The sequence below is a fragment of the Aegilops tauschii genome, chromosome 2 (genome assembly GCF_002575655.3).
Source record: "Aegilops tauschii subsp. strangulata cultivar AL8/78 chromosome 2, Aet v6.0, whole genome shotgun sequence".
NCBI lineage: Eukaryota > Viridiplantae > Streptophyta > Magnoliopsida > Poales > Poaceae > Aegilops > Aegilops tauschii.
Window position 1 is genome coordinate 595615564 of NC_053036.3, and position 70468 is coordinate 595686031.

Consider the following 70468-nt stretch of genomic DNA (forward strand, 5'->3'; position numbering starts at 1 on the left):
AACGTTCGCATACAACGGGTGTTGACGAGCCTAGCATGTACAGACATGGCCTCGGAACACACGCAATACACTTAGGTTGACTTGACGAGCCTAGCATGTACAGACATGGCCTCGGAACACGGAGGACCGAAAGGTCGGGCATGAGTCGTATAGAAGATACGATCAACATGGAGATGTTCACCGATCTTGACTAGTCCGTCTCACGTGATGATCGGACACGGCCTAGTTGACTCGGATCATGTTTCACTTAGATGACTAGAGGGATGTCTATCTGAGTGGGAGTTCATTGAATAATTTGATTGGATGAACTTAATTATCATGAACTTAGTCTAAAATCTTTACAATATGTCTTGTAGATCAAATGGCCCACGCTAATGTTGCCCTCAACTTCAACGCGTTCCTAGAGAAAACCAAGCTGAAAGATGATGGCAGCAACTATACGGACTGGGTCCGGAACCTGAGGATCAACCTCATAGCTGCCAAGAAAGATTATGTCCTAGAAGCACTGCTAGGTGACACCCATCCCAGAGAACCAAGACGTTATGAACGCTTGGCAGCAGCGTGCTGATGATTACTCCCTCGTTCAGTGCGGCATGCTTTACAGCTTAGAACCGGGGCTCCAAAAGCGTTTTGAGCAACACGGAGCATATGAGATGTTCGAAGAGCTAAAAATGGTTTTCCAAGCTCATGCCCGGGTCGAGAGATATGAAGTCTCCGACAAGTTCTTCAGTTGTAAGATGGAGGAAAATAGTTCTGTCAGTGAGCACATACTCAAAATGTCTGGGTTACACAACCGCTTGTCTCAGCTGGGAGTTAATCTCCCGGATGACGCGGTCATTGACAGAATCCTTCAGTCGCTTCCATCGAGCTACAAGAGCTTTGTGATGAACTTCAATATGCAGGGGATGGAAAAGACCATTCCTGAGGTATATTCAATGCTGAAATCAGCGGAGGTGGAGATCAAAAAGGAACATCAAGTGTTGATGGTGAATAAAACCACTAAGTTCAAGAAAGGCAAGGGTAAGAAGAACTTCAAGAAGGACGGCAAGGGAGTTGCCGCGCCCGGTAAGCCAGTTGCCGGGAAGAAGCCAAAGAATGGACCCAAGCCTGAGACTGAGTGCTTTTATTGCAAGGGAAGTGGTCACTGGAAGCGGAACTGCCCCAAGTACTTAGCGGACAAGAAGGCTGGCAACACCAAAGGTATATGTGATATACATGTTATTGATGTGTACCTTACCAGCACTCGTAGTAGCTCCTGGGTATTTGATACCGGTGCGGTTGCTCATATTTGTAACTCAAAGCAGGAGCTGCGGAATAAACGGAGACTGGCAAAGGACGAGGTGACGATGCACGTCGGGAATGGTTCCAAGGTCGATGTGATCACCGTCGGCACGCTACCTCTACATTTACCTACGGGATTAGTTTTAAACCTCAATAATTGTTATTTAGTGCCAGCTTTGAGCATGAACATTGTATCAGGATCTCGTTTAATTCGAGATGGCTACTCATTTAAATCCGAGAATAATGGTTGTTCTATTTATATGAGAGATATGTTTTATGGTCATGCCCCGCTGGTTAATGGTTTATTCTTAATGAATCTCGAACGTAGTGTTACACATATTCATAGTGTGAGTACCAAAAGATGTAAGGTTGATAATGATAGTCCCACATACTTGTGGCACTGTCGTCTTGGTCACATTGGTGTCAAGCGCATGAAGAAGCTCCATGCTGATGGACTTTTAGAGTCTCTTGATTACGAATCATTTGACACGTGCGAACCATGCCTCATGGGTAAGATGACCAAGACTCCGTTCTCCGGAACAATGGAGCGAGCAACCAAGTTATTGGAAATCATACATACCGATGTGTGCGGTCCAATGACTGTTGAGGCTCGCGGAGGATATCGTTATGTTCTCACTCTCACTGATGACTTAAGTAGATATGGGTATGTCTACCTAATGAAACACAAGTCTGAAACCTTTGAAAAGTTCAAGGAATTTCAGAGTGAGGTTGAGAATCAACGTGACGGGAAAATAAAGTTCTTACGATCAGATCATGGTGGAGAATATTTAAGTCACGAATTTGGTACGCACTTAAGGGAATGTGGAATCGTTTCACAACTCACGCCGCCTGGAACACCTCAGCGAAACGGTGTGTCCGAACGTCGTAATCGCACTCTATTGGATATGGTGCGATCTATGATGTCTCTTACCGATCTACCGCTCTCATTTTGGGGCTATGCTTTAGAGACTGCCGCATTCACTTTGAATAGGGCTCCGTCGAAATCCGTTGAGACGACATCGTATGAATTATGGTTTGGGAAGAAACCTAAGCTGTCGTTTCTAAAAGTTTGGGGATGCGATGCTTATGTCAAGAAACTTCAACCTGAAAAGCTCGAACCCAAGTCGGAAAAATGCATCTTCATAGGATCCCCTAAGGAAACCATTGGGTATACCTTCTACCTCAGATCCGAAGGCAAGATCTTGTTGCCAAGAACGGGTCCTTTCTGGAGAAAGAGTTTCTCTCGAAAGAATTGAGTGGGAGGAAAGTGGAACTTGATGAGGTGATAGTCACCCCTTCCGAACCGGAAAGTAGCGCAGCGCGGGAAGATGTTCCTGTAGTGCCTACACCGACTGGGGAGGAAGTTAATGATGATGATCATGAAGCTTCAGATCAAGTTACTGCTGAACTTCGTAGGTCCACAAGGACACGTTCCGCACCAGAGTGGTACGGCGACCCTGTCCTGGAAATCATGTTGTTAGACAACGGTGAACCTTCGAACTATGAAGAAGCGATGGCGGGCCCGGATTCCGACAAATGGCTAGAAGCCATGAAATCCGAGATAGAATCCATGTATGAAAACAAAGTATGGACTTTGACTGACTTGCCCGATGAGCGGCGAGCCATAGAAAACAAATGGATCTTTAAGAAGAAGACGGACGCAGATGGTAATGTGACCATCTACAAAGCTCGACTTGTCGCTAAGGGTTATCGACAAGTTCAAGGGGTTGACTACGATGAGACTTTCTCACCCGTAGCGAAGCTGAAGTCCGTCCGAATCATGTTAGCAATTGCCGCATACTATGATTATGAGATATGGCAGATGGACGTCAAAACGGCATTCCTTAATGGCTTCCTTAAGGAAGAGTTGTATATGATGCAGCCGGAAGGTTTTGTCGATCCTAAGAATGCTAACAAAGTATGCAAGCTCCAGTGCTCAATCTATGGGCTGGTGCAAGCATCTCGGAGTTGGAACATTCGCTTTGATGAGATGATCAAAGCGTTTGGGTTTACACAGACTTATGGAGAAGCCTGTGTTTACAAGAAGTGAGTGGGAGCTCTGTAGCATTTCTCATATTATATGTGGATGACATACTATTGATGGGAAATGATATAGAATTCTTGGAAAGTATTAAGGCCTATTTGAATAAGTGTTTTTCAATGAAGGACCTTGGAGAAGCTGCTTATATATTAGGCATCAAGATCTATAGAGATAGATCAAGACGCCTCATTGGCCTTTCACAGAGTACATACCTTGACAAGATATTGAAGAAGTTCAGTATGGATCAGTCCAAGAAGGGGTTCTTGCCTGTATTGCAAGGTGTGCAATTGAGCACGGCTCAATGCCCGACCACGGCAGAAGATATAGAAGAGATGAGTGTCATCCCCTATGCCTCGGCCATAGGGTCTATTATGTATGCCATGCTGTGTACCAGACCTGATGTAAACCTTGCCGTAAGTTTGGTAGGAAGGTACCAAAGTAATCCCGGCATGGAACACTGGATAGCGGTCAAGAATATCCTGAAGTACCTGAAAAGGACTAAGGATATGTTTCTCGTTTATGGAGGTGACGAAGAGCTCGTCGTAAAGGGTTACGTCGACGCTAGCTTCGACACAGATCTGGATGACTCGAAGTCACAAACCGGATACGTGTATATTTTGAATGGAGGAGCAGTAAGCTGGTGCAGTTGCAAGCAAAGCGTCGTGGCGGGATCTACATGTGAAGCGGAGTACATGGCAGCCTCGGAGGCAGCACAGGAAGCAGTCTGGATGAAGGAGTTCATTACCGACCTAGGGGTGATTCCCAATGCGTCGGGCCCGATGACTCTCTTCTGTGACAACACTGGAGCTATTGCCCTTGCGAAGGAGCCCAGGTTTCACAGGAAGACCAGGCATATCAAGCGTCGCTTCAACTCCATTCGTGAAAGTGTTCAAAATGGAGACATAGATATTTGTAAAGTACATACGGACCTGAATGTAGCAGATCCGTTGACTAAACCTCTCCCTAGAGCAAAACATGATCAACACCAGGACGCAATGGGTGTTCGATTCATCACAATGTAACTAGATTATTGACTCTAGTGCAAGTGGGAGACTGTTGGAAATATGCCCTAGAGGCAATAATAAATGGTTATTATTATATTTCTTTGTTCATGGTAATTGTCTATTGTTCATGCTATAATTGTATTGTCCGGAAATCGTAATACATGTGTGAATACATAGACCACAACGTGTCCCTAGTAAGCCTCTAGTTGACTAGCTCGTTGAACAACAGATAGTCATGGTTTCCTGACTATGGACATTGGATGTCATTGATAACGGGATCACATCATTAGGAGAATGATGTGATGGACAAGACCCAATCCTAAGCATAGCATAAAAGATCGTGTAGTTTCGTTTGCTAGAGCTTTTCCAATGTCAAGTATCTTTTCCTTAGACCATGAGATCGTGCAACTCCCGGATACCGTAGGAGTGCTTTGGGTGTGCCAAACGTCACAACGTAACTGGGTGACTATAAAGGTGCACTACGGGTATCTCCGAAAGTGTCTGTTGGGTTGGCACGGATCGAGACTGGGATTTGTCACTCCGTGTGACGGAGAGGTATCTCTGGGCCCACTCGGTAATGCATCATCATAATGAGCTCAATGTGACTAAGGCGTTAGTCATGGGATCATGCATTGCGGTACGAGTAAAGAGACTTGCCGGTAACGAGATTGAACAACGTATTGGGATACCGACGATCGAATCTCGGGCAAGTAACATACCGATTGACAAAGGGAATTGCATACGGGATTGATTGAATCCTCGACACCGTGGTTCATCCGATGAGATCATCGTGGAACATGTGGGAGCCAACATGGGTATCCAGATCCCGCTGTTGGTTATTGACCGGAGAGGCGTCTCGGTCATGTCTGCATGTCTCCCGAACCCGTAGGGTCTACACACTTAAGGTTCGGTGACGCTAGGGTTGTAGAGATATATGTATGCGGAAACCCGAAAGTTGTTCGGAGTCCCGGATGAGATCCCGGACGTCATGAGAGGTTCCGGAATGGTCCGGAGGTGAAGAATTATATATAGGAAGTCCAGTTTCGGCCACCGGGAAAGTTTCGGGGGTTACCGGTATTGTACCGGGACCACCGAAAGGGTCCCGGGGGTCCACCGGGTGGGGCCACCTATCCCGGAGGGCCCCATGGGCTGAAGTGGGAGGGTAACCAGCCCCTAGTGGGCTGGGGCGCCCCCCATGGGCCTCCCCCCTGCGCCTAGGGTTGGAAACCCTAGGGTGGGGGGGCGCCCCACTTGCCTTGGGGGGCAAGTCCCCCCCCCTTGGCCGCCGCCCCCCCACCCTAGATGGGTTTGGCCGCCCCCCCCCTCCCAAGGGGGCCTATATAAAGGGGGGAGGGAGGGCAGCAAAAACAACAGCCTTGGGCGCCTCCCTCCTCCCCTGCAACACCTCTCTCTCTCTCGCAGAAGCTCGGCGAAGCCCTGCCGGAGACCCGCTACATCCACCACCACGCCGTCGTGCTGCTGGATCTCCATCAACCTCTCCTTCCCCCTTGCTGGATCAAGAAGGAGGAGACGTCGCTGCACCGTACGTGTGTTGAACGCGGAGGTGCCGTCCGTTCGGCACTCGGTCATCGGTGATTTGGATCACGGCGAGTACGACTCCGTCATCCACGTTCATTGGAACGCTTCCGCTCGCGATCTACAAGGGTATGTAGATGCACTCCTTTCCCCTCGTTGCTAGTAGACTCCATAGATGCATCTTGGTGAGCGTAGGAAAATTTTAAATTATGCTACGATTCCCAACAAGTTTCACCTTTCTCCATACAAAAGTTTTGCAATTGCCCCTTGGCAATTTCATATTTAGCACTCCGGAGGGTGGAGGTACTGGTCTTGAATCTTATAATACTTTCCCATGGTTCCTTGGCACTTGTGATGTGTATGAAAGGTCTCCTTTGCTTTTCAACCATACCTCTCCTTATACACATGGTTGCAGTGTCATTGAGATTCTTGTCATAAATTTCTCTTGGTGTAGGATTCTTTGGATCAACCACATGGTAACCATACTCCAAGATCTCCAGCATCTCATCATTTCCATATCAAAGATGATCCCGCATAGCAACTCTCCACAAGGCAAAATCGGAAGTGGCATCAAGTAAAGGAGGTTTGCCTTGAGAGTTATATTTCGGTTTCTCAACTTGGGGTCTTGCATAAAGCCAAGGAACACTGGAGTGTTCATTGCTAGGAGGTTGTTGACCAAGTGACGGAGTAGGCACAGTTGGCCTCAAAGCCGCACCACCCGAAAGTGGTGCAAGCACCGTGGACAAAGTGGCTATTCTCATTTGGACCAAGGCCTCAAGAGAAGCATCATGCTCCTCTTTTTGCTTAGCAAGGGCCCGTTCCAGATCCTCAGAAGTAAAGGACTTGACTTCTAATGAAGCGTCGCCTTTATCCTTCGGATCCGCAACACGGGGAGTCCATCGGGGTTCATATCGCTCTAGGGCGGTTAAGCCACAAGAATAGAGCATGAGGCTCTGATACCAATTGAAAGGACCGAGATGGACCTAGAGGGGGGGTGAATAGGTACAACTATAAATTTTGATTGTTACTTAGCAATTTTTAGGCAATAATGCGGAATATGAAAGTGAGCCTAACAATTGCAAGTGAAGTACTAAGTGCTAAGCAAGAACACAAGTAGTAAGCAAGCAAACACAAAGTGATATAAGTAAGTGCTAAGAGACAAGTAACCACAAGTAGAGAGTTAGGGTTAGGGATAACCGCAACTCCGGGAGACGAGGATGTATGCCGATGTTCACTTCCTTGGAGGGAAGCAACGTCACCGTTAGAGAGGTGGATGTTACCACGAAGGCACACCAACGCCACGAAGGATCACCCTATTCTCCCTTTGAGACAACACCACGGAGGCGTTTCTCAACCACTAGTGGTATACCTTGGGGTGGTCTCCAAACCCTCACAAACTTTTCCGGGGGTAATCACAAAGGTCGATTCCTCTCCGAAAGACTCCTGCCGCCTAGGAGTCTCCAACCTCCAAGAGTAACAAGAACGATGGGGAAAAGCTCAAGACTTGCTCAAATCACGAATTCCTTTGGTGCAAAGAAGGAGAAGGAGTGGATCTATCACTTGATCGGAGAACTTCTCTCAAATGCTCTCAAGTCCCTTGGGGATCTAAGATTTGGTGTGGAGGAGTGAGAGAGAGAGTGAAATGTGTTCTAGGGTTTCTTCAAAGTGAGTGGTCAGCCCTCTCCCGTGGGGAAGAAGGGCTATATATAGTGTGAGAACAAATATGGCCGTTGCAGTGTAAGTAAATGAGCAAGTCGGACATCCGGGCAAGGGGCCGGACATCCGGCCTGGCAAGCTACAAGGAACAGAGTTGAAACAGAACAGACAACAGAGGGGCCGGACATCCGGGGGCCAAGCCCGGACATCCGGCGCAACAGGAAGGCCCGGACATCCGGCAGACAGCCGGACATCCGGCGCGATTATGAACTAGTAACAGAACCTCAGTTGTTCCACGGTTAGCAGAGGCCGGACATCCGAGAGAGGGCCCGGACATCCGGGAGAGGGCCCGGACATCCGGCGTATCAGGAAGTCCCGGACATCCGGGGAGAGCCCGGACATCCGGCGTGGAACCAGAAACCTTCTGGATATGAAGGAGGATAAGCCCGGACATCCGGCGCAAGATCCGGATATCCGAGGAGCAGCCCGGACATCTGGCATGAGGCCCGGACATCCGGCACTCCTAGAGGCAGAATAAACCAAAGAGGTGTGATAGATCAAACGAAACAAGTAGAAGAGATGTCATGGCAAGAGCAAGTCTTTTACTGACCCTAGCGATCCCCTCTTAATAGTGCGGGATCCTATACTCAAGAAAACAAATGTGAAATCAATTTTTATGCTCCATCCTTGAGTAAAATCACTTGTAAGCTCTTGATCCACACACATCGATGAACCGGGAACTAATACCTGAGATTTACTTGACAACCATTGTTAGTCCCCTACATATATATTGTCATCAACATCAAAACATGATGTAAGGGCATGATTGCTCTTTCACTCATTCGATGATGAACTAGTCAGCTGGGAGACCATCTGAGGCGGGTCTGCAAAAGTCAAGTAATGGGTCTCTTGAAACTGTCACGGGGAATCCAGTTTTGATGCCATATGTTGGTGGTTTCACCATTCCCAATTCTCCTGATAACTCCCTATGTTAAGATGTCCCGCCATCAAGTATCGCCCTCCATATCTGGGAAGGATGCGTCCCCAGCTCCGCCTCTAGCAATGTACTGCTCGGATAATAAACAGCTTTCAAAATTTTGCCAATCAAGGACCTTTCCTCTATCAACAGCCTCCATGCCTGGCGAGCAAGAAGAGCTAAGTTGAAAATTTCCATGTCATGAAAACCAAGGCCTCCAACATGTTTTGGCTGGGTCACGATATCCCATGCTACCCAGGTTGGTTTCCTCCTTCCCTGCTTACTGCCCCACCAGAACTGCCGAATGATGGAAGTTAGGCTCTCGCAAAGTCCCCTTGGCAATCTGAAACATGACATAGAGAAAACCGGAATTGCTTGGGCAACCAATTTAATCAAAACCTCTTTACCTGCTGCAGATAAAAGCTTTTCCATCCATCCTTTTATTTTCTCCCAAACACGGTCTCTCAAGTATTTGAAAATGCCATTCTTCGAGTGACCCACATCCGTAGTCATGCCTAGATACCTTTCACTCAATGATTCATTGTGGACTTGCAAGGTATTCTTGACCGCCTCTCTCAGTGTCTCGGGACAACCCTTGCTGAAGAATATGGATGACTTGTCATGATTTATCCTTTGCCCAGATGCACCACAATAAGTATCAAGTAGGTTTGACACCACTCCAGATCCCTCTACGCTTGCCTTGAAAAGCAACGGATTGTCATCTGCAAACAGAAGGTGGTTAACAGCGAGCGTCGTCGGAGCCACCTTGATGCCTACAAACGATGACGAAGAACTGGATTTGAGGAGGCATGAAAGGCCCTCTGCTGCAATCAAGAATAAGTAGGGGCAGATTGGGTCTCCCTGCCGAATACCTCTCGTTTGTCTGAAAGATTCAAGTTTCTCACCATTGAAAATCACCGAGAAACTTACCGATGAAACCATACTCATCACAGTGTTTATCCATTGACCTGCAAAACCAAGCTTTGCCATGATGGCTCTCAAGTATCACCACTCCAACCTGTCATAGGCCTTCATCATGTCGAGCTTTAATGCACAAAAGGAATTATCTTTTGACCTAGATCTCTTCATGAAATGTAGACACTCATAGGCACATATGATGTTGTCAGTTATCAACCTTCCCGGAACGAAGGCTGACTGTTCCTCCGAGATTATGTCAGGTAAAATAATTTTCAATTTGTTTGCTATCACCTTTGAGGCTATCTTGTATAAAACATTGCAAAGACTTATTGGCCGGAACTGGGATAATACCGTTGGGCTTGTTACCTTGGGGATTAATACCAAAACCGTGTCATTGATGCACTCCGGGCTTTCTTCTCCTCGTACTATCCTCAAAACAATATTCGTGACTTCGTCTCTGCATATGTCCCAATGGCGCTGATAAAAATGAGCTGGAAAACCGTCAGGGCCCGGCGCTTTTGTTGGGAACATCTGGAACAAGGCATTTTTCACTTCGTCCTTAGTGTATGGAGTGCACAAAGTTGTGTTCATTTCGTCAGTTACCTTCCGAGGTACATGCTATAAAACAGCCCCCATGTCCTGTACCCCCTCGGATGAGTATAAGGTTTGATAAAAATCATTGGCCATAGCCTTCAACTCCGCAGGGTCAGCTATCACCGCGCCAAGCGAATTCTGTAGAACCTTTATCATGTTTTCTTCCTCCGTATAGTAGCTCGCGGATGGAAAAATCTGGTGTTCCTGTCACTGGCCAACAACCATTCAACTCTGGCCCGTTGGCGCCACATGATTTCCTCTCGGTGGTCCATCTCAATCAACCTTTCATTGACTTTTAGTTCCACATGGGTTGGCCCAGTCCTCGCTGGATCACTCCTGAGCTCTTCTAGCAAACTCTTCAGATGCTTTATTTCTTTTCGAACATTGCCAAAGGTATCCCTGCTCCATCTATTCAATCCCTTAGATAGGTTGTCCTGAGCATCAGCCGGTTGTCCTGAGCACCAGCCGGTTGTGAGCTGGTGTTTGAACCCTTCATGCGATTCCCACATCAATTCGTATTTGAAAGGTCGTTGCATAAGCACCTCATCCGCACCTCCAAAATCAATTAACAAGGGCGAGTGGTTTGAAGTAGACCCTGTAAGGTGTGAAACAGATGCCGAAGGGAACTTGGCCATCCGTGCAGCATAACTAATGCTCTGTCTAGTCTGCATCTTGTGTAGCTTCCCCCTGAAACTTTCTTCTCAAAAATCCAAAAATTGACCTTGAAGCCCAAGTCTAGCAACATGCAAATATCTGTGGTGTCTTGAAAAGCCTGTATTTGGGCGTTACTGCGTTGCCCCACCCCCTCATGCTCTTCCAGACACAACACTTACTTGAAATCGCCCATGCACAGCCATGGGAGAGTACTCAAAGTGCTGATGTTCTTCAACACTGTCCAAGTATGATGCCTCAAGTGCGTCTGTGCCTCACCATAAACACATGTTAACCTCCATTTATCATTGTTACTTTCCTCCACCGAAACATCAAGATGATAACAAGAGTAACCAAGAATCTCTACTTTTATTGAATTATTCCAAAAAAGACTGATACCACCACTTCGACCTTGACTACTAACAACATATGAATTATCAAAACCCTAAGTACCTGCCAATGCTTCTACCCTAGACCCATCTATCTGTGTTTCAACTATGCATAGTAGGGTAGGAAAAAATTTCTTCGCGAAGTCGCGAAGCTCTCGAACTGTCGCGGCTTTGCCAGCACCGCGACAGTTCCAGCAGAAGGCACTCATTGGCCTCCGCGGCGCCCATCATTCGGGCCTGCCAACTTTAGATCTCCTTTCGCTTGCACGCTATTTTTTGCCGGGATGTTCTTCTCTGCTTCCACTATCACCTTCGCCCTTTTTGGGTCCTGTTTGCCGCTCGGGCTAGGAGGAACCTCAGGAGAAGGTAGTGCCAATTGACTAGTCCGTTCAGTGTTAACTGAATCTGCCACTGATAGCCCAGTTCTAGCAGCAAGTTCAGACGCTCTCTTTCTGTTATTTTCAGCATCCTGCATATCAGCACCAAGATCTTCTCCATGCCTCAGATCATCCTCATAGCCATCATAGCGCGAGATTTCTGGCGCTTCCCTTCCGCGGCCTCAGCCACGTCCTCTTCTACGTCCCCCTCTTCGGCCGCGCCCGTTCCCAGGTCCACGCCCGGTCCTCATTGTCCAAGATGCTCGCAGGTCCTTGAAGATCAATGCTGACGGTGGATGAATTCATGTACCGTGTTCCTTGAAAAGGTGACCCAGCATACCACATACCGCACACCAATCAGGGAGCTTCTCATACTTGACCCGGTAGATGTGGCGCTTTCCATCACGTATCATTGATACTTCTGTCGGTGTCAATACCGGCCGATCTCGGGTAGGGGGTCCCGAACTGTGCATCTGAGGATCGAAGGTAACAGGAAGCGGGGGACACGATGTTTACCCAGGTTCGGGCCCTCTTAATGGAGGTAATACCCTACTTTCTGCTTGATTGACTTTGATGAGTATAGGGGTTACAAGAGTTGATCTACCTCAAGATCATAATGGCTGAACCCTAGATGTCTAGCCTGTATGATTGTGATTGCCTCTACGGACTAAACCCTCCAGTTTATATAGACACCGGAGGGGCCTAGGGTTGTACAGAGTCGGTTTACAGAGAAAGGAATCTTCACATCCGAACGCCAAGCTTGCCATCCACGCAAAGGAGAGTCCCAACTGGACACGGGAGATGGCCTTCTATCTTGTATCTTCACGAACCATCAGTCCCGCCCATGTCACATAGCCCGGACGCCCGGAGACCCCCTAATCCAGGACTCCCTCAGTAGCCCCTGAACCAGGCTTCAGTGACGATGTGTCCGGCGCGTAAATTGTCTTCGGCATTGCAAGGCGGGTTCCTCCTCTGAATACCCCAAAGCAGTTGAACAGAAGAACTGTATCCGGCTCTGAATAATAGTTACAACCCTGAACCACAAGGGCAAAATACTTAAACAAAATAAGCCATGTCTACTGACAGCTCTTTTTGGCGAGACGCTACGCCCAGCCTTATTATTATTTTGAACCATTTTTTAGCCTCCCGCTTCGCGTTTCGAGGCGCGGTCTTCATTGACACGTCTTGTCAAAGCAGAGATCGTGTCCCCTTATTGCGGGATTCTCATCAATACGGGTTTGGGTAATCCAACTGTGCCGTTCGCACGGCCCCTTGGGAACAGGAAAGTTTTAAGGCCTGTCGGGGGGGGGGGGCGCTTGACATTCACTGCCTTTATAAGAGGATAAGGATCCATCTTTTTACCCCAACGCCTTTCTCCTTCCTCAGCCCTTCCGTCCTCGAGCTCCAGCGCTCAAGTCCCAATCTTTCCCATCGCCACCAAATACTCCAGCCATGTCCGGATCCGGCTCGTAAGGCAAGTGGATGGCCTCCTCCATGACAGAGAAGGACATCAAGGAACTCCGGGAGGCGAGGTACTTGACGGCGGAAATCAGACACAGACTCCCTGCCAAAGAGCAAGTTATCCCCACTCAAGAGCCCGGTGAGAGGGTTGTGTTCCTCCCTCACTTTCTCCGCGTACTAGGGTTTCCCCTACACCCCTTTGTCCGAGGTCTCATGTTCTATTACGGGCTAGATTTTCACGATCTGGCCCCGAACCCCTTCCTCCACATCTCGGCGTTTATCGTCGTGTGTGAGGCATTCCTCCGCATCCCTCCACACTTCGGCCTGTAGCTTGAGATTTTCAATGTGAAGCCGAAGGTGGTCGACGGGCAACACGCAGATTGTGGCGGTTCCATGGTGAGCAAGCTTCCCAAAGTTATCTGGCCCAAAGAGCCCTTTGTGGAGACCGTCAAGATATGGCAGTAGGAGTGGTTTCATATCACTGAACCCCGTGGCACCAAGTGGGCGGCTGCCCCTGCATTTAGATCCGGACCCCTGCTGCGGCTTGCATCATGGACCAACAAGGGTCTGTACTGGGGATCATCCGACGAGGTGCTGATGCTGAAAAAGCGCATCAAAAATATCATAGAGAAGGACACCAGCCTCACTGATGTGATCCAGGTGATGCTCATCCGCTGGTCCCTTCCCTGCCAACGCCGGCCTCTCCGCATGTGGGAGTTCAATCCGGAAGGGCCACGGACCCTGAAGCAATTCTTCGGCACGACGCATGGAAAGATCTGGAAGCTACTTTTCAAGACTCAAAAGTCGTGGCCCGGGATGTCCGAGGACATCGGCCTCGGCTGCAATCATCCAGCCTCCTCAGTAAGTGCTTTATTTCTGAACATAACATAGTTCATTAATCAAAAGAGGGGGGCACTAAGAATTCCATCCTGTAAAACAGGGCTGGACAAAGAAGGCGGAGCGGATCAGATGTCCAGCTCCATTGCCCGAAAACCCAGCAGATCCTCTTCTAAAATGGATGCTGGTCCCGGCGCCCTATCAGGCGCCTGAGAAAAAGGTCAAGAAGAAGAACAAGGAAGCCAAAGATGGTCTCCGCCGCAAAGGTACTTAGAACGCGATGTTTGGAGAGACCAAAACTCACTCCTCCAAGGAGGATGAAGTCGAAGAGGAGGAGGAGGCCGACAGCAACCTTTCCCCGAAGGGGAAGAAGAAGAAAAGGGCGGCCTCCGAAGATCCAGAGGTGGAGGCGCCCAAAAGGGGAAAAATATCCCTCCCAGACGGCTTGGATTCGGTCGTCGAGGCCATCCCCGAGTGGCGCCCCAGGCCGAAGCCCCTTGCCAAATCGTAAGTATCCGAAGATGCCGTACATAAGTCCAGTCTTGATGATTATGGTATTAACGTTTTGTATGGTGTAGTCCGGCCCGCGATCTTCCCCAACAATCATCGGAGGGGAACTCTTTGGATCTGAGGATGATGGAGAGCGAATCGCATTCGCGAGCCTCCCCGCCTATCGCCACGGACGACACCGAGGTGTTGTCCCGAAGGGCCTCTCCGGGGCACGGGGTGGTACGGGAAGCCACCAAAATGGCACCAGAGGGTAACACCTCAGCTGCCGAAAACACAGGGGGAACAATCCCCTCAAAGGCTGACGGCGGGGGCCTGGACCAGTCCGGCCCCCAGCCAAACACTATTCCGGAAACCCAAGTGGCTCCGGAGTCGAATAAGCGACCCCCCTCAAGGGAGGGGGGAGTCCCAACTCCCGCGGCAACCTCCACTAATCCGGAGGTGCCGAACACACTGATGGAGGCACTACAACGTGCTTCCATCGTGGAGGAGCACCGCACCCTAATGGATGTGGTGATTGAAAAGGTTCAGTCCGCCAAGAGCGGGCTAAACGAGGCCTTCACTAGCCTGGTAACAGGCTTCGAGGTATGCAATGTAATATTCCTGACCGCTTTTCATATGAAAAAGATGCCTGTGTATAGATAGTAGCCCCTGAGACTCTGATCGTCCCTTTTTTGAAAAAGGGGCGGACAGAGGATCAATAATTTTCGCAGGAGATAACATACTTTGATATGTTGAAATGTAGGCTTCACTGTTAGCAGTGACCGCCCAGGCCGCCGAAGCATCCGAACTTAAACGTAAGCTGGGGATGGCCGATGAGGATCTCGTCCGCATCAAGAGATTTGATGAGGCGCAAGGTATGTTTTAGAACATTCCATTCATGCCTGTATTAATATGCAGATCTTGAGTCAAAGCTCATGCGCTGCTATGTGTATGATTGCAGGCAGCGCGGCTGCGGTTGAGGCCCTTAGGGGCGAACTTACCCAGGCCAGGGAGCAGGCAAGGGTGAACAAGGTGGCCGCTGATAAAGCGGCCGAGGACTTGAAGTCCAAGCAGGTTGTCCGCTGCCAATACGAGGAGCGGGTAACCGAAGTGGAGCAGACTCTCAAGGACGCCGCCGACAAGTGCAAGTCCCTAGAGAAGAAGAGTAAAGCCCAGGAGACCGATCTTGCCAAGGCCCTTAAAGAGGCCGAGGAGGCGCGGGCCGAATGCCAAGTGGCGCGCGAGGAGATTAAGCAGGTTGGACAAATAGCGGCTGGTAAGCCCTTTCTCTTACAGAGTAAATTCGGCAATCAGACGTATGTTTTACTCACGCGGCTGTGGAGTGCTCCAGACGCCTTTTCGGATCTTCCGAAGAGCGCCGCCGACGCCGCGCAGTTCTTCCGGGCCCAGGAGGGGCACGCGACGGAGAAGCTATTCTGGTCCTAGTTCGTGGCGCGGGAGCGCCCCGTGCTGCTGAATGACCAGATGGCGCAGTGGGCCGAGCTGCATAGGATGTCCGGATTAGCCATGAGGGACGTCATAGTCCGGCTGTGGCCAACTGAACCCGTTCCGAGCAGCTATTTTGGCCTAGTGCAGCAACTTGTTGATGCACTGCCCCGTATTGACGCGGTCAAGTGGTTGTCATGTATAGAAGGTGCGCGGCTGGCCTTTGCCCGTGTCAAGATGCACTGGGCCAAAATGAAGGCCGCCATCGTGGCCGTTAAAGGTCCGCCCGGAGGCAAGGACCACCGTACGCCGGAGCGCTATTTTGAAGACGTCCTGGAGGTGCCCGCTTGATAGAGGGCCAGTGCTCAAAGGACATCATGTTTGAGTGAATGTGTCCGAATTGCCCGGATGTTTGTATAACCCAAAGCTTTGTAATATATTTATGTTGTTTGTCTTTAAAGTGTTTTTCCTCCTGTGCGGCCGTTTGTATCCCTGAGAGTTTGCCAGTCGTCAGCTTTAGCCCCCACGTAGATACTACGGGGGTGTTCGGAATAGCACATGACCTCACGTTAACCCAACGTCTTGGTCCATAAAGGAGGTGTCAGTGCAGTGAACCAGGCAATCGGACTATATGGCTTTACCACTCTCACTTAGCCATAGGAGTTTGACAATGGGGTTGTAAGGTAGCCCCTGGTGCGTATGCGGCTATCCGAACTTGGGTGCCTTACGCGTGTGACTGGAAGGTAACCAGTCCTTCGTGTAGTGCGGAAGAAATCGCTAGAGATTTAGTAAGTCGCCGAATTGCTGATCAGCTCTCGCCACATCATGACAGTCAGTTTTCGGCTTTCTCTACTGAGGTGACTGACCGGATGAACCAGAAGCACAATCGTAGTAGTTCTCCCTTTACTACCTTAGCCGAACATGCGGACGTAAGGTGGTAATCACAGGAGCCGGGCAACCCAACTATTAACCAAAGACATGATTCAGAGCCGATGCATATAATGCCATATTCGGGACGCCGAAGTACGCTATAAAGGTGTTCGGACTTTTTAGTTTTGAAAATGTATGCGGCTGAATAAAGCCCATGGTGATTTAAGTCATACCAAAGTATACACGCCAATCTGATGTAAAGGGGGAAAACAGATTAAGAAATAAGCCGATACCGAACAAGGTTGGGCGAAACTGTTTCCATTATAGTCTGATTGATACGTCAAAACATAGTTCTACAGAGGATGCGATAAGCATCTGGGCTATTTTACATGCCGGGCACAAAGGAAAGCTGTATATAGGTCCTAAGAAGGAAAGATGATCTTGAAGATCCTTTGGACACTCTGCCGCACGTCTGCGCCGCTTTGCACCTTGGTGTATGATCCTTTGAGAGGATCAACAATTGAGTTTTCATAAGGGGCCTAGACAGGGGCCCTTGTTATCACTAGAAGGTGATGTGGGTTGTAAAGAACCTAAAAAAGAAAAACAAGAAGAAAAAGATGGAAGAATATAAAGTTTAGGATAGGGTTGAGTCGTGCCATGGACCGTGTTTTTCGTATGCCTCCGTCCTTGCCCATGGTATCTTTAGTGCGTAGTTATGTACGTGCGGTACGTATGCCGCCTTCCAGCTAGGGTTTTGACGGAGGCCGGATTGCTAATCTAGCTCTGGACGAGCCGGACTGTCGTTCTGTGGGGCAGACCGGACTCGTTTGATAGTGTCCGGGGGCTTGACTGCCGGAGTAGTATTCGGCTTGATAAGGCCGCCCTTTGCTTCGGCTGCGAGAGCCGCGGTATGCTCCTCGGTACGGAGGGAGCGCTCCATGTTTCCATTAACTGTAATAACGTCGCGAGGTCCAGGCATTTTGAGCTTTAAGTAAGCGTTGTGCGGGACCGCATTGAAGTGGGCGAAGGCGGTTCTCCCCAGCAATGTGTGATAGCCACTGCGGAAAGGGGCGATATCAAAGATCAGGTCTTCGCTACAGAAATTATCCGGCGAACCGAAGACCACCTCCAGCGTTATGGACCCTGTGCAACAGGCCTCTACGCCGGGTATTACTCCTTTAAAGGTAGTTTTCATGGGCTTGATTCTTGATGAATCGATACCCATCTTGCGGACGGTGTCCTGATAAAGCAGATTAAGGCTGCTACCGCCGTCCATGAGGACGCGCGTGAGATGGAATCCGTCGATAATTGGGTCGAGGACCAATGCTGCCGAACCTCCATGACGGATACTGGGTGGATGGTCTCTGCGATCGAAAGTGATCGGACAGGCTGACCATGGGTTGAATTTTGGGGCGACTGGCTCTATTGCATAGACGTCCCTAAGTGCATGCTTGCGCTCCTTTTGGGGATATGTGTAGGATATGACATATTCACCGTTTTTATCTCGGGGGTAAATTTCTTCTGTCCCCCTGTGTTTGGTGGGCGAGGTGCATCATCATCGTCCTTGCTGGGTGGCCCCTTCCCCTTATGTTCGGCGTTTAGCTTGCCGGCCTGTTTAAAGACCCAGCAATTCCTGTTGGTATGATTGGCAGGCTTGTCAGGAGTGCCATGAATCTGGCAAGGCCGATCGAGTATTCTGTCCAAACTAGATGGACCATCCTTGTTTCATTTGAATGGCTTCTTCCGCTGACCGGGTTTAGAGCCACTGAATACGGCGTTGACCGTCGTGTCTTCGGTATCTTCTTTCAAGTAGGAGTAGGAGAGGAGAGGGCAGGGAGAGAGGAAGAGAAGGAAAGGGGGGCGCCGCCCCCCCCCTCCATGTCCAATTCGGACTAGAGGGGGAGGGGGCGCGCGGCTGCCCTGGCCACCCCTCCTCTTCTCCCACTAGGGCCCAATAGGCCCAATAAACTCCCTGGGGGGTTCCGGTAACCCCCCAGTACTCCGGTATATGTTCGACACCTCCCGAAACACTTCCGATGTCTGAACATAGTCGTCCAATATATCGATCTTTACGTCTCGACCATTTCGAGACTCCTCGTCATGTCCGTGATCATATCCAGGACTCCGAACTACCTTCGGTACATCAAAACACAAAAACTCATAATACCGATCGTCACAGAACTTTAATCATGCGAACCCTACGGGTTCGACAACTATGTAGACATGACGGAGACATGTCTCCGGTCAATAACCAATAGCGGAACCTGGATGCTCATATTGGTTCCTACATATTCTACGAAGATATTTATCGGTCAAACCGCATAACAACATACGTTGTTCCCTTTGTCATCGGTATGTTACTTGCCCGAGATTCGATCGTTGGTATCTCAATACCTAGCTCAATCTCGTTACCGGCAAGTCTCTTTACTCGTTTCGTAATGCATCATCCCGCAACTAACTCATTAGTCACATTTCTTGCAAGGCTTATTGTGATGTGCATTACCGAGAGGGCCCAGAGATACCTCTCCGACAATCGGAGTGACAAATCCTAATCTCGATCTATGCCAACTCAACAAACACCATCGGAGACACTTGTAGAGCACCTTTATAATCACCCAGTTACGTTGTGACATTTGGTAGCACACAAAGTGTTCTTCCGGTATTTGGGAGTTGCATAATCTCATAGTCACAGGAACATGTATAAGTCATGGAGAAAGCAATAACAGTAAACTAAACGATCAAGTGCTAAGCTAACGGAATGGGTCAAGTCAATCACATCATTCTCCTAATGATGTGATCCCGTTAATCAAATGACAACTCATGTCCATGGCTAGGAAACTTAACCATCTTTGATTAACGAGCTAGTCAAGTAGAGGCATACTAGTGACACTATGTTTGTCTATGTATTCACACATGTATTATGTTTCCGGTTAATACAATTCTAGCATGAATAATAAACATTTATCATGATATGAGGAAATAAATAATAACTTTATTATTGCCTCTAGGGCATATTTCCTTCAGTCTCCCACTTGCACTAGAGTCAATAATCTAGAGTACACAGTAATGATTCTAACACCCATGGAGTCTTGGTGTTGATCATGTTTTGCTCGTGGAAGAGGCTTAGTCAACGGGTCTGCAACATTAAGATCCGTATGTATCTTGCAAATCTCTATGTCTCCCACCTGGACTTGATCCCGGATGGAATTGAAGCGTCTCTTGATGTGCTTGGTTCTCTTGTGAAATCTGGATTCCTTTGCCAAGGCAATTGCACCAGTATTGTCACAAAAGATTTTCATTGGACCCGATGCACTAGGTATGACACCTAGATCGGATATGAACTCCTTCATCCAGACTCCTTCATTTGCTGCTTCCGAAGCAGCTATGTACTCTGCTTCACATGTAGATCCCGCCACGACGCTTTGTTTAGAACTGCACCAACTGACAGCTCCACCGTTCAACATAAACACGTATCCAGTTTGCGATTTAGAATCGTCCGGATCAGTGTCAAAGCTTGCATTGACGTAACCATTTACGACGAGCTCTTTGTCACCTCCATAAACGAGAAACATATCCTTAGTCCTCTTTAGGTACTTCAGGATGTTCTTGACCGCTGTCCAGTGATCCATTCCTGGATTACTTTGGTACCTCCCTGCTAAACTAATAGCAAGGCACACATCAGGTCTGGTACACAGCATTGCATACATGATAGAGCCTATGGCTGAAGCATAGGGAACACTTTTCATTTTCTCTCTATCTTCTGCAGTGGTCGAGCATTGAGTCTGACTCAACTTCACACCTTGTAACACAGGCAAGAACCCTTTCTTTGCTTGATCCATTTTGAACTTTTTCAAAACTTTGTCAAGGTATGTGCTCTGTGAAAGTCCAATTAAGCGTCTTGATCTATCTCTATAGATCTTGATGCCCAATATATAAGCAGCTTCACCGAGGTCTTTCATTGAAAAACTCTTATTCAAGTATCCTTTTATGCTATCCAGAAATTCTATATCATTTCCAATCAACAATATGTCATCCACATATAATATTAGAAATGCTACAGAGCTCCCACTCACTTTCTTGTAAATACAGGCTTCTCCAAAAGTCTGTATAAAACCATATGTTTTGATCACACTATCAAAACGTTTATTCCAACTCCGAGAGGCTTGCACCAGTCCATAAATGGATCGCTGGAGCTTGCACACTTTGTTAGCTCCCTTTGGATTGACAAAACCTTCTGGTTGCATCATATACAACTCTTCTTCCAGAAATCCATTCAGGAATGCAGTTTTGAGATCCATTTGCCAAATTTCATAATCATAAAATGCGGCAATTGCTAACATGATTCGGACAGACTTAAGCATCGCTACGGGTGAGAAAGTCTCATCGTAGTCAACTCCTTGAACTTGTCGAAAACCTTTCGCAACAAGTCGAGCTTTGTAGACAGTAACATTACCGTCAGCGTCAGTCTTCTTCTTGAAGATCCATTTATTCTCTATGGCTTGCCGATCATCGGGCAAGTCAACCAAAGCCCACACTTTGTTCTCATACATGGATCCCATCTCAGATTTCATGGCCTCAAGCCATTTTGCGGAATCTGGGCTCACCATCGCTTCTTCATAGTTCGTAGGTTCGCCTTGGTCAAGTAACATGACCTCCAGAATACGATTAACGTACCACTCTGGTGCAGATCTTACTCTGCTTGACCTACGAGGTTCGGTAGTAACTTGATCTGAAGTTTCATGATCAACATCATTAGCTTCCTCACTAATTGGTGTAGGTGTCACAGAAACCAGTTTCTGTGATGAAATACTTTCCAATAAGGGAGCAGGTACAGTTACCCCATCAAGTTCTACTTTCCTCCCACTCACTTCTTTCGAGAGAAACTCCTTCTCTAGAAAGGATCCATTTTTAGCAACAAATGTCTTGCCTTCGGATCTGTGATAGAAGGTGTACCCAACAGTTTCCTTTGGGTATCCTATGAAGACACATTTCTCCGATTTGGGTTCAAGCTTATCAGGTTGAAGCTTTTTCACATAAGCATCGCAGCCCCAAACTTTAAGAAATGATAACTTTGGTTTCTTGCCAAACCATAGTTCATAAGGCGTCGTCTCAACGGATTTCGATGGTGCCCTATTTAACGTGAATGCAGCCGTCTCTAAAGCATAACCCCAAAACAATAGCGGTAAATCAGTAAGAGACATCATAGATCGCACCATTTCTAGTAAAGTACGATTACGACGTTCAGACACACCATTACGCTGTGGTGTTCCGGGTGGCGTGAGTTTCGAAACTATTCTGCATTGTTTTAAATGTAAACCAAACTCGTAACTCAAATATTCTCCTCCACGATCAGATCGTAGAAACATTATTTTCTTGTTATGATGATTTTCCACTTCACTCTGAAATTCTTTGAACTTTTCAAATGTTTCAGACTTATGTTTCATTAAATAGATATACCCATATCTGCTCAAATCGTCTGTGAAGGTGAGAAAATAACGATACCCGCCGCAAGCTTCAATATTCATCGGACCACATACATCAGTATGTATGATTTCCAATAAATCTGTTGCTCGCTCCATTGTTCCGGAGAACGGCGTTTTAGTCATCTTGCCCATGAGTCATGGTTCGCAAGTACCAAGTGATTCATAATCAAGTGATTCCAGAAGTCCATCATTATGGAGTTTCTTCATGCGCTTTACACCAATATGACCTAAACGGCAGTGCCACAAATAAGTTGCACTATCATTATCAACTCTGCATCTTTTGGCTTCAACATTATGAATATGTGCATCACTACTATCGAGATTCAATACAAATAGACCACTCTTCAAGGGTGCATGACCATAAAAGATATTACTCATATAAATAGAATAACCATTATTCTCAGATTTAAATGAATAACCATCTCGCATCAAACAAGATCCAGATATAATGTTCATGCTTAACGCTGGCACCAAATAACAATTATTCAGGTCTAAAACTAATCCCGAAGGTAGATGTAGAGGTAGCGTGCCGACGGCGATCACATCGACTTTGGAACCATTTCCCACGTGCATTGTCACCTCGTCCTTAGCCAGTCTTCGCTTAATCCGTAGTCCCTGTTTCGAGTTGCAAATATTAGCAACAGAACCAGTATCAAATACCCAGGTGCTACTGCGAGCTCTAGTAAGGTACACATCAATAACATGTATATCACATATACCTTTGTTCACCTTGCCGTCCTTCTTATCCGCCAAATACTTGGGGCAGTTCCGCTTCCAGTGACCAGTCCCTTTGCAGTAGAAGCACTCAGTTTCAGGCTTAGGTCCAGACTTGGGTTTCTTCTCTTGAGTAGCAACTTGTTTGTTGTTCTTCTTGAAGTTCCCCTTCTTCTTCCCTTTACCCTTTTTCTTGAAACTAGTGGTCTTGTTGACCATCAACACTTGATGCTCCTTTTTTATTTCTACCTCCGCAGCCTTTAGCATTGCGAAGAGCTCGGGAATCGTCTTATCCATCCCTTGCATATTATAGTTCATCACGAAGCTCTTGTAGCTTGGTGGCAGTGATTAAAGAATTCTGTCAATGACACTATCATCCGGAAGATTAACTCCCAGTTGAATCAAGTGATTGTTATACCCAGACATTTTGAGTATATGTTCACTGACAGAACTATTCTCCTCCATCTTGCAGCTATAGAACTTATTGGAGGCTTCATATCTCTCAATCCGGGCATTTGCTTGAAATATTAACTTCAACTCCTGGAACATCTCATATGCTCCATGATGTTCCAAACATTGTTGAAGTCCCGGTTCTAATCCGTAAAGCATGGCACACTGAACTATCGAGTAGTCATCAGCTTTGCTCTGCCAGGCGTTCTTAACGTCGTCAGTTGCATCTGCAGCAGGCCTGGCACCCAGCGGTGCTTCTAGGACTTAATTCTTCTGTGCAGCAATGAGGATAATCCTCAAGTTACGGACCCAGTCCGTGTAATTTCTACCATCATCTTTCAACTTTGCTTTCTCAAGGAACGCATTAAAATTCAACGGAACAACAGCACGGGCCATCTATCTACAACAACATAGACAAGCAAAATACTATCAGGTACTAAGTTCATGATAAATTTAAGTTCAGTTAATCATATTACTTAAGAACTCCCACTTAGATAGACATCCCTCTAATCATCTAAGTGATCACGTGATCCATATCAACTAAACCATAACCGATCGTCACGTGAGATGGAGTAGTTTTCAATGGTGAACATCACTATGTTGATCATATCTACTATATGATTCACGCTCGACCTTTCGGTCTTAGTGTTCTGAGGCCATATCTGCATATGCTAGGATCGTCAAGTTTAACCCGAGTATTCTGCGTGTGCAAAACTGTCTTGCACCCGTTGTAGATGAACGTTGAGCTTATCACACCCGATCATCACGTGGTGTCTCGGCACGACAAACTTTGGCAACGGTGCATACTCAGGGAGAACACTTTTACCTTGAAATTTAGTGAGAGATCATCTTATAATGCTACCATCAAACAAAGCAGAATAAGATGCATAAAGGATAAACATCACATGCAATCAATATAAGTGATATGATATGGCCATCATCATCTTGTGCCTTTGATCTCCATCTCCAAAGCACCGTCATGATCACCATCATCACCGGCGCGACACCTTGATCTCCATCAAAGCATCGTTGTCGTCTCGCCAACAATTGCTTCTACGACTATGGCTACCGCTTAGTGATAAAGTAAAGCAATTACAGGGCGATTGCATTGCATACAATAAAGCGACAACCATATGGCTCCTGCCAGTTGCCGATAACTCTGTTCCAAAACATGATCATCTCATACAATAAATATAGAATCATGCCTTGACCATATCACATCACAACATGCCCTGCAAAAACAAGTTAGACGTCCTCTACTTTGTTGTTGCAAGTTTTACATGGCCGCTACGGGCTGAGCAAGAACCATTCTTACCTACGCATCAAAACCACAACGATAGTTCGTCAAGTTAGTGTTGTTTTAACCTTCTGAAGGACCGTGCGTAGTCACACGCGGTTCAACTAAAGTTGGAGAAACTGACACCCGCCAGCCACCTGTGTGCGAAGCACGTTGGTAGAACCAGTCTCGCGTAAGCGTACGCGTAATGTCGGTCCGGGCCGCTTCATCCAACAATACCGCCGAACCAAAGTATGACATGCTGGTAAGCAGTATGACTTGTATCTCCCACAACTCACTTGTGTTCTACTCGTGCATATAACATCTACGCATAAACCAAGCTCGGATGCCACTGTTGGGGAACTTAGTAATTTCAAAAAAATTCCTACGCAGACGCAAGATCATGGTGATGCATAGCAACGAGAGGGGAGAGTGTCGTCTACGTACCCTCGTAGACCGTTAGTACCCTCGTACCCTCGTAGATATTCGTAAAGCACACACGGATCTGAAAGGTTCAGACCCGTTGACTAATAACCTCTCTCACAAGCATAACATGATCAAACCAGAACTCATTGAGTGTTAATCACATAGAGATGTGAACTAGATTGTTGACTCTAGTAAACTCTTGGGTGTTGGTCACATGGTGATGTGAACTAGATTATTGACTCTAGTGCAAGTGGGAGACTGTTGGAAATATGCCCTAGAGGCAATAATAAATAGGTTATTATTATATTTCCTTGTTCATGATAAACGTTTATTATCCATGCTAGAATTGTATTGATAGGAAACTCAGATACATGTGTGGATACATAGACAACACCATGTCCCTAGTAAGCCTCTAGTTGACTAGCTCGTTGATCAATAGATGGTTACGGTTTCCTGACCATGGACATTGGATGTCGTTGATAACAGGATCACATCATTAGGAGAATGATGTGATGGACAAGACCCAATCCTAAGCCTAGCACAAGATCGTGTAGTTCGTTTGCTCAGAGCTTTTCTAATGTCAAGTATCATTTCCTTAGACCATGAGATTGTGCAACTCCCGGATACCGTAGGAATGCTTTGGGTGTACCAAACGTCACAACGTAACTGGGTGACTATAAAGGTGCACTACAGGTATCTCCGAAAGTGTCTGTTGGGTTGGCACGAATCGAGACTGGGATTTGTCACTCCGTGTAAACGGAGAGGTATCTCTGGGCCCACTCGGTAGGACATCATCATAATGTGCACAATGTGACCAAGGAGTTGATCACGGGATGATGTGAGTTACGGAACGATCGAATCTCGGGCAAGTAACATATCGATAGACAAAGGGAATTGAATACGGGATTGATAGAATCCCCGACATCGTGGTTCATCCGATGAGATCATCGTGGAACATGTGGGAGCCAACAAGGGTATCCAGATCCCACTGTTGGTTATTGACCGGAGAACGTCTCGGTCATGTCTGCATGGTTCCCGAACCCGTAGGGTCTACACGCTTAAGGTTCGATGATGCTAGGGTTATAGGGAAAGTATGTACGTGGTTACCGAATGTTGTTCAGAGTCCCGGATGAGATCCCGGACGTCACGAGGAGTTCCGGAATGGTCCGGAGGTAAAGATTTATATATGGGAAGTCCTGTTTTGGTCACCGGAAAAGTTTCGGGTGTTATCGGTAATGTACCGGGACCACCGGGAGGGTCCCGGGGGTCCACCAAGTGGGGCCACCAGCCCCAGAAGGCTGCATGGGCCAAGTGTGGGAGGGGACCAGCCCCAGGTGGGCTGGTGCGCCCCCCCCCCCACCAAGGCCCAAGGCGCATGGGAGAGTGGGAGGGGGCAAACCCTAGGTCCAGATGGGCCTTAGGGCCCATCTAGTGGGGCGCCCCCCCCCTCTCCTCCCCTTGGCCGCCCCCCTTGATGGGATCTAGGGCTGGCCGCCTCCTCTTGGGGTGGGAACCCTAGAGGGGGGCGCAGCCCCCTCCCCCCCTATATATACTTGAGGTTTGGGCTGCCATACTGACACGAGAACGTCTCTCTTTCGGTGCAGCCCTACCCCTCTTCTTCCTCCTCCTCTCCCGCGGTGCTTGGCGAAGCCCTGCGGGATTGCCACGCTCCTCCGTCACCACCACGCCGTCGTGTTGCTGCTGGATGGAGTCTTCCCCAACCTCTCCCTCTCTCCTTGCTGGATCAAGGCGTGGGAGACGTCACCGGGCTGCACGTGTGTTGAACGCGGAGGCACCGTTCTTCGGTGCTCAGATCGGAATCAACCGCGATCTGAATCGCTACGAGTACGACTCCCTCATCCGCGTTCTTGCAACGCTTCCGCTTAGCGATCTACAATGGTATGTAGATGCACTCCCCTTCCCCTCGTTGCTAGATTACTCCATAGATTGATCTTGGTGATGCGTAGAAAATTTTGAATTTCTGCTACGTTAACCAACAGTGGTATCAGAGCTAGGTCTATGCGTAGTTTCTATGCACGAGTAGAACACAAAGTAGTTGTGGGCGTAGATGTTGCCAATTCTTCTTGCCGCTACTAGTCTTATCTTGTTTCGGCGGCATTGTGGGATGAAGCGGCCCGGACCGACCTTACATGTACGCTTACGTGAGACAGGTTCCACCGACTGACATGCACTAGTTGCATAAGGTGGCTAGCGGGTGTCTGTCTCTCCCACTTTAGTCGGAACGGATTCGATGAAAAGGGTCCTTATGAAGGGTAAATAGAAATTGGCATATCACGTTGTGGTCTTACGTAGGTAAGAAACGTTCTTGCTAGAAACCTATACAAGCCACGTAAAAAAAACTTGCAACAACAATTAGAGGATGTCTAACTTGTTTTTGCAGCATGTGCTATGTGATGTGATATGGCCAGAAGATGTGATGAATGATATATGTGATGTATGAGATTGATCATATTCTTGTAATAGGAATCACGACTTGCATGTCGATGAGTATGACAACCGGCAGGAGCCATAGGAGTTGCCTTATTTTTTGTATGACCTGCGTGTCATTGAATAACGCCATGTAAATTACTTTACTTTATTGCTAAGCACGTTAGCCATAGAAGTAGAAGTAATCATTGGCGTGACAACTTCATGAAGACACAATGATGGAGATCATGGTGTCATGCCGGTGACAAAGATGATCATGGTGCCCCGAAGATGGAGATCAAAGGAGCAAAATGATATTGGCCATATCATGTCACTATTTGATTGCATGTGATGTTTATCATGTTATGCATCTTATTTGCTTAGAACGACGGTAGTAAGTAAGATGATCCCTTATAAAATTTCAAGAGAAGTGTTCCCCCTAACTGTGCACCGTTGATCGGGTGTGATAGATTCTAACGTTCGAATACAACGGGTGTTGACGAGCCTAGCATGTATAGACATGGCCTCGGAACACATGCAAAACACTTAGGTTGACTTGACGAGCCTAGCATGTACAGACATGGCCTCGGAACACAAGAGACCGAAAGGTCGAACATGAGTCGTACAGCAGATACGATCAACATAGAGATGTTCACCGATGATGACTAGTCCGTCTCACGTGATGATCGGACACGACCTAGTTTGACTCGGATCATGAATCACTTAGATGACTAGAGGGATGTCTATCTGAGTGGGAGTTCAATAATCAGATGAACTTCATTATCATGAACATAGTCAAAAATCTTTGCAAATTATGTCATACGCTTTAGTTCTACTGTTTAAGATATGTTCCTAGAGAAAATTTAGTTGAAAGTTGGTAGTAGCAATTATGCGGACTGGGTCCGTAAACTGAGGATTGTCCTCATTGCTGCACAGAAGGCTCATGTCCTTAATGCACTGCTCGGTGTGCTGAACCTCAGCGTCGTCTGTAGATGTTACGAAACATCTGACATACACGTTTTGATGACTACGTGATAGTTCAGTGCGTAATGCTAACGGTTTAGAATTGTGGCACCAGAGACGTTTTTGAAACGTCGCAGAACATATGAGATGTTCCGAAGACTGAAATTGGGATTTCAGACTAGTGCCCACGTCAAGAGGTATGAGACCTCTGACAAGTTTCTTAAGCCTGCAGACTAAGGGAGAAAAGCTCAATCGTTGAGCATGTGCTCAGATTGTCTGAGTGCCACAATCGCTTGAATCGAGTGGGAGTTAATCTCCCAGATAAGATAGTGATGGTTCTCCATAGTCACTGCCACCAAGCTAGTAGAGCTTCGTGATGAACTATAACATATCAGGGATAGTTATGATGATCCTTGAGCAACTCGCGATGCTTGACACCGCGAAAGTAGAAATCAAGAAGGAGCATCAATTGTTGATGGTTTGTAAAACCACTAGTTTCTAGAAGGGCAAGGGCAAGAAGGGATACTTCATGAAACGGCAAATCAGTTGCTGCTCTAGTGAAGAAACCCAAGGTTGAACCCAAACCCGAGACTAAGTGCTTCTGTAATGAGGGGAACGGTGACTGAAGCGGAACTACTCTAGATACTTGGTAGATGAGAAGGCAGGCAAGGTCGACAGAAGTATATTGGATATACATTATATGAATGTGTACTTTACTAGTACTCCTAGCAGCACCAGGGTATTAGATACCGGTTCGATTGCTAAGTGTTAGTAACTCGAAATAAAAGCTGCGGAATAAACGGAGACTAGCTAAAGGTGAGATGACGATATGCGTTGGAAGTGTTTCCAAGGTTGATGTGATCAAGCATCGCATGCTCCCTCTACCATCGAGATTTGGTGTTTGCGTTGAGCATGATTGGATTATGTTTATCGCAATACGGTTATTCATTTAAGGAGAATAATGGTTATTCTGTTTATTTGAATAATACCTTCAATGTTCTTGCACCTAAAATGAATCTCGATCGTAGTGATACACATGTTCGTGCCAAAAGATATAAAATAGTAATGATAGTTCCACATACTTGTGGCACTGCCATTTGAGTCATATTGGTATAGAACGCATGAAGAAGCTCCATGTAGATGGATCTTTGGACTCACTCGTTTTTGAAAAGATTGAGACATGCGAACCATGTCTATTGGTATATATGCATGAAGAAACTCCATGCAGATGGATCGTTTGGACTAACTTGATTTTGAATCACTTGAGACATGCAAATCATGCCACATGGGCAAGATGACTGAAAGGCCTCGTTTTTTCAGTAAGATGGAACAAGAGAGCAACTTGTTGGATGTAATACATTTTGATGTGTGCAGTCCAATGAGTGCTGAGGCATGCAGTGGATATCGTTATGTTCTTACTTCACAGATAATTTGAGTAGATGCTGAGTGTATTTACTTGATGAAACACAAGTCTGAATTATTGAAAGGTTCAAGTAATTTCAGAGTGAAGTTGAAGATCGTCGTGACAAGAAGGATAAAATGTCTGTGATATGATCATAGAGATGAGTATCTGAGTTACGAGTTTGGCACACAATTAAGACATTGTGGAAAGTGTTTCACAATTAATACCGCCTGGAACACCATAGTGTGATGGTGTGTCCGAACATCATAACTGCACCCTATTGGATATGGTGCATACCATGATGTTTCTTATCGAATTACCACTATCATTTATGGGTTAGGCATTAGAGACAACCGCATTCACTTTAATAGGGCACCACGCAATTCCGTTGAGACGACACCGTTTAGAGAAACCTAAGTTGTCGTTTCTTAAAAGTTTGGGGCCGCGACGCTTATGTGAAAAAGTTTCAGGCTGATAAGCTCGAACCCAAAGCGGATAAATGCATCTTCATAGAATACCCAAAACAGTTGGGTGTACCTCCTATTTCAGATCTGGAAGCAAAAGTAATTGCTTCTAGAAACGAGTCCTTTCTCGAGGAAAAGTTTCTCTCGAAAGAATTGAGTGGGAGGATGGTGGAGACTTGATAAGGTTATTGAACTGTCACTTCAACTAGTGTGTAGCAGGGCACAGGAAGTTGTTCCTGTGGCACCTACACCAATTGAAGTGGAAGCTTATGATAGTGATCATGAAACTTCGGATCAAGTCACTACCAAACCTCGTAGGACGACGAGGATGCGTGCTACTTCAGAGTGGTACGTGATCCTGTCTGAGATATCAATACTGAACCTACGAGCTATGGAGAAGCGATGGTGGGCCCATATTCCGACAAATGGTTAGAAGCCATGAAATCCAAGATAAATGGATCTTTGAGAAGAAGATGGACGTGGACGATAATGTTACCGTCTATGAAGCTCGACTTGTGGCAAAGAGTATTTTCACAAGTTCAAGGAGTTGACTACGATGAGATTTTCTCATCCGTAGCGATGCTTGAGTCCGTCGGAATCATGTTAGCATTAGCTGCATTTATGAAATCTGGCAGATGGATGTCAAAACAAGTTTCCTTACCAGTTTTCGTAAGGAAAGGTTGTATGTGATACAATCAGAAAGGTTTTGTCGATCCTAAGGATGCTAAAAGGTATGCTAGCTCCAGCGATCCTTCCATGGACTAGAGCAAGCATCTCGGAGTCAGAATATACGCTTTGATGGAGTGATCAAAGTTTTTGGGTTTATACAAAGTTTGTTAGAAACTTGTATTTACAATAAAGTGAGTGGGAGCGCTACAACATTTCTGATAAGTATATGTGAATGACATATTGTTGATCCGAAATGATGTAAAATTTCTAGAAAGCATAAAGGGTTGTTTGAAAGGAGTTTTTCAAAGGAAGACCTGGATAGAGCTGCTTACATATTGGGCATCAAGATCTATAGAGATAGATCAAGACGCCTGATGATACTTTCAAAGAACGCACACCTTGACATGATTTTGAAAGAGTTCAAAATAGATCAGCAAAGGAGTTCTTGACTGTGTTACAAGATGTGAGTATTGAGTGAGACTCAAGACCTGACCACAGCAAAAGAGAGAGAAAGGACGAAGGTCGTCCCCTATGCTTTAGACGTAGGCTCTACAGTATGCTATGCTGTGTACCGCACATGAAGTGTGCCTTGCCATGAGTTGGTCAAGGGGTACAATAGTGATCCGGGAATGGATCACATGACAGCGGTCGAACTTATCCTTAGTACCTAGTGGACTAAGGAATTTTCTCGATTATGGAGGTGAAAAGGAGTTCGTCGTAAAGGGTTACGTCGATGCGAACTTTGACACTAATCCGGATGACTCTGAGTAGTAAACCGGATTCGTATAGTAGAGCAATTATTTGAAATGGCTCCAAACAGCGCCTGGTAGCATCCACAAGATGACATAGATATTCGTAAAGCACACACGGATCTGAAAGGTTCAGACCCGTTGACTAATAACCTCTCTCACAAGCATAACATGATCAAACCAGAACTCATTGAGTGTTAATCACATAGAGATGTGAACTAGATTGTTGACTCTAGTAAACTCTTGGGTGTTGGTCACATGGTGATGTGAACTAGATTATTGACTCTAGTGCAAGTGGGAGACTGTTGGAAATATGCCCTAGAGGCAATAATAAATAGGTTATTATTATATTTCCTTGTTCATGATAAACGTTTATTATCCATGCTAGAATTGTATTGATAGGAAACTCAGATACATGTGTGGATACATAGACAACACCATGTCCCTAGTAAGCCTCTAGTTGACTAGCTCGTTGATCAATAGATGGTTACGGTTTCCTGACCATGGACATTGGATGTCGTTGATAACGGGATCACATCATTAGGAGAATGATGTGATGGACAAGACCCAATCCTAAGCCTAGCACAAGATCGTGTAGTTCGTTTGCTCAGAGCTTTTCTAATGTCAAGTATCATTTCCTTAGACCATGAGATTGTGCAACTCCCGGATACCGTAGGAATGCTTTGGGTGTACCAAACGTCACAACGTAACTGGGTGACTATAAAGGTGCACTACAGGTATCTCCGAAAGTGTCTGTTGGGTTGGCACGAATCGAGACTGGGATTTGTCACTCCGTGTAAACGGAGAGGTATCTCTGGGCCCACTCAGTAGGACATCATCATAATGTGCACAATGTGACCAAGGAGTTGATCACGGGATGATGTGAGTTACGGAACGAGTAAAGAGACTTGCCGGTAATGAGATTGAACAAGGTATAGGGATACCGACGATCGAATCTCGGGCAAGTAACATATCGATAGACAAAGGGAATTGAATACGGGATTGATAGAATCCCCGACATCGTGGTTCATCCGATGAGATCATCGTGGAACATGTGGGAGCCAACAAGGGTATCCAGATCCCGCTGTTGGTTATTGACCGGAGAACGTCTCGGTCATGTCTGCATGGTTCCCGAACCCGTAGGGTCTACACGCTTAAGGTTCGATGACGCTAGGGTTATAGGGAAAGTATGTACGTGGTTACCGAATGTTGTTCGGAGTCCTGGATGAGATTCCGGACGTCACGAGGAGTTCCGGAATGGTCCGGAGGTAAAGATTTATATATGGGAAGTCCTGTTTTGGTCACCGGAAAAGTTTCGGGTGTTATCGGTAATGTACCGGGACCACCGGGAGGGTCCCGAGGGTCGACCAAGTGGGGCCACCAGCCCCAGAAGGCTGCATGGGCCAAGTGTGGGAGGGGACCAGCCCCAGGTGGGCTGGGGCGCCCGCCCCCCCCCCCCCACCAAGGCCCAAGGCGCATGGGAGAGTGGGAGGGGGCAAACCCTAGGTCCAGATGGGCCTTAGGGCCCATCTAGTGGGGCGCCCCCCCCCCTCTCCTCCCCTTGGCCGCCCCCCTTGATGGGATCTAGGGTTGGCCGCCTCCTCTTGGGGTGGGAACCCTAGAGGGGGGCGCAGCCCCCTCCCCCCCTATATATACTTGAGGTTTGGGCTGCCATACTGACACGAGAACGTCTCTCTTTCGGTGCAGCCCTACCCCTCTTCTTCCTCCTCCTCTCCCGCGGTGCTTGGCGAAGCCCTGCGGGATTGCCACGCTCCTCCATCACCACCACGCCGTCGTGTTGCTGCTGGATGGAGTCTTCCCCAACCTCTCCCTCTCTCCTTGCTGGATCAAGGCGTGGGAGACGTCACCGGGCTGCACGTGTGTTGAACGCGGAGGCACCGTTCTTCGGTGCTCAGATCGGAATCAACCGCGATCTGAATCGCTACGAGTACGACTCCCTCATCCGCGTTCTTGCAACGCTTCCGCTTAGCGATCTACAAGGGTATGTAGATGCACTCCCCTTCCCCTCGTTGCTAGATTACTCCATAGATTGATCTTGGTGATGCGTAGAAAATTTTGAATTTCTGCTACGTTAACCAACAAGCGGAAGCGTTATAACAACGTGGTTGATGTAGTCGTACGTCTTCACGGTCGACCGATCCTCAACACCGAACGTACGGCACCTCCGCGTTCAGCACACGTTCAGCTCGATGACGTCTCGCGAACTCACGGTCCAGTAGAGCTTCCGGGAAGAGCTTCATCAGCACGACGGCGTGGTGACGGTGTTGATGAAGCTACCGACGCAGGGCTTCGCCTAAGCACCGCTACGATATGACCGAGGTGGATTATGGTGGAGGGGGGCACCGCACACGGCTAAAAGATCAATGATCAATTGTTGTGTCACCAAGGGGTGCCTCCCTCCCCGTATATAAAGGAGTGGAGGAGGGGGAGGGGCCGGCCCCCTATGGCGCGCCCCATGAGGAGTCCTGCTCCCACCGGGAGTAGGACTCCCCCCTTCCAAGTAGGAGTAGGAGAGGAGAGGGAAGGGAGAGAGGAAGAGAAGGAAAGGGGGGCGCTGCCCCCCCCCCTCCTTGTCCAATTCGGACTAGAGGGGGGTGGGCGGCTGCCCTGGCCGCCCCTCCTCTTCTCCCACTAGGGCCCAATAGGACCAATAAACTCCCCGGGGGGTTCCGGTAACCCCCCGGTACTCCGGTATATGTCCGACACCTCCCGAAACACTTCCGGTGTCCGAACATAGTCGTCAAATATATCGATCTTTACGTCTCGACCATTTCGAGACTCCTCGTCATGTCCATGATCATATCCGGAACTCCGAACTACCTTCGGTACATCAAAACACAAAAACTCATAATACCGATCATCACAGAACTTTAAGCGTGCGGACCCTACGGGTTCGAGAACTATGTAGACATGACCGAGACATGTCTCCGGTCAATAACGAATAGCGGAACCTGGATGCTCATATTGGTTCCTACATATTCTACGAAGATCTTTATCGGTCAAACCGCATAACAACATACGTTGTTCCCTTTGTCATCGGTATGTTACGTGCCCGAGATTCGATCGTCGGTATCTCAATACCTAGCTCAATCTCGTTACCGGCAAGTCTCTTTACTCATTCCGTAATGCATCATCCCGCAACTAACTCATTAGTCACATTTCTTGCAAGGCTTATTGTGATGTGCATTACCGAGAGGGCCCAGAGATACCTCTCCGACAATCGGAGTGACAAATCCTAATCTCGATCTATGCCAACTCAACAAACACCATCGGAGACACCTATAGAGCACCTTTATAATCACCCAGTTACATTGTGACGTTTGGTAGCACACAAAGTGTTCTTCCGGTATTCGGGAGTTGCATAATCTCATAGTCATAGGAACATGTATAAGTCATGGAGAAAGCAATAGCAGTAAACTAAACGATCAAATGCTAAGCTAACGGAATGGGTCAAGTCAATCACATCATTCTCCTAATGATGTGATCCCGTTAATCAAATGACAACTCATGTCCATGGCTAGGAAACTTAACCATCTTTGATTAATGGGCTAGTCAAGTAGAGGCATACTAGTGATACTATGTTTGTCTATGTATTCACACATGTATTATGTCTCCGGTTAATACAATTCTAGCATGAATAATAAACATTTATCATGATATGAGGAAATAAATAATAACTTTATTATTGTCTCTAGGGCATATTTCCTTTAGGGTCTTGGCCATGTTTGTCTCCAGCATCGTCGTCCATGCCGTCGATGTCTTCCGAGGCGTAGTCCAGCATGTCGGTTAAATCTTCGACAGTGGCTATGAAGTGGGTGGTGGGTGGGACGTAAAATTCCCCGCTCTCAGCCCCTAGTCCGGGCTGGGCGTAGTTCTGAAGTGATTACTCTGAAATAGCGAGGGATCGCATTAAGTCCAGAGCCTCGTTTAAGAGCGAGGTTTGGACGTGGAGGCGAGAGTCCGCAGGGCTGGCCAGAGTGAGAGCTTCCTAGCTATGCCTTTTTGACGCGGACCTCGAGAGTTCGGATATGGAGTCCGGTGGCGAGTCCCGCCTTTTAATGATAGGGGGAACCTGGACTGATTCCAAGTTCGTCGTGGACACGATCGTCTCCGGATCCTCGATAATGCGGTTTGTAGCGGGGAGTTCGGTGGGCTCCAGACTCCCATCTTCGGACCTGGTAGTTTGCTCTGGATCTAGGGCCAGAGCCGTGGTCGGGGCCGTAAACCCTTCAAAGATCAAGTCTCCTCGGATATCAGCGACATAGTTTAGGTTCCCGAAACTGATCTGATGACCAGGGGCGTAGCTATCGATCTTCTCAAGGTGGTCAATCGAGTTGGCATGGAGTGAGAAGCCGCCGAATACAAAATTTGGCCGGGGGGAGTCTCCCCCGACACAGCATCATTGTAGATGATCGATCGAGCCATCAAACCTTCTGTTGGCAGCATAGGGGAACTCTCAATGAAAGCACCAATGTTGGTGTCAAAACCGGCCGATCTAGGGTAGGGGGTCCCGAACTGTGCGTCTGAGGATCGAAGGTAACAGGAGGCGGGGGACACGATGTTTACCCAGGTTTGGGCCCTCTTAATGGAGATAATACCCTACTTCCAGCTTGATTGACTTTGATGAGTATAGGGGTTACAAGAGTTGATCTACCTCGAGATCGTAATGGCTAAACCCTAGATGTCTAGCATGTATGATTGTGATTGCCTCTACGGACTAAACCCTCCAGTTTATATAGACACCGGAGGGGCCTAGGGTTGTACAGAGTCGGTTTAGAGAGAAAGGAATCTTCACATCCGAACGACAAGCTTGCCATCCACGCAAAGGAGAGTCCCAACCGGACACGGGGGATGGCCTTCTATCTTGTATCTTCACAGCCCATCAGTCCGGCCCATGTCACATAGCCCGGACGCCCGGAGACCCCCTAATCCAGGACTCCCTCAACTGCATTCTTCAAAGGCTTCAAAACGTTGGTTCGTATCCAGACACGATAAAAATTTCCTGCGAAATCCTGCGATGGTGGTTCAGCAAAGAGAACCTCTCCAATCTTTGTCGCAAGAGCCGACACTAGATGTGCAAACAGGTCTGGAACGTCATGGATTTGAGCCCAGATTTCAATAGTGTCAAGCTGGACTATGGAGGGTTTTACAAGTCCATCATACGGCTTTATGATCACCGCATCACCCCTAAAGTGCCAAGTGCCGTCCTGGGTGACTCTCTCCCAATCTCCTAAGCAAGAGAATTGGGCGGTGTAAAGGTTGTCCTCCAATGGCTTGAATTTTACTTCCTGGGCAAGATCCCATGTCGCCCGCATGTTCTTGAAGAACCAAAATTGACTATATGTTTTGCTTGAGTGAACCCTAATCAGGGCAACCCATCGTGCGGCCTCCAGCAGAACCTCTTTCTCATCAAAAACAACGTCGTCCAGGTCATCCTCCGTCAGCCCCAGCTCTTGCATCAGCTTTTCCACGTCCTCGGCCTCCGCTTGATCCGCCATCGCACACCCCGAAGCCTTGTTGGATGACATCCTGAACCCTAGTCCGATGAAACCGATCGGACCCTCCTGATAAACCCTAACCCTCCCCCGTCCCAACCTCTCCAGTGCGGGCGCACGGGCCAGGGAAGGCGCTACGGAGGTAGGGGAAAACGATCTCGACGGTGCCGGGAGAAAACAAAACCCTAACGAGAGGGAAGTCTGGTGAACTGAGTTAGGCGCATCTGTCGCTGTTCATCCTCATACGATCTACATGGGCCGGCCTATTAGGCCTATTTCCTTTCTTCCGCAACGGGCGCTACGCGTGGTTTTATTGGGACAAACGTAGCTAGTTTTTTTTCTTTGTTTTTCTGTTGGATTTTCGTTCAGTTTTCCTACTGTTCGAATTTTTTACTTTTCATTCTTAATTTTATTTATTACTTTTTTATTTTTTAAATGCATTATTTCTCGTGAAATTTCTCAGATTTGCAATCATCTTTAAATTTTGAATCTAATTCAAATACATGAAATTTTTATATTTCCTTTTTAAAATCATGATTTTTTTTCTTTGAAATTCAATGGATTTTTTTGAAATTGGTAAACTCTTTTTCCCAAATTCATGAAAAATATCAAATCTATGAGTTTTTTTTAAATCCATGAAAAAAAAAATTCCCGAACATTTTTTCAATTCGTGAACACTTCTTTGAATATGTGAACATTTTTTTTAGTCCCCAATTTTTTTGTATTTCATGTATATTTTCAAATTCGTTAATATTTTAAATTTCTCAAACATTTTTGAAAACATTGATTTAAAAAATTACTAATAAAATTAAAACCGACGATTTTCTACGTGGACAACAAACCAGCCCTTGCAAATAACAAGCAAGAAAAATAAGTGAGTGGGCGAGCGGCCGAGCAAGCCTGGCGAAGGAGAGATCTGGAAGATCAGTGGGTCGTCCCGATCCAGCGGCGCGTGAGCCCTGGTTCTTCAATAGCCGCTATGGGTCTGTTTGGATTCCAGCCAACAGCCGCCATGCCAAAACATTGGATGTGGATGATGACCAAATATTTGGCACGACCAGGCTGCATGGGCATCTCCAGTTCATTTTGTTGCCAACTCTTGGCCAGGGCGTGGGCGGCTGGATGCTGTGCCAAAGTTTTGGCTGGCCCACGATTTGGTAGGGCTGGCTAGGGCAGCATCCAAACAGCTCCTATATGCGCCAATTCGAAGGTCTCGTTGCGAGACAGAAGGACCGCCTGACTCATGTAGATTTTTGCGTCTTCACTCTTTTGCATCATGGCTGATGTTGTAGAATTTTTTTTGCAATGAAAGATGTTTTCGCTGCAGCATTGCTGTTTTTGTCGTCGTTGTTGCATAAAATCGTCTCAGCAGCAACAACCTCTATCCCTCGTGGCGCTTGTCGTCTCTCCTCTTCCTCCGTCACGTCGCCTTCTGGGATTGCAACCGCCGTGTGACGGTGCATGACAAGCACGCCCCGTCCTTTATTTTGAACACAGTACAGACATAAGCGCTCATATATACGTGCATACACTCATCCCTATAAACACACGCACGCACACCCTACCCCTATGAGCACCTCCGAGAGACTGAGCCGGCATATCATTTTGAGATTTTAAGAGATCACCGTAGGCGCCTCGTAGTCGACCAGAACGTCTCCTCCCACTAAACGCGCATCACCGAAAATCCTGAAATAAATCCAAGATAAATAAGAGCACTAGGACTTGAATCCTGGTGGGCTGGGGATATCATTGTCCACCTAACCGTCCAACCATATGTTGGTTCGCAGCACGCCCCGTCCTTGCATCTCCATGTTGGTGCCCTGGTCTTGCAATGCAGCTTGCTGTGTGTTCTGCGCAAAGGTCGTCTCACCCAATTCACAACATAGTGGGGTGTCGTTCTTGAGCATGGGATCTGAGGTTGCAGCGCCATACTTGAAACTTGGGCTGCGGAGGATTTAGGTAGGAGATTTGAGGGAGGGTGTGTTGGGTGTCAATGGGGAGGGGGGGGGGGGGGTGGGGGGAGGGTCGAGACAAGTACGAGGAAGAAGATTCCAGATCCGTCCAGGGAAGGAGAGGAGGAAAAACTGACGTGCAAGGGCCCACAACACATGTTGCACGCACATTTCCAAAAAATAATTTACTTAATTTTTTTAAAGTGTTCATCATTCATTTAAAATATATTTACGTAGTGTAAAAATTTTGTTCGCTCTAATTTTTAGAATGTTCTTATGGTTCAAAAACAATTTTGAAATTTTAAAAATGTTCATGTGTTTTTTTAAATAGTCCTCTCATTTATTTTTTTAAATAGTACAATATAAAAAATGACACATAATTTCCAAAACTCTTTATTGCCAAAAAAATGTATGTGACATTTAAAGAAAATATTTATGTGTTTCAAAAAATGTTCATCACATTTTAAAATTGTTATGAAATATAAACAAATGTGCGTATAATTTTATAAAAATGTTTCATATCATCAAAATATTCACACTCTACATATGTTCATGACAATTTTAAATATTTATACAATGTCAAAAAAAATTGCGTAATTAAAAAATGGTAAGCCTGTATACGAAAATGTTCAGCATGTATTTGAAGAAAAAGCCCACATGTATTTGAAAAATGAAGAAAAAGGGAAAACAGAAATTAGAAAAAAAAATCAAAAAATCATTAAAAACTGATATAAAACACATCGAAACAAAAGAAAATAAAAAAGCTGATGGAAACTTCTAATACCGATCCATGAAAACTTCCCAAAACTGCTTAGAGAAGTTTCCAAGAATACATAAATGGGCTGGTCCGCTTGCCCACACGCCAAAGGCCGGGCGAGCTTCTGTGTCGCAAAGAGCGAGCTCTATTGCCTGTTCCCCACATTAGGAAAGGAAAGGATGGTTGCAGCTAGGGTTATATTTAGATCAACTAAGGATTCTACGGCATAGGCGACGACAAGTTTTTCAGAGAACGACCAACCTTTTATCCAGTAATGTTTAAAGGAATACACATATAGCAAGGGGGGTTACACCGCGAGATATGTCGACATGAAGCTAGAGAAGTCGCAGCCCTGGCCGACCTGTGTACCTCAGCATCCACATCTCAAGGGCAAAAGTGGAGAGGGCCCTTATTATTAAGTCAAGAATAACCAATAGATGTGGCATAGCTAACCATTTACAACAAGGATACATTAAAATGTTGTCAGAATTTCTTTCTGTTGCTACCTACATAGAACCAACTGTTATATTATTATTATTACACTTGATCAGCTATAAGTTAACAGCTTGGTACAAACAATGTTAGGCAGCTGCAGACAGGGCTGGACTAATCACATCTCGATGTCCTCCAAATCTGGCAGAGGGAAACGAAGTATAGCTGCTATTCCTGTCAACTGCGCCAATTCTGTTCAAACATATCAGGAGAGAAGCAATCTCAGAATGCAGGAAATGTGCAGAAAATTGATTTGTAATAAAGAAATTCCTTATTGCTTCAACTTTTTTGCCATAGCATCAACTATAACTGTATTTAGTTAATTTTTAATTCTCCTTGCACATTTCCAACAGTGTGACACTTTATTGCATCTCAATATTTTTCTTTGATTGTAGTGTGAAATGAGCAATTATGAACAAGGTGTGCGAGTTCAAAATAGTGGCAGTATACTCACGGTCGCCGGAGACATGCATCGAAGAAAATATGTGCACTGTACCACCATATTTCTTGACTGACTCAACCAAGTTCACATACTTTCTCCTGCTAGCGATGTCCGTGTTCCTACAAGGGCAAGCAGAAGGAGAATAAATAAACAGCAAGACTGTACAGGCAAATTGCAACTCATGAACTTCTGCTTCAATTTTCAGGTCATATTAGATGCATAGGAAGCGCATGTACATACAGATATTCGGCTTGAAGCCACTCATCAAATATGGGAACCTCCCTTGCTAATGCCCAGACTAACAAAAGTGAATTATTGATATGCCCAGACTAACAAAATGAACTATTGAAAGGGCAGCCTGCTATTTTTTCTTGCAGAAAATTTTCGATTCCATTCCTATGTGTAAATAGCCTAATATGGATTCACAATCAATAGCATCTTCAAAATCAAGAGTAGTGATCAGCAACCAGCTCATGTTGCAAACGTATTTCAGCTGAACAAAGCAGGCTACATAGAGCAATAACTTGACCTAAGTTTCTGCTCGTGACCTTTCAAAAATAAAGTTTGTAGTACTCATTAGTTAGAACACATAGTAGTAGTCGCTACAATAATTCTCTTGGTATCAAGTGCTCGTTCATGCCATGATGAACAGTAAGGAGTGGAAATTAATATATACCGAACCAATATTTCAGAATTTGCAAAACGCAAGTATTTCATCAACCTAATGTTTCCTGGTGAGCCACACCATTCATCCATAGCAGGTAGGCAAGCAAGCTTAACTAACCTACCACAATGGCCACATTGCACAGTTTTGTTGCATCAAGACTTCTTTGTCAAGTTTTTTGTGGCTGTAGTTTTCCACTTGTTCTAATACCAAACCAACCACATTTTTCAAACAGAACATATGCACAAGAAATAACAGTATAATCAATTCCATAAACATGACTTATACCGAAACAAAGTATCTGTCATCAGAAGAGTTTGTATTGCAAGACGTTCATGTGCGACCTCAACGTGCTTAGGTCCATAACACGCTCGGGCTGAGTCCTGCAATTAAGCAGCAAACATTTAAGTCTAATCAGATATACTTGAACTAAGCAGAATCAACGGCTGGAAGTCATAAACACATAAAATCAGTACTGTAACTGTTCTTCTGATACAAGTGTGTATGTATATGTATACATGGTCAACATCTAAGCAGTAGCAACATATTAGATAAGTTAAATAGTACTCCCTCCGTTCCTAAATATAAGTCTTTTTGGAGATTCACATACGGATGTATATAGACATTTTAGAATGTAGATTCACTCATTTTGCTCCGTATGTAGTCCGCATTGGAATCTCTAAAAAGACTTATATTTAGGAACGGAGGGAGTACTGAACATGTCAAAAGCCATCAGTTACAAGTTTGCTTGTTCAAGAGGCTTACATTAGTAAGCATAGTGAAGAATTCCTTCAAAGCTTGCACCTGCAAATTACAATAGAAATACAAGACAAGATCTGAGCAGCTGCACTTATAATCTGTTTTGAAAGTGTCTGGCATGTGTAGCTAATCAAGATATGGAATTTTTTCAGAGGAATCATACGTGTAAGTTACAGGATATATTGACAACAGGGAGTTCTAAATCAGACTTACCTCCTGTGCCGCTTTTGTATCTTTTATCAGTGACATCACACCTGGGGTGTCCAAAACTTCCTTCAAACTATGCCTATACCAAATAACCAATAATCAACAGCAACATTAGGATCAAAGAAAACAGAGAGCAAAGAGAAAATAGAGGACCAGGAAATACATAAACCAACCACTCATTTAGCAAATATATAGCTCAGTAGAGAATTAGAGTATTCCAGAATGACCATACAACTGGTCACAGGCAAATGAACCACTTGTATCAGCCGGATAGACATGTTAGTAGTACCACATCAAGCAAGTTTCCAACAGATTATTCAGAATTTTAGAAGCAGAACCTAAATCTCCAAGTATTACCCTGTTCTAGCTTAAATAAAAGGGGAAAGATAGACGGCCAAAACAGGTAGAGGAGTACACAGAATCAATTGAATGAGAAAATATAGAACTCACTTGTAGCCTGAAGGTGCATGTGCAAGAATAATGCGTGATTTGTTCTCAATTATTACTCTCAAGTCTCGCCGTGCAGCTTCAAGATGCATGTAATCACGAAACTGATCCTGTAATTAAGATAAAAAGAGAAGAAAAAAGAATAGGAATTGATATTATTTTCATGATGAAGATATGGAGGGTTTAACTTATGCAAGTAGCAATAGATGAACCAAAATGGAAGTAGACAGCAGCACATGTTTCAAGTTGGAAACAAGTGTAGATGGCAAAAGTAACATGCAATGATGCAATTGACTATATTGCCAGGTGCAGCCAAAACCATGATAATTTGACCATACTACACTGATACATAAATTTTAAACTGTATGTACTCAGAAAACTCCCTAGTTACCCATTAAAACAGGACAACGAGTGACGGTAAACTATACGTGGACGGTGGATGTTAGTACAGTACTTACACACTCAAGTTGGTAACAAAATTAGGGAATGGAAACATCAGGCTTTGGGTAGTCCCTCAAGACATGGAATATAGCTGCAGAACATATTGTTTATAAGGCGTCCCGTCTTGCATGCTTAAGCGGCGCTTCGGAGCCAAGGTGCCCTGGCAGCGCCTTACAACTATGCCCGCTTTAGGTGCTAAGGCATCAGGGTGGTTGGTGCTTGCCTTAGGTCGCGTTACCACCTTATAAACAATGAACCAGTGCTGACATATGATACGACCAGAGCAACATATAAGCCCGAGACCTTTTTCGTGAAGCATGGTTTATTTTACTATTTGATAGGTTATTAACATTAACTCACTGGTTTCTATTTTGCCTATCAAGATCGACTCAGAAATTGATTTAACATCACATGACAGATATATTTATCGTTCTTCAAAAAACATTGTTTAAGATGTTTTCACAGGCTGGTGACCCTTATAAAGAAAGTATTATAATAATATATATTTTTCCTCTAGGTATGTGATTACCTTAGTAAAACCTGGGCTTGCAATTACAACACACTGGACCACTTCGAAATCAATGTGCTTCAGCAAGGCCTGCAGACAAGCAATGTAATGTGTTGCAAAAAAAAATCATTTATAAACATTCTCATTTCTTGTGAACTTTGAACAGATTATTATGTGCTTACCTGCAAAACATGCTCAAAGAACTTCTTGAGAGCCTGCATAGGAAAAAAAAGGCTGCCAACTCAGTAGCAAATAGATAAGACAAAGGAAATCCACATTATCTTATAGGATAGTTAACGTACCGACTCGTAACCAGCAATGGCAGGTCCATGTTTCCTAGGAATCGAGGTTTCAACACGTGACCTTGTTGCTGTTATGCTGTTTAAAACAGTCATTGCTAGTAAGTTGAATGAAAAGGCAGAAACAACTAAAGCCAATCAAGGACTAGGGAAGCAATAGTAAGAACATGCCAGAATCTATATGACCACTGGATGTTCATATTTAGGGGAGACCATAGACAAATCTGTTGTTCCTGTGTAACTGCACAGGGTGTGTGAATATTGAATGAAAATACTCATGAAACTTCAGTTTGGTGTTAGCACTATCTGACATTCTAGTTCAAAATCGGTACCATCACAAGATTATTCTTTTCCATTACATATTTAATAGTTATGGATTCTTGTCCAACATCGTCTGAGATGGTTTCAACTCTAGCCTACCCCAACCTTGTTTGGAACTGAGGCTTTGTTGTTGTTGTTGGATTTGTCCCTGGAAATACCCCCCACCACCACCACCACACACACACTCACAAAAAGAAAAATCAACTTTTAAGGTAATGGTCGCTTGGATAATAGAACCTCATCAAAAGGGTGCAAAGGTCAATGTAACTTCATGAGGTATGCTTATCATGAGAGAATCAGACAAGCTTAGTGTAAGGTTATTCTATGAAATAATCATATTTAGCATGACTTGCATGGGATCTAATTATTTAAAGCAATTCAAGAAGAGAAAACAATGAAATATTATGTTCAGCGAGTGAAAAATGTTTTTGGGTACCTTCTCCCAATAAGGAATAAGTGAGCAAGTCCTTCTTGCATGAGAATAACTGCTAGATCAGCACTTGCAGTAGGATCTGAAGAGGTTTAGGTGCACACAATTAAAATACTGTCTTTTTTCTTTTGTGAAGCAGTAGCAGTGAAGCAGATAATGATAAAGGCTGTAATATCTGTCGAAGATAAATCACATACCACATGCTTGTTGGATGGTATCAAGTGCTAACCAATCCCAATATTCCTACACAAGTAGAAAGAGTACCATTTAGATTTTCAGAGCCATGTCCAAAATTAAAACTGATTCCAAGTTTAAGCCAAGGGTACTTATCATCAATTGTAAACCAATATGGTAGTCCACAGAGTAAACAGATACAATAGCTTAAAATAATTTTTGGGCATACCTTTCGTAGAACAAAAGGTCTCTTCAGCTCAAGTTCTAAAGTATGAAACTGGCCAATCTTCACGTGATCATTCTCAGTAATATTTTTGCCACGGACGCGCAAAACGTTCCCCTCCTTGTCATAATCTACAGACTATGCCAAAGATAAAGAATCGAGTCATTATCAAATTAGAAAAGCATGTAATTTGTTTTTTATAGCATTGGAAAGAACAATAAACAAAACAAAGAAAAGCGATGTATAAGGTGTTAATTCCTAGGCATGGTGCCTTATTACCTCTGCTCAATGTATTTTCGAGTTCTCAAGTGATGATGCTTCATTAGGTGCTCATTATACAACTCTTTTTTTTTGCAAGGAAAGTGCTACATTTTATTCTAACGCAGTGGCAGCAACATGCATATAAGACCTACACAATTGCATCCCTTCTCTAATTTTCAGGTCACGTATCACTTGAGCCTTTCCAGTACATATCCGACAGATATGATCTAGAATCAGTAATAACTCTAAGCTTTTGCAGCCAGTATGCTAATCCCCTACCGCTTTCCATCTGTGATGTCATAAAGTACGCGGTCATAACGACGATGATGCCTGATGTTGGAAGCCAAAATGGTTACAGCTAGAACCATTAAACAAAGCCACTCGATGCAAATAGACAAATGGTATCACCTCAACTACAATTTCCAACTTTAGCTTCACGCGCTCCGCATCACGTCCTCCAGAAGCAGAATCTCTCAGAACTTTCCTGAAAACGAACAGAAGAAGGCGATCAATTTCGAGGGAGATTCCATGGTATACTGGGTAACTGGAAGGCCCTTGAACAAAGGCTTGAACTTATCACAACTATACTACAATGAAGGAGAAAATCACTTATCACACGAATGGTCTACAATCCCCCAGAACCACAGCCAAGAGCTGAGAAATACCCATCATAGCCAGCTCGACCTTATTTTTCTTTCTTCACCTGGCAAACCATGCCTCCCATGCAGGAACCTACCCTAACTCTGCTTGCACTTGCAATGGTCGACCGAGATCCATAAGAGTACTTCAAAACTAGCAATCAGAAAGTGCTAAACCGGGGAGAGCAAATTATATATGGCGGCTGCAGCATCCACCAGAGGACTCGGTTACTAACCACTAGCACAGAGCACATGAGCTGAACCAAAAAAACAAGAACCATGATGCGAAAGGAGAACCCACCGGACAGTGACGGCCTGGAGACTGTCCCCGACGGCGATGAGATTGTACGCGTGCCACAGGTCGTCCTCCTCCTCCGGCAGCAGCTGCGCAACCACATGAACGAGCTAGTCAGCAGCCGCACCCACAGAATCCAACCGGGGGCCAGCCCGGGCCGCTCCTCAAACAGAGCGCGCCGAGAGGGATGGGGCGGGGGAGGGGAGAGGGGGAGGAAGAGGGGACCTTGGCGGAGCCGGGCCCGTTTCGGGCGAGATTGCGGTGGACGAGCTTCATCGCGGCAGCCGCCGGAATCCGAGCCGCAAGGATTTTCGCTAGGCGATTCTTGCTGTCGGGGACGGCGGCGAGTGGAGGAGAGGGGATTCGCGGCGGCGAGGGTAATTAACCTGCTCTCTTTTTTTCCGCCTCGGTTTACCTTTCCGGGGAATCCTCGAGATTCCGTGTGCCACACCGCTTGGGCCTTGGGCGGCACGAGGGAAGATACGGCCCGGCCCGTGACTGTAAGGCCTGCCTACACGACGCAGCCCAACAAGCCGAGAGAACAGCACAGACCCCCTCTCTCTCCCCCTGGTCGCCGTGTCGCTCGCATCTCCGCACGCACCGCCGTCGCCGCCCGTGCTCCCTTCTCCCCCCTCCCCCCCACCGACGGCTATCTGTTACTCCGGTCATCTCGGCCCGCCGAGGAAGGAAGGGCATGGCTCTGCGAGCGGCCGCCGCGAGGCTGGCGTCCTCCAGCCTCCGCCGCCGCCACGGCCACCTCCTGCCGGCGGCCGCCAGCGCCAGCCACACGGCCTTCCTCCACTCCCACGCCACCAGCTTCGGTACGCCCCCCGCCCCCCTTCCTCGTCGCCCGCTCTCTCGTGGCCTGCTTGCTGCTCACGGTCTCGTTCCTCGTCAGGATTCAAGCAGGTGCGCGAGGACGAGAAGAGCAAGCTGGTCGGCAACGTGTTCAGCAGCGTCGCCTCCAGCTACGACGTCATGAACGACCTCATGAGCGCTGGGCTGCACCGGCTCTGGAAGGACAGGTTGGTTAGTGGAGCTCAGTCCATTACCCCCTATGGGGATTCGTTGTTCTTACCGGATTCCTCTGACTTCTTTTCCAGGCTGATCTCAAAGCTGAATCCTTTTCCTGGGATGAAGCACCTCGACGTGGCCGGTGGGACAGGTAAAATAATACTCCTAGTTAATAGGGGTGTCCTTCTAGCACTATACCCTCATTCAGAATATAAGATGGGAATCATCAGATTGACGCAATTAGGACAACATAGACAGTCAAAAACGAATTTAGTGGAATCAGATGTCTTGGTACGGTGGCTCTCCCAAATGGCAGGTTCTGGGATGGCTTACCTTACACAAACTTCATACTGATTCCTCAGCATTGTTCCCATGTCCATCCTTTCCCTAACATAAGAATTATGCATTTCCTGTTGCTAGTGATATCTCTATGTTAGCCTGTGATAGACTCCTCATTCATTCTCTGTCATGATTTATCTACTAATGTTGATCGTTAACACAATAAGTATTTAAATTCCTGTTCTGCCTCCCTCCATGTGGCAATGCAAGATTCAGTGTCCATATTTCCTCTCCAAATTGGCAGATAGAGGAGCACATGCATTATCTATGAAGCGAGGCATTTAACTAAGGACCTCTTCTTTGTTCTCAAAATTATGTGATGCTTATCGTAGCCTTGTTCTAGATTGATTGTACAGTGTACACCTTGTCTTCCTGTTGCTACTGTATCTTTTTATTTATGAATGACTTCCTTTTGACATGTTATGCTGCTAAGAAGTTTCTGCACCAATATATTACCAATTCTCTTGAACACTCGTTATGAAATTTGAAATAATGTACCTGGCATTTCTTCTATGTCAACACCAGGGGATGTTGCGTTCCGTGTAGTCGAAAGAATTAAGAGTGTGAGCCACAGAGCTACGCAGGGTACTCTTACTGATATGGAAGAAGACACTCACATTTATGTTTGTGACATTAATCCAAATATGCTAGAAGTTGGAAAGAAGCGTGCTGCTGAAAAAGGTTGTGGTTCATGAAACTCATTTCATCATGCCACCTTAATTTCAAATGTTGTCTGTTGTCCGACAGTTTATTCTTTTTTCAGGCTACAATGAAGAGCAGTGCCTTAGTTGGGTACAGGGAGATGCAGAAGCTCTTTCTTTTGAGGATGGGTCTATGGATGGCTATACTATTGCATTCGGGATCAGAAATGTTACACACATTGAGAAAGCTCTATCAGAAGCTTACAGGTGGGCCACGCAAGAATCCTGAACCAACTAACAAATCTTACCCCAGTCTCATTTTTAATCTCCTGAAGTTTCTACTATGCTGGAAATTAGATGCATCCATCTGTTCAAATATTTGTATTTGATTTTGATTTTTCAAACTTATAAACGGTTGGCAAGTTTTGATTGAATGTTGTTTTCGAGGAGATTTCTCGCTGTAGGATTTGCTGTGTGTCTTATGAAATCCGACTAGTTTCTGTTCTTTGCATCTAATCAGTTTCACATGGATTTGTGTGTTTCAGAGTTCTAAAGAAAGGAGGAAGGTTCCTATGCTTGGAGTTGAGTCATGTAGATGTTCCAGTTTTTAAAGACATGTAAGTTTTCTTTGGTCAAGCAAGTATGCCAGCATTAATGTCTTGAACATTCTGTTATTAAAATTAAACAAGCAGATGCCGCTCCTACAATTAATTGTCAGCAACTGCACTGTTTGTTTTCAGCATTTGCACTAGGCACTGCAACAAAGTTATAATCTATTAGCAACCAATGTGGCTATGTGTTAAACATCGGCTGAACTTGCCCTAAGTAGGCTCATGTTTCTTGTTGTCGTTTATTTTGTACAAATAGAAATGACCCTTTTTTGTTTATTGCTTCAATGATAGTGTTGTCTCATCCTTCCCAAAAGAATATCTTCCCAGTGCTTTTGTGGAAAGTAATGTTAATGTTGTGTTCTACTGTTTCGATTATTTCTCTCTGAACTTTTGGAAGTTCACTATCCATTTTTTCCTCCAGTTACGACATCTATTCATTTTCTGTGATTCCGGCTGTGGGAGAGCTAGTTGCTGGTGATAGGCAGTCGTACCAATACTTGGTCGAGAGCATTCGTCGTTTTCCAAAACAGGTGAAGATCGGCATTTCTAAAGCATTTCCTGTTACTGAGCTGACTGGTTTCTTCGAAACTTCTTGCTTTTTAGTGATTTCTACCATATGTCAAACCTCTAGAATATCTAGGAGTAATTAGTACCTTGTAAAACAGTATTGACATTGACTGTTCCTGTCACAGCAAAAGATATAAAGCTGAAGGATGCAAGATTACAACACTTTTCAAGCATTTCATGTGTCTGTATATGTTCCGCATGTCTGCTGATCAAACTACTTTTACTTTCCAGGAAAAGTTTGCTCAGATGATCCAGGAAGCTGGATTTGAGGCGGTCGAATATGAAAATCTGGTGGGCGGTGTAGTTGCCATTCACTCTGGAGTGAAACTGTAGTGTAGGTCAAATAGCAGCACGGCCGACAGACGCTTCCGTGGGCGATGGTGGATCTGAATCAGGCATTTGGGGCTAACAATTTACCATTTTCTTTGTTTAAAAAAATCATGTAACTATTATTCCTGTTTATGTAATTCAAAATAAGGACAGACGATGATCTGGAGAAAGGTCTTGTTTTTTTTCACAATTTGGTCTCTACTATATATATATATATATATATATATATATATATATATATATATATATATATATATATATATATATATATATATATATATATATATAGCAATCCCTGTTTCTTCAGTTTGTGCTATACCTTGCATCTCCATATCTTTGAACTTGCTTTCGAGTAAATTTGTCATCTGGAGGAGAGCAAAGATCACACAACACCAAAATGTAGGGAGGAAATCACTACTAAAAATCCTGACACATAAATATGTACGGAAATAGAAAAAAAATTAAGATGTGTCTTTCCATTGATCTCAGATACCCCAGAAAACAAAATACGGAGTAGCTTTGATTCAATCATACATAGCTTGGAGCATTTCAAAAAAATAATCTCATCTACTATAATTGATTTCTCCCTGTTGGTGTTACCATCAGCACCATGGCCATTGAGCATCCCTCCAGACGCACCACCTCGCCCCGATGCTCCCTCCGCCAGCTTTGTAATCCTGATGGTTCGAGTTTTCTGCTGTTTCATAGGTCGTTGCTGTGCCGCTTCTTCCAATGCTCTCTCTCGGTATCTGATGCAGGAAGCTGCAGGAGGAACGGATCTCAAGGTCGCGCTTCAGAGCTTCGGACCTGTAGCTCCCGCTCAGGTACCTCGGATGGTCTAGGAATCTCACATTCTTCAACCAAAGCCTGAAGGCCTGAAGAGGAGCAGAGGAACACCAACAAAGATTACATGAGCTTGCTTAACCTCAAAAGGCGTAAACTATGTCCAGTAACAATCGACTGACTAAAGCATTTTAAAGAGATAAATCAAAGCTATGCTGAATAGACAATTCATTCTAACCCTACTTAAGATCAAGGGCCACAAATGCATGTATGCACGCAAAATGCACTGTGAAACATAGAGAAAAATGTTAGTTCAGGATATGAAACAAGCTATCTCCTAATTTTAGTGACAGCCAGAACTATCTAGATTTATGATGCTCCAAGCAACAACAAGCATACTCTTCAAGGGTGCATCTGCCAAGTTACTTGGACCATCTTGGTGTAGAGTAGTACAGCCGTTACAAATTTACAACTACCAGTTATTTGATCATAGTTCTAGCTCAAGTATTAAAGACATCCTGTGCCCTGCAACTTCAAAATCTGAGACAAAAGATATGAAAAACCATGTTTGCTTCAACCTCCTTTTCAAATTAAGGAGCTCCCCGCCCCCAATTTAATCTCGCAATGAAACTGATAACACAGTCAGGATGTTTACCTGAACTTTTGTAACAATATAGCAATTCCCAACATCAGCTATTTCTTGAGCAATGCTTACTTGCTTAGTACGATTTCCAGAAGAAAAGTCTTCTGAACTTTTAACAGCTCATGTAACTGAATTCTGTGTTTGAAGTGTGCGCATCATGTCAATTTTGTGATTTTAAGTTCACTCATCCTGTCGTAAAGGACAACTAATAATGGATTGCACGCAGATGACCGTTGAAAAATAATGCCAACATGGTCTTCCGCAATGAGCCAAGTCACTGACTGCGCTGTCGCAGCTTCTCTCTGACAAGATAGATGAATGGAAAGTGTCTGGTCTGAAGGGGGGCAAACTGTTGCTAACGTCCTGAGCTAAGACGTGTTTTGATGGAACCACCATAGTTTCCCCACCTCTAGTTTAGTCTGCTAGTTCATGTATAGCTTTTCTTCTTTATACTTTCCATTTGTACCATGTACTAACCTTGTGTACTTTTCCCCTCAGTTAACGGGAATGAAAAGCAGCACTGCCGCATTTCATAAAAAAAACATAATTTTTAAACAAAAATACAATCATAGAGATCATAAAAATAGTATATTCCACAGTTTACCCCTTGAGTTGTGAAGTCTTTTAGCCCATTTAAAAAATCTTGCCACAATTTACCCTTAGTTGTGTCCATGTGATGGCATTTACCCTACTTTATTATTTTCTCCAAATTGACAAGGTGGACCCATATGTCAGGATGATGTCGCAGCTAACTTGGTGGACAACTCAGACCTGTATTCATTAAAGACAATATTTGACACGGCGCAGGGGCAGCACAATGCGGCCAGCTGCACCTATTTGACACCATTTCATAAAATTTGATGAGACTTAACATAATCGTTACATCTCCAACGAATACCTATCCTAAGGTCCCACCTTGTCAAGTTTGTGTGAATAACTAAACGGGTTAAAGCTGTCAAAAGGTCTGAAGTAACAGATAAAATGCAGCAAGATTATGTAAATGGGATAACAGCTGTCACAAAGTCTCAACTATGGGGTGAAAATTGGAATATACTCTTAAAAACTTCGATGCTTTTTCCAATATTTTTAATGCCAGAGATGTCGTAGATCAAAAGAAAACTCTTAACTAATCTCTACTATCTACACATATCAGTCCAGTTGGTCAACCAAGAAAGATAATTCAAGAATCAAATGATCAACATAGGAAAGAAAAGTAACCAGCAAGTTGATCTAAAAATATCCGAAGGACTGTCTATGAGGATATCGTTATATATGAGAATGTAACCATAAACATAAGCATGGTACCAGAACAGGAGCATTGAACATAGGAAAGTTACCTCCCAGTATATCCCTGCGGCAACCTTATGAGGCATCAGCCAGAAGAATGTTGCTAGCTTAACCGAGTCATTCGTCTGACCAACTAACTTGGCATCCAAAGCTGCAGTAAAATAGTTCCCTAGTGTTGGATGCTGAACCGCAATAGCCACGTACAGATTATTGCCTGGGGCATCAGCACGAATACTCCAATTGCCAAGCATATCCTAGAGGTCATGCAACAAAAAGGAAAGACACTAAGATTATGTGATGGACTAATGGTAGTGGATCAGATATAACAAGTCCAAATTACCAGAAACTAGACCAAGTAGACAATTTGCGTAGTGAACACCATTAGGTGTCAGCCATCAGAAAAATATTATGCAATGAGCACCGTATGCAACAGGATCAGAACACTTCCATATTCTATAAGATAATATACTGAATCTTGACCAAGGCCATACCATGAAGGGGCTGACATGTAAAGGCTTTGCAACGAGATCAGAGCCCGGTTGGAAGGTAAACATCACCTTCTCCCCCCAGGGAGTATTTGTGACCTGAAACCGATAGTAAAATATTAGACAGTCAACAATGCAATAACCCTCGCAAAAAACAAAAGAAAAACAATGTAATGAACTACTATGAACTACTACGAGTAGTAGAAACCAATCAACGTGGAATCCAACACAGAGGAGAGGAGAGGCCTCACTTCAGCAATGCACATCTTGAGGTGTTCATCTTGTTCTTGCGCCGCTTCGTCATAGCAGTAGTAGACGCTGAGTGGGTTCTGTTCGTACCCCACGCTCTTGGGTACCGTCAGGAGACGCCTTCATCAAACAAACAACTGGCTCACCTCAGTGCAAATAATGAGGAAAATTTACACACACACACACACAAAAGAAATCCATTGCAATATAAATATGTTTTGCAGACAACAAGCAATCTGATTTTGCAATAGATTACTGCAAGAAGTGGTGTGAGATTTGTTGTACGAGTACGAAACTTGTCAGGGAGTTGAAAAATGGGGCTTACACGGGTCCGGAGGTGGAGGCGATGCGGCGGGCGTCGGCGGCGGAGAGGTAGCCGGAGAGGGGGAGGAGGTCGAGGTCCACGAGGGCGTAGCGCACGGCGTACTCGAAGGCGTGCCCCGCCGGACGCCGGCGCGAGTGCCGGACGCGGCCCTCGTAGAGCCGCGTGGCGCCGGCGCCGCCACCACCTCGAGCGGAACGGCGAGCGAAGGGGAGGCGGAGGAGGAGCAGCAGGGAGAGCAGGGTGGAGGTGAGGAGGGTGGTGGCCAGGGACGCCAGCAGGTAGAGCGCCTCCATTGGCGGGTGCGGCGCTGCTGCTTCGATCTCCGCAACTTGTTTTTGACAAGGGAAAAATTCAGGGTTTATCAGCAGCAGCAGCAGCAGCTGAAAACCATGTCTGAAATTGGTTCAGTTGCCTGTTTTCAATGTCAGGTTTCAGTTGGTGGATTGATGCTGGCCACAAGACAAGAGGGCATTTTGGGTTGGGTTCTTGTGCTGTTGTGGACTAGCGTTTGCGGTGGACAGTGCCTACACGTAGGTAGATGGGGATTTATATTTTTCGTCCAATCATCTGGCACAAATGGAGACTGAATACAGGTTTGTTTGACCAAGGCCAGAATACAAATGTAGTAGCACTCATATTTATAAGTAGTATCCATCTGTTTGAAATTCAGCAGCCAGTCGGATCAGTGTAAGATAAGAAGTGAAATGCAACAGTTAAGTTTAGTTCAGTACCCAGAAACATCTATACTACTTACAACAACAGTACAGTACAGTTTCGAACTGTTTCTTCACTGATACATCATCATTTGCAGATTATATATACAAGATGACAGCAGGAAAGAGTCCACTAATAGTAACAACATACACGAATATGAAACAAGGCTTTTTTGCAGACTACGAGAGCTTTCATTCTGGAGGCAGAGTTTTAAGCATGTAAAATCTGAGTGCTCGAAGGCGTGAGATCGCTGAACGCCCTGGGAACCTCCACATCCTGCCAACGAACCAAGTAGTCACAAGAACCGCCGCCGCCGTTGCCAGCCGATTGCTTCTTGACATGGCCGATCACCACATGGAGGCCACGGCCCACGACGACGATCTTGCTCTCCAGGCAGCTCACGGACAGAGGCTTCATGATCCGCTCAGGCATGGGAGGCCCGTCGACAGGATCCCAGGAATCCGTCTCCGGATCGTAGACCTTCACCTTCATCCTCTCGTACTCTGAGATGACGAACAGGCGTCCGTCGATGACCACGCTCTGCCCCGTCCACCCCTCGCGCATCCCGGCCGGCATCGCCTCCCAGCGGTCGGCCTTGGGATCGTACACCTGCCCTCTCGGCGAGGAGAAGAAGGGCCACGCGCAGCCTTCGGTGACGTAGAGCCTGCCGCCGATGACGGCGGAGTCCGAGGAGGCCATGTTGGCGCCCATGCTGGCGACCGGCTGCCAGACGCCGTTCACCGGATCAAGAACCTCCGCCGAGTCCAGCTCGAACTGGTCCGTGCTGTATCCCCCGGCGACGTACACGCGGCCGTCGATGACGCCGCCGGCGAAGAAGGAGCGCGCCGAGAGCATCCGGGCCATGACGGTCCAGCGGTTCTTGTAAACGTCGTACCTGAGCACGAGGTGCAGCGGACAGTCCATGTCGGAGACCAGCCCGCCGCAGACGAGCAGGGCGCCGTCGCCGGGGACGGCGATGCAGCCGAAGCCGCGGGGGCAGGCCCGGTCCCGGCAGGGCATGCCGGGGATGGCGTGCCAGGCCAGGCGGTCGAGGTCCAGCACCTTCCACTGTATCTTGCCCGTGCAGCGGTGGAAGGCGAGCGTGAAGAGCCAGGGCGAGCGGAGGCCCATGGCCCTGCGGTGCGTGAAGAAGCGCGCCTTGTCGGCCAGGAGGTGGCGCCAGCGGCGGCACACCAGCCTGCAGGCGCCGTGGGCCTCCACTGGCAGCCGGAGCAGGCAGTTGAGCGCCGCGTCGTCCGGGAGGCCCGGGATGAGGGGCGTCTCCCATGGAGGTTGAGATTGCTCCGGCTGGGAGGACGGTGATGAGGTGGTGCCGGCGGTGAGCCGGAACTTGGGCGTCAGCTTCATGTGCGAATCGCCCAGCTTCTGGACTGGAGAGTGGTGGGACGAGACTCGAACCCGGCGCATGCCCGTCTGCAATCTTGGTTCTGATTGCACAAGGAAAAATCCCCAAAATTTTTGCGCCCTGCTGCCAACCTGATGCGGACAAAGGAAATCAATCCGTCGCTTGAGAATTCATTCGTTCTAGTAGAGGAACTGATTGCCACTCAAAAGAACAACTGATACAATTCGCAGTCAGTCTCAGCTAAATACAGTACACACCAAGAAAGAAGAAACCAGTACCTAAGTTGCAATTCTTGGAAGAACATGTGAATCACGAAGATACTTCCACGAGAAACACAAGGAAAATAAGGCACTAACCTGAATTGCTTGCTGATACAACAGAACCGATGATGCCTGCTACAAGGAGGAGAGGAGAGCCTTCTCTTCTCCTGCCTCTCTTTCGTTCCTGCTGCCTGCCTGTGCCTGGTGGTGTGGTGTGTCTGGTTCAAGGAGGAGACGTCTGCTTGCTTGCTTGCTTGCTTGCTTTCTAGCCGATACCCATCTTGCTTGCAAAAATCTCCTTTCAGCCACAGAACAGAACAGAGGCACCGTCGAACCCAAACAAAAACAGAGGGTCGGGTCAGCAAAGCGGCTGAGCTGAACCTTTCCCCGTCTTCTCTTGTGCACTTTCAACACCTTGTTCGGCGACCGGGTCCCACCATCTGCTGCACCTACCTCCTCTTTCTTTTTCTTTGTAAGTACAGTATATGCTTCACATTGTAGTTGAGCAAAGAAATACGTAAGGCCTAACCGTATTTTGTTTTATTATTGTGTATGTATTTTCTCCCTGTATCTGTATGCATGTTCGATGATGCAATTCTCTTTGTTTTGCTCCAGTGACAGTGAGGGGCTCCAGCTGAAAACCCGAGCTGGTGCCGGCCACAGGTGTCCATCATACATATCGTGTACAGTGGTAGACAGATATTGCACCTAGAATCTTTGGGGTGTTAGGTGAGGTGTTTTTCCTTGAGTGTTAGGTGAGGAGGGGGGTTGGTGAGCCACACGAATCAATCGTTATCCAACCAACCAACTGACACCGCTTTGATTGGAGGAACGACCAAGTGAAATGGAGCTGTTCCATCCTGTAATTAGCCGTTTGGAATTAGATGGGACATCAAACGGTGTCTTTCATCACAGATGAGACTAAAATAAATATGGCTCGAATAACCTAGTGCATACACTATGACAAAGAATTTCATTACCTTTACTCAAAGAAAAAAGAGTATCATTACCTTGAGACAGTTAGAGTTACTGCCGCCGTTTACCGGGGCACAAATTACAGCTAGTCAACAAGGAGCCAGGGTTTTGAACTCGAGGCTTTAGAGAAAATACATCCTACAATCGGGTGTAACTAGCCCCGCCCTGACATCCCTTCGATCGTACTCATGGATGGGTTTTGATTAAGTGTGTGGCTGAGGCTTAGTCGTCTGAGACTTAACCATGTCTCAGTCGGCTAACGTCACGTGTGTTCCCCTGTGCTGGGTTGTATTAACCGTCGTGGGCTTTAGTCGTGGTCTCTGATGTCTTTGTTTTTGGTCTTTTAGTTGGTTGGGCTTGACTGTTTTGGCTGGGCTTATCCCTGATTGTACCTTTCAGCACTTTTCCCTTTTTATTTGATAAAAATGATACGGGTTTGCTAAGTCTGAAGAGGCTAGCTGTTAAGTTGACATAACCAAAATGGGCGTCCTGTTTTGCTAACTAGGAGTCTAGGAGGAGTCTGATGTTGCATTGTGTTAACTGAACAGTATTCAGATGTTACTGGCTAGCTACAAGGAGTGCACAAAAGTCTGAAGAGAAAACTAACTAGGACAGGTCAAAGAAAACGGAATAAAACCTTTTCATGTGAGTATGAACCAGCTCATTGAACATCCACGAAAAAAATTGTTGAACTAAAAACTTGTGGCGTTAAAAATGGCTGAAAAAGTTACTCAAAAGAATTTCTTGGTCACATTCTCTTGGCAACTTGAAAAAAGGTACAACACAAAAGGCTCTGTGTATGCACACCCTGTTTAAAAATTTCAGGCATAAACAATGTATATTCACTACAAAAAATGTTTTATCCCTAAATGTTATAACCTCCTATAAAGCAGTTGCCGAACAGTTCTCCTATATTCGCAAAAAACAAATTATGCTGTAGCCATAAAAGAAGGTTTTCAACAAAAATGATGTCAGAGAACTGACCACCACTGTGCAAACTGCGGCAAATTTGACAATTTTGACCTCTGGACGAAATCAATTCACAGAATGAACTGTCCGTGAAACTATTTCACGCCGATGACCTTTTTGTGTAGCGCCCGCCACGCAGGCGCCACACCCTACGGTGCAGCGCCTAGCTCTGGGGCGTTGCACGCCAGTCCACCGTGGCAGCCCCTGGGCCCGCACCCAGCAGTGCAGCGCCTCCGAGCTACGCGCCACACATGTAACGTGCAGCGCCTCCGTGCTAGGCGCTACACATTTAAAGTGCAGCGCCTAGCGCGTAGGCGCTGCACTGTGACTTATCCAGCCACTTGGCTCCCCCCCCCACTCTCCCCGCACCACACACTCCAACCCGAGCTTTGGCCCCTCTCCCACTCTCTCCCCCTCTCAAATCCTCTCCCAAATCTTGCAAATTTGAAGAATTTGTCCGTGGATTTCGAAGTCAAACCCTCCCTCAAGGTAATCTTCTCCGATCCCCTTGTTTTGATCCAAGTAATGTTATCAAATTGCTCATTTGTTGCTAGTTTGGGGAAACCCTAGTTTTGTTTGGATCTAGAGATTTGCATGGAGATGTGAGATGTTTGTTTGCCAATTTCCTATGATTAGGCTCTGTTAGTATGTTAGGGTTATTCTTATGGGTGTTCTTATATTGGTGCTAGGGTTAGGTTTAGGGCTAGGGTTAAGGTTAGGGTTAGGGTTGTTGTTTGATGGAAGCAATGTTAGTACTCATGGAAGCAATGTTACCTTGTGTTCTTTGAATGCTTATAGGGATGGGAAGAACATGTGTGTTTGTTCATCATGGGGACAAACACGCCTTCTTGAAAGGCAATATTGAACCGGACCCGGATGAGCTTGACATGGTGTTTGATAGTAGCCCTAGCTATGCGGAGCTCTTGCAACAAGTGAGGAAAGATTTGAATTGGATGGACCCTAGTGATATCGTTGAGTTGGAGGGAAGGCATAATGTTGGTTTTGGAATGCACATCCGTTGGAAGACAATGTGTGTCAACTCGGAGCAATGTTGGGTTGCATACAAGGAGACGGTGGCCGAATCACTAGACAAGGCTCTTGAATTATTTGCAACGAAGAAGGTTGATTCAAGTTTGCATTTGGACTTGAATCGGAACCCCTCCCCTTTGGTTGCTAGTAGCCCCCCACCCTTGAAGCGAGATGAAATTGTTGAACCTCTTTTGACCCAAGAAGTGAGGCCAACATTGAGCCCGTTTACAAACAACCAAGATGAAGCTTTGCAAGAGGACAATGATGAGTATGCGGACGATGACAATGAAGTTGATCTCCATGACAACAATGTGGGTGATCTCGACAAATATCATTTGCAAGAGACAATGGACCATTCCATCCCTTTTTCCCGTGCATATGCATCGGACTCGGATGACGATGGTCCCGATGAACAAGTTGATGCGGAGGGGTTCATGGTGAAGGAGGCCGAAGCTTTCGAGAAGGTATTCGGTCGGGATCATCGGACTACATTGTTCAAGGATGTTAGTCTCGCGGATGAAGTCGTGGTAGATGGTGGCCAATGTGTATCTCTTGGGGTTAGGCCAAGCTCTCACCGTGATTTGGGAGACGACAAGAACCGGATTGCTAAAGGGTCTAACTTCGAAACCCTGTTGGAATTGAAGATGTGGCTCGACAACTACTCGGTTACGCATTATCGTCCACACAAGGTGGTGAACTGATAATCCCCAAGTGGAGGGAATCATCATAGCAATTTCCAAAGGTGGAAGTGATAAGTATGGAGTGTCGAACCCACAAGGAGCTAAAGGTAAGATCAATATTCTCTCAAGCCCTATCTGCCACTGATACGACTCTACGTGCATCGAACGTTTGCTTCCAACTAGAAACGAGAAATAAAACTACGTTGTAGGTATGAAGAGGATAACTTTGCATGATATCGGAGAGCTAAAATATAAAAGTAGGTGATGTTATCATAAAGTTAGAATATATTACTAAATATTATAAATAGCAAGTGTGGAATAATGGTGGATCGGTGTGCGGAATTGTCCTAGGCAACCGTTGACAAGACCGGTGATCACTATTGCAGTTTCATATGAGGGAGAGGCATAAGCTAACATACTTTCTCTACTTGGATCATATGCACTTATGATTGGAACTCTAGCAAGCATCCGCAACTACTAAAGATCATTAAGGTAAAACTCAACCATAGCATTAAAGCATCAAGTCCTCTTTATTCCCATACGCAACAACCCCCTTACTCGGGTTTGTGTTTCAGTCACTCACCAACCCACTATAAGCGAATCATGAATGTATTGCAACACCCTACAGCGGGAACCCCTCACGCTTGCGCGACACGGAGGGCACCATAGTACAGCATCAAAGTAAAACATACAACTCATACCAATCTAGATCATCAATCAACCCAAAGACAAAAGATATCTACTCAAAACATCATAGGATGGCAACACATCATTGGATCATAATATGTGGCATAAAGCACCATGTTCAAGTAGGGATTACAGCGGGGTGCGGGAGAGTGGACCGCGTAAAAGAGATGAGGATGGTGATGATGATGGTGATGTTGATGAAGACGATCACCGCAGCGATGATTCCCCTCTCAATGGCACTCCGCTGCCACCAAGAGAGAGGAGGAGAAGTTCTCCCCCTTGTGCTTCCTCCTCCATGGCCTCCCCCTAGATGGGGAAAGGTTCTCCCTCTGATCCTTGGCCTTAATGGCGATGATGGCCTCTCCGGGATACTCCTCCATGGCCACCGGTGATGATGACCCCCTCCGGCAGGGTGCCGGAGAGGGCCTAGATTGATTTCTCGTGGCTACAGAGGCTTCTGGCGGCGGAACTCCCGATCTAGGTTAATTTTTCGAGGTTTCTGTATTTATAGGAATTTTTGGCGTCTGTCTCACGTCAAGGAGGTGCCCGAGCTGTCCACGAGGCAGGCCCACGCGCCCAGGGGGTGGGCACGCCCCCCACCCTCGTGGACAGCTCGGGACTCTTCTGGCCCAACTCCGATGCTCCGTGGTCTTCTTTTGGTCCATAAAAAATCATCAAAAATTTGCACGTAAATTGGACTCCGTTTGGTATTCCTTTTTTGCAAAACTTAAAAACAAGGAGAAAACAGAAACTGGCACTGGGCTCTAGGTTAATAGGTTAGTCCCAAAAATCATATAAAATAGCACATAAATGCATATAAAACATCTAAGATGGATAATATAATAGCATGAATACTTCATAAAATATAGATACGTTGGAGACGTATCATGAACTCGGACGTCAATGTGCGCTACTCGGATCTAGGCAACAAAGAGGTCGGCAACTAGGACTTACAAGAGGCCGTGGTGGTGGTAGAGCTCGTGGTGGTGGTAGAGCTCGTGGTGGTGGTGGTGGCCGTGGTGATGGTTTTGGCCGTGGTGATGGTCTAGGCATTGGTGGTGGTCTTGGCCTTGGTGGTGGACTTGGTCGTGGTGATGGACAAGGGCAAGTTCATTATAGAGCAATGTTTGGATACCTCGATGGACCATTTTCGTATGTTCCTCACTAACTATAATGTTTCATATGTTCTTGTGTTTCATATGTTCTTGTTTTAGATGTGCTTCCATTTGTTCTTATTGTCCTTACTAACCATTATGTTTCACTCATTGTAGGTATGGCGGCTTCCCAACCCAACAAACCAACAATGAAGGAGGATGGCGAAGATGAGATGGCGGGATGGTGGGAGAAGGCTGTGAAGAAGCTTAGAGAGGAGGATGCAGCCAAGCTAAAGAAGAAGGAAGAGGAGCTTGAGAAGAAGAGGAAGGAAATAGAGAGAGCGTCAAATGCGATGCGCGCTAGGGAGCAAGCGTTGGTGAGGAAATGTGAGGAGGCACAGAAGAAGCGTCAAAAGGATTTTGAAGAAAGAACCATGAAGCTTTGGGCAATTGCAGCTGAAAAAAAGGGAGAATCAGATATTCATGGAGAGGGTGGTTAAGGAGGCTCACCTCATAAGGAAAAGGGAGGAGGAAGATGAAGAAGAGAGGAAGAATAAGAAGGGAAAGGAGCCTTGCTCTACGCAATAGAGCTATGTCATCCTCTAAACAATGCTCTTCGATTTGGTTGTGAACTACTATGTGTCATGAACTACTATGTCTCCTCCTCGATTTGGTTGTGAACTACTATGTGTCCTGTGAACTACTATGTCTCCTCCTCGATTTGGTTGTAAGAACTTCTATGTGTCATGAACTACTATGTCTCCTCCTCGATTTGGTTGTAAGAACTACTATGTGTCGTGAAGTACTATGTGTTAAGAACTACTATGTGTCGTGAAGTACTTTGTGCATATGTTGTCTTCACAGTTGTTTGCTTGCTATGTATCAATCCTACTTCACATCATCGTACTATGTCTGCATATGCTAAAAAATTCACTAAGTCCAAGTGCAACGCCTAGCTCGTGGGCGTTACACTGTACAGTGTGGCGCCTGCAAGCTAGGCGCCACATCAACACTTAGCGAAATTTTGGACAAAGCTGGAGCAACAGAGAGCAACAAAAGGCAAGGCAAGTTACAGACTTGTGTGGCACCTAGCCTGCAGGCACCACACTATACAGTGCAGCGCCTAGCTCGTGGGTGTTGCACTGTACAGTGTGGCGCCTCCAAGCTAGGCGTTGCATAAGTCTGTAACTATCCAGAGAGCAACAAAAGCTTTCCAAGTTACAGACTTGTGCGGCGCCTAGCTTGGAGGCGCCACACCGTACAGTGCAACGCCCAAGAGCTAGGCGTTGCACTGTACAGTGTGGCGCCTGCAAGCTAGGCAAGTTACAGACATGTGTGGCGCCTAGCTTGCAGGCGCCACACTGTACAGTGCAACGCCCGCGAGCTAGGCGCTGCACTATGAGCTAAGACATACAATCAATTCAAGTTCAACATTTCCTAGAGTGACCATCACGACAAGTTCAACATTACTAAGAGCTTCAAGTTCAACATTACCACCAACATAGAGTGACCATCACGACAAGTTCAACATAGAGTGACCATCACGACAAGTTCAACATTACCACCAACATAGAGTTCAACATAGAGCTACCACCAACATAGAGCTACCATTACAAATAAAGGACGATGACTAGTTCCTTGAGCGCTTTTTGGCTGCTCCCCCCTCCTGTTGGCTATCTTCTTCGCCTTCCTAGGAAGAGCAACCCGCTCCGGCTCCGGTTCCTCCACGTCATCCACATCGTCAGCCACATAGTCATCCAAAGCGCCATCCGCGAGGTGCCGACTGTCCTTTTGCCTCTTTGGGTGAAGTCTTCAGGAGTGTATTTGTTGATTCCCTTCCTAGGCTTTAACTCGTATGCAGACCGAAATTGGTAGGTCCCCAAGGTCATATCATCAGCAACCTATTACAAAAACAAAAGATATGAAAAGACCGTGTGTGAGGATATAGTTAGCAATGCATCAACAATTGGATATATGCTCATGACATACCTCTTGGGTGACCACACCCACATCCTCATCCTCCAAAGGATCACCATGGCCCTGGCCCGAAGTGGGATCTGATGGTGTCGCCGACCTAGACCGTTCTGGTGATACATACTCGGGGTCACGACAACCGAAAAGGTTTGATAGCCGCCTTAACTTTTGGCCCTGGTGCTGCAACATGTACAAGTGAATGAGAAATCGAACGTAGCAACACTTTGAAGGAGATGTGAACCTTAATGAATGCTCGAAGTGCACCTTCCCTATCGCTTTTGCCAGCCGGGGTTGTTTCCAGAATAGTCTCGATCTCATCAGCTGCTTTCTTGATCTGGGCACACTATGAACAGAAACGGTATCAAAGTGTTAGGCAAGCGAAGATGTGAATAGTGCGAATGGAAAAGCAAAAAGGGCAAATACCACAAAGTTCATCATTGGAGCTGAAGGGATCACTGAGTTGCCTTTCCTGAGTAATGCGTTGTACTGGTGCTGGGCTACCTCATCAAAAACGGTGGGTTCTTCCAAAATCTCCTCAGCATACGCCAGCTTGCATACCTTCACACGGGTACTTGCAAGAAACCATGTGAGATAGTTGTTGAACACGATCGGGCAGTGCTCACGAAGCTGGGCTCGTTTTCTAGCCCTAGCTTGCTCCACACAAAGCACGAACTGTACGACATACTTCCTGTGATGCTTGGCCCAATCCTTGATCTTCCGCTGCTTTTTCCTATCCAACCTGCAAGTTAGAAACAGAATATTAGCACCATCGAAACCGCCGACAAGCCGCTAAGTGCTCAAGGTTAATTATATCTTACGCGTGTAGCAACTTGTCCGTGTCCTCCCACTCCGGCGGGTGTGGCTGGAACAAACTAAACTGGCGGAACACCCGATGTGGCAGGTGAAGCTCAACCGCCCAGTTGCATATTAGTGGGCACCGCATATGCCAGAGATCCCTATCCCTGGTGCACATCGGATTCAGCCTGAACTCTATAGGGTTAACAAAACTCTCTCCTTTTTCATACGACTCCCATTCCACCTGCAAAATGGGATAGAATGCAAAATTGATATCGAGTTACGATAGAAGCATGATAATCACTTATGCAACGTCGATTCACCCGCTCAGGCGTGATCGCGTCCAGCTCGCTCTTGTACAACTTGTACATGTCCGAGGGGTCATCCGTCGTCTCATTTAACACATCCCACTTGTGAACCCAAGTGGGGAGCCGTAGTCGGTCGTCTTTGTCGTCCCAATCCTCGTACTTCACGGTCTTCGGTCATCCAACCGGCAAACGCTCCCAGCCCCATATGGAAAGTGCGAGCAGACAACCACCAATACCTCCAGATTGCCTACAATAGGCTTCGTCCAACTGCACATAAAAGAGAACATGGTTGAATTAACAACAAGAGCGCATTGATAATGTATCAATGAAGTGAAAAGGAAACAACTTCATACCTGTCGATACAAGTAAGCCAGTGTCGCCGAACCCCAACTCCATTTGCTATCGAAGACGGTCAACGCCTTCAGCCACATCCATGGAGCATTCTTGCCTATGCCATCAGCAAATATAGTCCTGGATATCACATACCACATGTAGACACGAGCATATGTCTTGACCATGTCCTCATTAGCATCCTCAGGGCAAGTACCAAAGTGCAATGTAATCCACGTGAAAGGAGCACCGGCTGCGACTCTTTTCTTCTTCTTGTCTTCTACTTCTGGTTCCCGAGGCTCCGGAGGAACCATACCGATAAGGGCATGCATCTGCGCGCGCCACCCATTAGAATTGGTGTTCATACATAAAGGGTTCCCATCGATTGGAAGACCGGTGATCATAGCAATATCCTGAAGCGTCGCGGTCATCTCCCCGGTCCGAAGATGGAAAGTGTGTGTCTCCGGCCTCCAATGATCAATAAGCGCGGTGAGTGCTGCAGCATTGTTGGGTGGCGTCGACCGGCTGACCAACTGAATGAAAGGGAGAAGTCATGTCTCCCTTACATACGGTGTGTACCGCTCATCATAGCGCATCCACCCAAGGGTGACCCCGTGAGACCGAAGCTTCAGAGGTGCAAGCTCCTACAAACAAACAAACAAACAAATCATTACATATGGGGCATTTGTGTTTGAAATAAACACGAAATTCATAACACCGGCAACTTTCATTATTACCCGCTGCTCCACCGACATAGCGTACGACCGGTGTTGTTTGTCCCAGTGATCATCGAGAAGCCAAACCATCCTAACAATTTGAAAAAAAAACTTTCTTGTCAACACTATTATCTTTTGAATACAAATAAACTAAAGTACGGCTACTAGATGCAAAATTCAAAGCAGATGTATCCAGAGCATTCTTGTCAATACAAATATAATTTCAACACAAATAAACTAAACTAGGCCTACTTCATGCAAGATTTAATACAAATCTCTTTTCCATATAAAATAACATGTCAACCTATGTATCGAAACCATATATTTTCAATAAAATATACTAAACTAGGGTTGCTAAATTAGGTACATGCAAGTTTATAATACATGCAACATTCAAATCAAATCAAATCAAACAATGGTTCCTCAAAATCTTCAAAATGGCATACATTATATGGATAGAAAGAAGGGGGTCGGAGGAGGGTACCTTCTAGGATGGATTGGTGAAGGAATTCACGGATCAAATCGTCAGATCTGATGGATTTGGGAGAGGGGATTGAGAGGGGGAGTGGAGAGGGCCGCCGCCGCGGCTTCTTCTGTTCTGTTCTGTAACTGCTGCAATGGGGTGGGTGGGGAGGAGAGGGCCGCCGCGGCTGGATCTAAGTCACAGTGCAGCGCCCGACGGCTGGGCGCTGCACATTACATGTGTGGCGCCTAGCTCAGAGGCACTGCACTGCTGGGTGCGGGGCCCAGGGCTGCCACGGTGGACTGGCGTGCAACACCCCTGAGCTAGGCGTTGCACCGTAGGGTGTGGCGCCTGCGTGGCGGGCGCTACACAAAAAGGTCAGAGACGTGAAATAGTTTCACGGGCAGTTCATTCTGTGAATTGATTTCATCCCAAGGTTAAAATTGTCAAATTTGCCGCAAACTGCTACTGAAGTAGTTTACACAAGAGTTACTGGTAAAATCCAAAAGTTACAGGCAAGGAAGAGCAGTTTTTTATAGTACCAGTGATCACAGTCAGGAAAAAGGATACATGAGGATGAGGGGGGTGAGTAGGGTACTGAAGAACCGTGCACTTCTACTCGTCTCTTTAAAAGTTATTGCAGGCTTTACCACCCTGTACCATGTGTGTATCAGTGTACGCACAAGTACAAGTCTGAGGCTGAGCCATTTGCTCCTTTTAGTAGGTGGTAGGTACAATATAGAAAGTCTACACCCTCAATTGTGTTGTGAGTGATGAACCTCTCCTCTGGTGCACACCTCCCTAGCAATCAGCTCATAAAGCAAAGGGAAACAACCCACTGCTCACTGCTGGTTTGATCTCCAACAATCTCAGCAAGTACAGGGGGGTGATACATCAAAACATAATACCCCAGGCGTTTGCCTTGCCAAATTGCTGCTACTACTCTAACCTGAAAAGTGAAAACATTTAGAGCAGAGAAAGGGTTTACAGAAAACATCAGAGCAACGCTCCCGCCCATTGATTGTCCCGTCTTACTGAACACAAGTCAGACTTTCCAGTACTATGTAGGATGACCCTCTCCTAAGTGCTAACAAGCAGGGACTGGCCTGGACATTCGCAGAACAACAACAACAACAACAAAAATCTATCCCTAATAATAACACACGGATTGACTTTGTCGGCTTCACCGTCACAATACGCTTCTTTCCGTAATTTTACGCTTTCAGTTTAAATTTAAAACATATTCGAGGTGGTACTAAATTTCCCGTAATTTTCGTCCGTCCGTCTAGCAAAATTTCCGTATGCAGGTTTTTTTTAGGGTCAAGCATAGCTTGTATATTACTGGTGCCCGGGCAAATCACCCAAACATGCAGCCACATTGGCTGGAACATCCGACTCCCACTCCACAGAGTGGTTTACATCACATAAACGGCCAAGCTTGGCGAGCTCATCGGCTACAGAGTTTACATGTCTCTTACAGAACATAATTTCATGGTGTGAAAACCACAGCTTGAGTTGAAGCTTTGTATCTTCGATGATTGCTGAGTATGCCGAGGAATCTACCTTCCCCAAGTCCATGGCTTCCGCTAGCAATTGGCAGTCCGTCTCGAAGATCACTCGTAGCATACCCATGTCCGCAGCAAAGGAGACGGCATCGGCCATTGCATGAACCTCGGCCGCAAAGGCATCAGGAACGAATTCCTTTCTGCCAGCTCTTGCGCCCAGGATCGTGCCGGCCGCATCTCTCGCCACCACACCCCATCCAGCATGTGTCTCGTCTGGCATGTGCGACCCGTCGATGTTGAGTTTGATCTTGTCATTCGGTGGGGGTATCCACACGCAGATTTCTCTGGAGCAGCCCCTGCTTGTGCATAGACCTGGTAATATTCCAAGGCGCTGCTCCTCGTTCTCCTCGCCACGTCCGCGGACGTCTCCGGCATCTCTCCTTCCCTCACCTTATTCCGGTTGCTCCACCACAGTCACCAGAAGGTAAGAATTAGGATGCGCTTTTTCTCATCTAACCCCCATAGAAAATCCAACATCACATGCACAGACGTGATACGTTCCAGCTCCATTCTTTCCTTCTCCAGCGAAAGGTCCCTCCAGACTTCCTTGACTGCCTTGCATTTGACGAACAAGTGCGCCCCTGTCCTCCTCCCACTTCCACAAAATAAGCACGTTTTATCCTCAACTTGCACACCTCTTCTCACAAGGTTAGTTCGTAAAGCCAGAGACTCATGCTTTATGCGTCATGCAAACATCTGGATATTCCTTGGGCAGGGTAGCTTCCACAACCTCTTCCATGAATCATCATGACAGTTGTCGAGGTTCCCAGGTAGGCCCGTGCTACTGCCCGCATTGCCATCACGCTCGTTCTTCTCCAACTGAACATGCAGTTTGTATGCACTCTTGATTGTGTGATTTCCTTTTGCTTCGAATTGCCAGGCAATAAAATCATCAACTCCTTCGCGAAGAGGGATTTGCAGGATAGAGGCTGCATCAACTGGCCAAAAGGTATCTCGGACGAGTTGCTCATCCCAACTCCCCGTTATTGGGCTAATGAGGTCAGAAACAAACTCAAGCAGGCTGGCCCCCCTCGGAGTTAAAACCTTTTGTGACCACGGCCTAGGAAGCCACAGATCAGACCAGAACCGCACCTGTGTGCCCTCCCCAATACGCCAAATGTACCCCTCCTTAAACAGATCCAACCCATGAAGGAGACTTCTCCATGAATAAGAGATCCCATCCTTTGCCACGGCATCTAGAACATGAGTGTTTGGAAAAAATATCGGGCCTTCAGGATTTGAGCGCAAAGGGACTCCGGGTTTTGGATCAAACGCCAAATCTGCTGGGAGAGCATAGCCCTCCTTGAGCTTAATTCTTGGCAGAAACTGCGCAAGTCCCCCTTGAGCTTTTGACCGTGTCAATTTTTCCCAGCTGATCCAGTGAAGCGTGTTTTCCTTCTCTTGCTGGCTCCACCAATACTTTCCCATAAGCGAGCTTAATTCTTGGCAGAATGACTTAGTCAGATAGAAGCACGACATAGCAAAGGTTGGGATGGCCTGCGCAACTGCTTTCACCAGGGTCTCCTTCCCTACTTTCGCTATGAGCCGCTCCTGCCATCCATAAACCTTCCCTGCCATTGAGCCTTTGACATAAGCGAAGGCTTTCTTCTTTGATTTACCCACATGGACCGGGAGGCCAAGATACTTTTCATTCCAATTCTCGCTCTGAATGTGTATGGTCTGTTTCACCAATTCTCGTGTCTCCGCTAGCGTGTTCGGACTGAACATTACAGCCGATTTCTCTGTGTTGATGCATTGTCCCGAGCATTGCTCATACAGGTCAAGAACTCCTCGCAGCGCTGCCACTTCCTCACTGCTCGCCTTAAGTAACAACATGGAGTCGTCTGCAAAGAGAAGATGAGACACAGCCAGTGCATTGGAACAAATTTTCACCCCACTTATGAGGCCCCTCCTTGGGGCGTCGTGAAGAAGTGCCGAGAGCCCCTCCGCACAAATGACAAAGAGATATGGTGATATAGGGTCGCCTGTCTCAAGCCACATGAAGGGCTGAATTGTTGTCATAATGCACCGTTTACGTTGATCTGATATTTAACCGAGGAGACGCACTTCATAATGAGATCCACCCAGCACTGTTTGAATCCCAATTTACCCAACATAGCTTCCAAGAAACTCCACTCAACTCGATCATAGGCCTTACTCATATCAGCCTTAACTGCAGCAAAGTCCTCCTTTCCTTTCTTCCGTCCCAATAGGAAGTGTGAGAGCTCATACGCAATGAGAACGTTATCCGTAATCAGCCTACCCGGCACAAATGCACTTTGGTTATCTGATATTATATCGGGTAGAATGATCTTCAAGCGGTTGGCTATGACTTTAGAGACGAGCTTGTAAATCACATTGCACAAGCTGATTGGGCGGAGATCCTTGATTCTGGACGGGGTCCTAACCTTGGGGATTAGCACGACTATGGTCTCATTCCAGCCCTCTGGGATAGGGCCGCCATTTAGGACTGCCAGGACCTCATCCACCACTCTATCCCCCATAAAGTGCCAATGCTTTTTATATAGGATGGATGGCATCCCATCCGGACCCGGCGCCTTCAAGTCTCCAATGTGATCGAGAGCGGCTTTCACCTCCTCCCGGGTGAACTCTGCATCCAGGACAGCATGCATGGGTGTGGTGATGCGTGGCTCAACCTTGTCAATGAGTTCATGCAGTCGGTTTCCCGTACGAGAAGTGAAGAGATCCTGAAAGTAAGAGCAAATATAGTTAGTTAACTCCTCTCCCTCCTTCACCACCGACCCATCCTCCTTCTTCAGCTCCTTCACTCTATTCATCTTCCTTCTAGCCGAGGCAAAGGCCATGAAATAACGAGTGTTTCTGTTCCCATCCTTCAACCATGACACTCGGGAGCGTTGTTTTTCTTTCGTGTT

General features: G+C 46.2%; 5 protein-coding genes across 6 annotated transcripts in view; 1 reads left to right on the forward strand and 4 right to left on the reverse strand.

The window, feature by feature from the left end:
- Positions 1–40158: 40158 nt before the first annotated feature.
- On the reverse strand, positions 40159–46815 carry LOC109775453 (protein PELOTA 1). Its single transcript, XM_020334205.4, has 15 exons — positions 46601–46815; positions 46382–46464; positions 45851–45926; positions 45188–45319; positions 44982–45027; positions 44791–44866; positions 44037–44112; positions 43917–43949; positions 43756–43824; positions 42789–42895; positions 42345–42417; positions 42138–42176; positions 41661–41755; positions 40721–40827; positions 40159–40458 (listed from the first exon to the last, which is right to left on the reverse strand). The coding sequence occupies exons 1-15, from the start codon at positions 46649–46651 to the stop codon at positions 40385–40387; spliced, it is 1137 nt and encodes a 378-aa protein (XP_020189794.1). The 5' UTR covers positions 46652–46815; the 3' UTR covers positions 40159–40384.
- A 75-nt stretch (positions 46816–46890) lies between these two features.
- On the forward strand, positions 46891–50067 carry LOC109775452 (2-methoxy-6-polyprenyl-1,4-benzoquinol methylase, mitochondrial). The gene is made up of 8 exons (XM_020334204.4): positions 46891–47196; positions 47274–47400; positions 47479–47540; positions 48254–48409; positions 48492–48636; positions 48915–48986; positions 49402–49510; positions 49779–50067. The coding sequence occupies exons 1-8, from the start codon at positions 47070–47072 to the stop codon at positions 49878–49880; spliced, it is 900 nt and encodes a 299-aa protein (XP_020189793.1). The 5' UTR covers positions 46891–47069; the 3' UTR covers positions 49881–50067.
- Positions 50068–50277: 210 nt separating this feature from the next.
- Positions 50278–54168, reverse strand: LOC109775451 (uncharacterized). Of its 2 annotated transcripts, none has more exons than XR_012203412.1 (5): positions 53650–54089; positions 53327–53444; positions 53082–53174; positions 52176–52844; positions 50278–52006 (listed from the first exon to the last, which is right to left on the reverse strand). XR_012203412.1 is itself a non-coding variant. In XM_020334203.4 (5 exons), the coding sequence occupies exons 1-5, from the start codon at positions 53940–53942 to the stop codon at positions 50480–50482; spliced, it is 981 nt and encodes a 326-aa protein (XP_020189792.1). In that variant the 5' UTR covers positions 53943–54168; the 3' UTR covers positions 50278–50479. The 2 variants fall into 2 exon arrangements, 1 of the variants encoding a protein (XP_020189792.1); XM_020334203.4 differs by having other exon boundaries at positions 50278–50752; positions 52641–52844; positions 53650–54168.
- A 174-nt stretch (positions 54169–54342) lies between these two features.
- LOC109775450 (F-box/kelch-repeat protein At1g30090) lies at positions 54343–56378 on the reverse strand. Its single transcript, XM_020334202.4, has 2 exons — positions 56086–56378; positions 54343–55860 (listed from the first exon to the last, which is right to left on the reverse strand). Exon 2 carries the CDS (start codon positions 55789–55791, stop codon positions 54574–54576), a length of 1218 nt encoding a protein of 405 aa, XP_020189791.1. The 5' UTR covers positions 55792–55860; positions 56086–56378; the 3' UTR covers positions 54343–54573.
- Positions 56379–67347: 10969 nt separating this feature from the next.
- LOC141041315 (uncharacterized) overlaps positions 67348–70468 on the reverse strand; it is a 3280-nt gene continuing 159 nt past the window's right edge. The window contains exons 1-5 of the mRNA XM_073507454.1: positions 69685–70468; positions 68619–69418; positions 68269–68393; positions 68072–68169; positions 67348–67964 (exon numbers count right to left, since the gene is read on the reverse strand). The exon at positions 69685–70468 is cut by the window's right edge and continues 159 nt beyond it. Of these exons, the coding sequence (XP_073363555.1) occupies positions 67348–67964; positions 68072–68169; positions 68269–68393; positions 68619–69418; positions 69685–70468 (2424 nt within the window). The remainder of the gene's footprint in view (positions 67965–68071; positions 68170–68268; positions 68394–68618; positions 69419–69684) is intronic.

Bases quoted from the DNA above. Each gene is read 5' to 3' on its own strand.
- LOC109775453 (XM_020334205.4), bottom strand. From the start codon at position 46,651: ATGAAGCTCGTCCACCGCAATCTCGCCCGAAACGGGCCCGGCTCCGCC. The intron at 42,177-42,344 runs GTAAGTCTGATT...TGTAATTTGCAG, and splicing joins ATACAAAAGCGGCACAGGAG to GTGCAAGCTTTGAAGGAATT. The intron at 40,828-41,660 runs GTATAAGTCATG...TTGCCCTTGTAG, and splicing joins ATGACAGATACTTTGTTTCG to GAACACGGACATCGCTAGCA.
- LOC109775452 (XM_020334204.4), top strand. From the start codon at position 47,070: ATGGCTCTGCGAGCGGCCGCCGCGAGGCTGGCGTCCTCCAGCCTCCGC. The intron at 47,541-48,253 runs GTAAAATAATAC...TGTCAACACCAG, and splicing joins CGACGTGGCCGGTGGGACAG to GGGATGTTGCGTTCCGTGTA. The intron at 48,987-49,401 runs GTAAGTTTTCTT...TTTTTCCTCCAG, and splicing joins GTTCCAGTTTTTAAAGACAT to TTACGACATCTATTCATTTT.
- LOC109775451 (XM_020334203.4), bottom strand. From the start codon at position 53,942: ATGGAGGCGCTCTACCTGCTGGCGTCCCTGGCCACCACCCTCCTCACC. The intron at 53,445-53,649 runs GTAAGCCCCATT...TGTTTGATGAAG, and splicing joins GCCTCCACCTCCGGACCCGT to GCGTCTCCTGACGGTACCCA. The intron at 52,845-53,081 runs GTATGGCCTTGG...CATGACCTCTAG, and splicing joins TACATGTCAGCCCCTTCATG to GATATGCTTGGCAATTGGAG.
- LOC109775450 (XM_020334202.4), bottom strand. From the start codon at position 55,791: ATGCGCCGGGTTCGAGTCTCGTCCCACCACTCTCCAGTCCAGAAGCTG.